Here is a 61,571-nt window from a genome sequence, read left to right on the forward strand (position 1 = left end):
CAGGGATACAGTTACGTGCTACATAATCAGATGAATAGAAATCAAGTACTTAAAGCGGAGTTCCAGCCTTTTCACTCACCTGTCCAACGGTCCAGCGACGCGGCCGCCCGAAGCCTCGATCCTCTCTCTCTGGTCTCGGCAGGGCCGGCATCACTGCTGTGGGCACCCGGCTGTGACAGTTTGCGGCTTCACAGCCGGGTACCCACTGCGCATGCGCGAGTCGCGCTGCGCATCTTGATTGGCCGGCAATCTTCTGGGACCTCTGACATGTCCCAGAAGATTGCAGGGAGGGAGGGGGAGAGGAGAATTTCTGTTCAGGGCGCCGTGGCGCTCCGAGCGGAAGTGAGAGCGGGTACCTGTCAAAACGAGGTACCCGCTCCCCCCCCAAAAAAATGACATGCCAAATGTGGCATGTCAGGGGGTTAGAATACCTAAAGCGGAAGTTCCACTTTTGGGTGGAACTCCGCTTTAAAGCTTTTTTGTGGGGTACAAAGTTGTGATTAAAAAAGTTGGCTCTACAACAAAGATTTTTTAGGGACATGAGAGTCACAGAATTTCTGTGAGATTCCATTAACCGAGTTCCTCAGCAACTACTGATGAAGGATATGTGGGAGAACAGGAAAATGCTTTCTTCCTCTTCACCAGTAAGAGTCATACTTAGCTTAGTTTTCCAGTGTTCTAGAAAATGAAGGTGTGTACCTTGTCTCTGCTTATTTAGAAAGGAGAGAGTATATTAATGACAGGGTATGCCTGTACAGACCCAGGGTGAAGCATAACTTCAACTAACTGATATGGTGTTGAAAAACTGTTGTAAACAGGATGGGCTGAAATAACATGGTCACCTGCTTGCAGTCTTGAAGGAGGAATGGAGAGATTCTATGCAAGTGGTGGGAAAAGTGTGGTTGGGGACACCAAGCAAAGTCATAGCTGCTGGGGCAGTTTGCGGTCATAAGTCAGTTTGTCTGTCTGCCCAAGCGCAATGTAAGGAATTGGCACCTACAGCTGGAGTTCTGCTGGAAATAAAACAACCTCTTGGTGCATACAGAGGGGCTGAGGTGGAAGGGTAACCCTAGGGGTTCCAGTGGCTCTTTCTAACACAGAGGAACCCTTTTAGGAAGTATCAAGTCTCAGGGAACCCTGCTAATAATTATTATATTATAAATACAGTGGATATAAATATGTGACACTGATAAATATAATATATATACAGTATCTCACAAAAGTGAGTACACCCCTCACATTTTTGTAAATATTTTTATTATATATTTTCAGGTGACAACACTGAAGAAATGACACTTTGCTACAATGTAAAGTAGAAAGTGTACAGCTTGTATAACAGTGTAAACTTTCTGTCCCCTCAAAATAACTCAAAACACAGCCATTAATGTCTAAACTGCTGACAACAAATGTAAGTACACCCCTAAGTGAAAATGTTCAAATTGGGCCTCACGGTCTCAGGTGTGAATGGGAATGTCAGGGAACTTCCCACAAGAGAGCTGGATCTTCCGCCCACACTAATGCAGCGACGCCCAGTGGCCTATTTAAACCAGCCTGCTCCAGCCATTAGTTGCTGGATGATCTTCAGCTTCCTGTTTCCTGCTTCCTGTGTTTCTGTTCCTGTTTACTTGGATTACCTGTTACCGACCCGGCTTGTCTCACCTGTCTTGTCTCTCCTCCTGGCTCCGACCATCGGCTTGTTTACCTACTCTGCTTCAGTCTGCTGTTCCCGTGTATGACCCCCGGCTTGCTCCTACGGACTCCTCTACTGCTTGATGAACTGTGTTTGACCCCTTGGCTTGATCTTGACCTCGCTCTTGTTGCACGCCTGGCTATCTCCTCCAGTCACCTTCAAGGCATCCTGCATTTCAGCACGCACTACGTGTCTACAACCACAGCAGTCACCTCTTCACCGGAGCTTGCCGCAGCTGGCGACCCCTGTTCCTTTGGGCACAGCATTCCCTGTCTCCACCTCCAGGGGTGCCTTGCACTTAGCCACAAAGGAAGCCCTCTCAGCACCTCGGCCTCTGATCAGGTACATGATAGTATCATCCAGCCAGAGTATGTCAGAGGTCGACAGAGGTGCTTCCCAGCTCGAGGCTCTGTGCCAGCAAGTCTCAGCCCTCACCCAAGCAGTGACCAACCTACAGGACGGGTACTTCCAGTTGGAGGGTCGTTTACAGAACTTGGCAGTATCTTCCGCAACTACAGCTCCTCCTTCTGCAGGTCTTACATCAGCCTCACTGACTCTGGAGCGTCACTCACCCACTCCTATGATGATGGCTCCTCCTCCTGAACCCAGGGTGCCCACTCCAGAGCGTTTTTCCGGCGATCGGAGGAAGTTCAGGGCCTTTAAGAATGCCTGTTCTCTCTACCTGGCTCTGCAACCAAGGACCTTCTCCCTGGAAACAGTTAAAGTGGGATTTGTCATCTCTCTGCTATCCGATGAACCGCAGTCCTGGGCTCATCACCTGTTGGAACAAAAAAGTCCTGTCATCAACACTTTGGACACCTTTTTTGAAGCCATGGGCCAACTATATGATGACCCACAACGCAGGGCCACTGCAGAGGCCACTCTCCATACCTTACAGCAGGGGAGGCGCCCTGCTGAAGACTACACTGTGGACTTCCGCAAATGGTCAGCGGATACTGAATGGAACGATGCCGCCCTCAGGTACCAGTACTGACTTGGCCTATCTGAGGCCCTCAAAGATGAGCTGGCACGAGTAGAAAGCCCCACCAGTTTGGAGGGCCTCATTCAGCTCGCCATCCAACTGGACAGACGCGTGCGGGAGCGGCGATCTGAACGTGTTCAGTCCTTCCGGCTTTCCTGGATGCTACCTAAGGTCCCAGTTGTCCCTGCACCTATTCCAGCCACAACAGCCTCCTCTGAAGGAGAACCTATGCAAATTGGCATGGTTCGTTCTGCCCTGACCTCTGATGAGAGACTCCGCCGCAGGCGGGCTAACCTCTGCCTCTACTGTGGGGAGGCTGGACACTTTCTCCGCAACTGCCCTGTGAGGCCCAGTAAGTCTTCCCCACACAACTCCATGTATCAGCAAGTCTCAGGATCTTCCCTTACTCATCTTGTTCTCCATGTCTCCCTACAGGTAGCCAAAGGGGAGGTCCGACTCCCAGCAATAATTGACTCTGGGGCATGTAGTTGCTTCATGGATGTAACCCTTGCTAAGGACTTCCGGATTCCTATTCAGGCTAAAGAACTTAAACTCAAGGTCCAGTTGGCCGACGGTACCACTCCTCGATCCGGGCCTGTTACTCACGAGACGGTACCTATTCTTACCATTAATGACTCTGGCCATCAAGAGTTCCTGAAGTTTAATATTTTATGTTCCCCCATGTTCCCCATAATTCTGGGGATACCATGGTTGCAGGCACACAACCCGCAGATAGACTGGATCCGAAGGGAGATCTCCTGTGGGTCCCCCTACTGCCTTCAGCACTGTCTGATGCCCAAACCTCTGTCTCCTTCCAGTTGCCTGACCGTCCAGCCAGTCTCCGACTCCAGCCAGGAGGTTCCTCCAGTTTACCATGATTTCCTGGATGTCTTTGACAAAAAGAAGGCCGATATACTACCACCTCATCGCCCCTATGACTGCCCTATCAAGCTATTACCTGGTGCAGAAGTTCCCTTTGGAAGGATTTTTCCACTTTCAGAGACTGAGCTTGAGGTGTTGCTCCAGTACATTGATGAAAACCTAAATAAGGGATTCATCCGCCCCTCATCTTCTCCAGCTGGCGCCGGAATTTTCTTTGTAGAAAAGAAAGATCATACCCTCAGACCCTGTGTGGATTACAGAGAGCTCAATAAAATCACGATTAAAAACCGGTACCCTCTTCCGCTTGTTCCTGAGCTCTTTCAGAGGTTCCGTACCGCCCGGGTCTTTACTAAATTGGACTTGCGCGGTGCCTACAACCTAGTACGCATTTGCGAGGGCGATGAATGGAAAACAGCCTTTCGAACACGTTTTGGGCATTTTGAGTACCTGGTTATGCCTTTTGGTCTATGTAATGCTCCAGCTACCTTTCAGCACTTCGTGAATAATATCTTTAGAGAATACCTGGATAACTTCATGATTGTGTACCTGGATGACATTCTTGTCTTCTCCTCTACCCTGGAACTACATAGAATCCATGTCAAGAAAGTGCTGTCCACACTAAGGGTACACGGACTCTATGCAAAAGCAGAGAAGTGTTCCTTTGAAAAGACTTCTATACAATTTTTGGGTCTAATCATTTCCATTGATGGGGTAGCCATGGACCCCCAGAAGGTATCTGCCATCCTGGAGTGGCCAGCTCCCACGGACAAAAAGGACATTCAGAAGTTCGTAGGGTTTGCGAATTTCTATCGGAGGTTAATCAAGGACTTTTCTGGCATTATCGCCCCGATTACCCAGCAAACCCGCCAACACTGCCGCTTCCAGTGGTCCCAAGAGGCTCAAGAGGCTTTTGATAAATTAAAGGCGTTATTCACTTCTGCCCCTGTCCTGCAGCATCCCGACCCCGCCCTGCCCTACGTACTGGAGGTTGATGCATCTGAAGTCGCCACAGGGGCCGTCCTATCTCAACGTCTGGGCACTAAAGCACTATTGCATCCAGTGGCTTTCTTCTCCCGAAAGCTCTCTCAGCCGGAAAGGAACTATGATGTTGGGGATCGGGAACTGCTGGCCATCAAAGTCGCTCTGGAGGAGTGGAGATATCTCCTGGAGGGTGCAGCGCACCCAATTATGATATTCACCGACCATAAGAACTTGGAGTATCTCAGATCTGCCAAGCGCTTGAGACCATGACAGGCCAGGTGGGCCTTGTTTTTCTGAAGGTTTAATTTTCACCTCACCTATCGCCCAGGATCCAAGAATGGTAAAGCGGATGCTCTGTCACGAATGTTCCCTGAGACCCCAAATACTGCAACCCCCAGCACCATTCTGTCTCCCCAGAACTTTCTTCTTATCCAGCCTGATCTAAGGGCCACCCTGGAACAGGTTTCTGCCCGGTGCCCTGAGTCTGAAATCCCCACACTTAGAAAGCAGGAAGGTCTTTTGTGGCACGGGGATTAGATTTTTGTACCCGAGGGAGCCAGAGTCCAGGTTCTTAAAATGTTCCACGACCACCAGCTGGCAGGCCATTTTGGGGTCCACAAGACATTAGAACTGATCCAACGTTCCTATTGGTGGCCCAACCTTAGACAGGACTGCAAAGACTATGTAAGTTCTTGTACGACCTGTACCCGAAGTAAAGGAAGTCTCACGCAGACTTGGGGCTTGCTAAGACCTCTGCCTGTTCTGGACCAGCCCTGGAGGATGTTGTCTATGGACTTTATTGTGGAACTGCCCCCTTCTGAAGGTTTTTCCACTATCCTGGTAGTATTAGACCGCTTATCAAAGATGGCACACTTCCTGCCTATGGTGGGCACTCCCTCAGCCATGGACACAGCACATATCTTCATCAAGGAGATTGTAAGGCTACACGGCGTACCAAACAGTATTGTCTCGGACAGGGGGGTACAATTCACCTCTCGATTCTGGAGGGCCCTCTGCAAGGCGTTGGATATCAAAATTTGCCTATCTTCTGCCTATCACCCCCAGAGCAATGGCCAAACGGAGAGAACAAATCAAACGTTGGAACAATACCTTCGTTGTTTTTCTTCCTTCTCACAGGATAATTGGGTGGCCTTACTGCCCTGCGCAGAGTTTGCTTACAATAACTCTATTCATGCCACCACCAACCAATCCCCATTCTGGGCCAACTACGGCTTTCACCCCTCTTTTTTACCCAACTCTGTACCAGAAGCAACGGTACCTGCGGTTCAGGATAGATTAACCTTTATCCAAGAGAACTACCTAACCCTCCAGGCAACCATGCGTAAAGCGCAGGAAGATTATAAGAGGTCATATGACAAGAAGAGAAAGGAGAATCCAGCCTTGAAAGTGGGGGATGAAGTGTGGCTCTCCACGGCAAACCTCAAACTAACCTGCCCATCACGGAAGTTGGGTCCAAGGTACATTGGCCCTTTCAAAATCAAGAAGGAAATCAACCCTGTAGCCTTTGAACTTTCCTTACCGGATTCCTACAGGATCCATCCTGTTTTCCATATCTCCTTGCTCAAGTCTGCCTCTTCTGGCCCTTTCTCAGGAAGGGGTGATCCACCTCCACCTCCCATCTCGGTGGGTGAGGAATTTGAGTATGAGGTAGAGGCCATCCTAGACTGCCGAAAGAGGGGAAGACAGGTCCAATACCTGATTAAGTGGAAAGGGTATTCACCTGAGGAAAGTTCATGGGAGCCTGCAAATAACGTTCATGCCCCCAAACTTCTTAGAGAATTTTTCAGCAAGCATCCTGAGAAGCAGGCCCAATTGGGCATCCGGAGGCTGCCCTTTGGGGGGGGGGGCACTGTCAGGGAACTTCCCACAAGAGAGCTGGATCTTCCGCCCACACTAATGCAGCGACGCCCAGTGGCCTATTTAAACCAGCCTGCTCCAACCATTAGTTGCTGGATGATCTTCAGCTTCCTGTTTCCTGCTTCCTGTGTTTCTGTTCCTGTTTACTTGGATTACCTGTTACCGACCCGGCTTGTCTCACCTGTCTAGCCTCTCCTCCTGGCTCCGACCATCGGCTTGTTTACCTACTCTGCTTCAGTCTGCTGTTCCCGTGTATGACCCCCGGCTTGCTCCTACGCTTGATGAACTAACTGTGTTTGACCCCTTGGCTTGATCTTGACCTCGCTCTTGTCGCACGCCTGGCTATCTCCTCCAGTCACCTTCAAGGCATCCTGCATTTCAGCACGCACTACGTGTCTACAACCACAGCAGTCACCTCTTCACCGGAGCTTGCCGCAGCTGGCGACCCCTGTTCCTTTGGGCACAGCATTCCCTGTCTCCACCTCCAGGGGTGCCTTGCACTTAGCCACAAGGGAAGCCCTCTCAGCACCTCGGCCTCTGATCAGGTACGTGATAGGGAAGCAGGTGTGTTAAATTTAGTGTTAACGCTCTGTCTCTCATACTGGTCACTGGAAGTTCAACATGGCACCTCATGGCAAAGAACTCTCTGAGGATCTGAAAAAAGAATTGTTGCTCTACATAAAGATGGCTTAGGCTATAAGAAGTTTGCCAAGATCCTGAAACTGCGCTGCAGCACATAGACCATACAGCAGTTTAACAGGACAGGATCCACTCAGAACAGGCCTTGCCATGGTCAACCAAAGAACTGAGTGCACGTGCTCAGCGACATATCCAGAGGTTGTCTTTGGGAAATAGAGGTATGAGTGCTGCCAGCATTGTTGCAGAGGTTGAAGGGGTGCAGGTCAGCCTGTCAGTGCTCAGACCATACGCCGCACACTGCATCAAATTGGTCTGCATGGCTGTCGTCCCAGAAGGAAGCCTCCTCTAAAGATTATGCACAGGAAAGCACGCAGTTTGCTGTAGACAAGCAGACTAAGGACATGGATTACTAGAACCACATCCTGTGGTCTGATGAGACCAAGATAAACTTATTTGATTCAGATGGTGTCACACGTGTGTAGTGGCAACCAGGTGAGGAGCACAAAGACAAGTGTATCTTGCCTACTGTCAAGCATGGTGGTGGGAGTGGTATGGTCTCGGGCTGCATAAGTGCTGTTGGCACTAGGGAGCTACAGTTGATTGAGGGAACCATGAATGCCAACATGTACTGTGACATACTGAAGCAGAGCATGATCCCCTCCCTTCGGAGACTGGGCTGCAGGGCAGTATTCCTCCCTGAACACACCTCCAAGACGACCACTGCCTTGCTAAAGAAGCTGAGGGTAAAGGTAATGGACTGGCCAAGCATGTCTCAAGACCTAAACCCTATTGAGCATTTGTAGGGTATCCTCAAACGGAAGGTGGAGGAGAGCAAGGTCTCTAACATACACCAGCTCTGTGATGTCATCATGGAGTAATGGAAAAGGACTCCAGCAGCAACCTATGAAGCTCTGTTGAACACCATGCCCAAGAGGGTTAGGGCAGTACTGGAAAATAATGGTGGCCACACAAAATAATGACACTTTGGGCCCAATTTGAACATTTTCACTTAGGGGTCTACTGACTTTTGTTGCCAGCGGTTTGGACAATAATGGCTGTGTGTTGAGTTATTTTGAGGGGACAAATTTACACTGTTATACAAGCTGTACACTCACTACTTTACATTGTAGCAAAGTGTAATTTCTGTTGTCACGTGAAAAGATATAGTAAAATATTTACAAAAATGCAGGGGTGTACTCAATTTTGAGAGATACTGTATGTATATATATATATATATATATATATATATATATATATATATATATATATATACAGTGAATATAAAAAGTGTACGCACCCCTGTTAAATTGTTAGGTTTCTGCAATGTAAAGAAGAGGCCTACAGAAACATTAAAGGAGCTGCAGGAAAATCTGGCAAGTACTGGCTGTGTGGTACATGTGACAACAATTTCCCGTATTCTGCATATGTCTGGGTTATGAGATAGAGTGGCAGGACAGAAGCCTTTTCTTACGAATAAAAATATCCAAGTCCGGCTACATTTTGCAAAAACAGTCTCCCAAAAGCATGTGGGAAAATGTGTTATGGTCTGATGAAACCAAGGTTGAACTTTTTGGCCATTCCAAAAGATATGTTTGGTGCAAAGACAACAATGCACATCATCAAAAGAACACCATACCCACAGTGAAGCATGGTGGTGGCAGCATCATGCTTTGGGGCCTTTTTTTCTTCAGCTGGAACAGGGGCCTTAGTCAAGGTAGAGGGAATTATGAACAGTTTCAAATACAAGAAAGAAAGAAAGAGGGAGGGAGAGAGAGGGAGGGATGGAGGGAGTGAGAGAAAGAAAGAGAGAGAGAAAGAAAGAGGGATGGAGGGAGAGAGAAAAGAAATACAAAAAGAAATAGGGAGAAAGAAGGATGGGGGGAGAGGAAGATGGAGGGAGAGAGAAAGAAAGAAGGATAGGGAGGGAGAGAGAGAAAGAAAGAGGGAGAGAGAGAGGGGGGGAGGGAGGGAGAGAGAGAGTGAAAAAAAGAAATAGGGAGAAAGAAGGATGGAGGGAGAGATAAAGAAAGAGAGAGTGGTGGAGGGGGGAAAAGAAAGAAAGAAAGAAAGAAAGAAAGAAAGAAAGAAAGAAAGAAAGAAAGAAAGAAAGAAAGAAAGAAAGAAAGAAAGAAAGAAAGAAAGAAAGAAAGAAGGAAAGAAAGAGGGAGGGAGGGAGGGAGGGAGGTAGAGAGAAAGAGAAAAAAAGAGAGATGGAGGGAGTGAGGGAGGGAAAGAGAGAGGAAGAAAGAGGGAGGAAGAGAGAGAGAGGGATGTGGGGGAGAAAAAGAAAGAGAGAAAGAGGGATGGAGGGAGAGAGAAAGAAAGAGGGATGGGAGAGAAAAAAAGAAAGAAAGAAAGAAAGAAAGAAATAGGGAGAAAGAAGGATGGAAGGAGAGAGAATGAAAAAGAGAGGGATGGAGGGGGGGGGGGAAGAGAGCGAAATACAGAGGGATGGAGGGAGAGAGAAAATCAGAAAATAAGAGGGATGGAAGGAGAGAAAAAAAAAGAGGGATGGAGAGAGACAGAGAGAAAGAAAGATGGATGGAGAGAGAGAGGGGGAGAGGAAGAAAGAGGGAGGGAGAGAGAGAGGGAGAGAAAGAAAGAGGGAAGCCAGTCCTGCAGGACGCGTTCCTGCTGTGGAAAAAGTACAGTAACTCCGTTCCCATTCATTCCTGCAGGATTCGAGCCCTGAACCCTGTAAAAGAAAAGGAAAAATGTTTTTTTTTCCTGTTGTTCATGCCTCTTTTAGTGCTCACCCCCTAAAGAGCCTGCTGATTTGGTCCCAAGGTTCTTTCCCCAATAAGTGTACCAGCAGCCAGGCACACAGTTGCAGTCACTCTTCTGGCTCAATGAATAGTCTAGGGGTATCATTTTTGATGCTTTATTGAAAACTTGCACTTGAATGGGATCAGGATGAGAGAGAGAGAGAGAGAGAGAGAAGAAAAAAAAAAAAAGGGGGGGGGGGAAGGAAGGAAGGCATTTTTAGCAGCTTTTAATCACTGTTGGGTCATAACACACTTTCTCCTTCCTCACCTCAATCAGTTTGCAGAGCAAATCCATGCCACAACCGCACAGGAAGCCCACGGAAAGTACTGGACAGTGCACTGTGCACCCATTGGCTGTGAGGCAATAAAAGCCAGTGCAGCCCGCCTCCTGCTACCTCCTCAGCCAATAGGTAGTTGACTCCCAGCCCAGCCAGCATACTAAGTGGGCGGGCTGGGATGAAACCTTTGTGAGTTTATGAGCAACTAGAATGCAAAGCCTGCCTGTGGCGCGAACCTTATGGTAGCCGATTTATGCAGAAATTGGTTGTCCACCAGCCCTGGCCCAGTCCGCCCCTGCCAGTCCTGCAGAACGCGGCTGCTAACTAGAACGGTGTTCCTGCTGTGAAAAAAGTACAGGAACGCCGTTCCCATGCATTCCTGCAGGACTCAAGCCCTGTGTAAAGCATTCAGCTTTTGTTGGATGTACCGGTTTAAAGCACATTGACATTCAAGTCTGCCTTTGTGCATATGCAGGCAGTTGCATCAAAGATCACATTTCAAGCTAAACATGATATGTTGGATGTCACATTGGACTTTTCTGCATTTATCCATGATATATTGAACTATGACTCCCGATCTCAGATGTTGAGCACTTATTAACTTGAGTTTCTTATATGATATAAATACTTTTGAAACTCTAACTTGGGTTTAAAAGTCAAATTTTCATTAATGTTATCTTCTAATCTCCTTTATGGGCATTGCTGTAGCAGCAATTCATCTTCAATAAAGTTCTACTATGAGTGATGCTATTAAATTAGTCTTGCCATAAAAAGGGCGTCTACCCATTTATCAGCCTCATGAAGGTCATCAAGGACGATTGCTAGGATATACTGGGGTTTATTTACTAAAACTGGAGCTGTGCATGGTAGCCAATCAGCTTCTAACTTCAGCTTATTATTCAGTTAAGCTTTGCCAAAAGAACTGGAAGCTTATTGGTTTCTATGCTCAGCTGCACCAGATTTTGTACTCTCCAGTTTTAGTAAGTCAACTGAACTGTGTAACTGATGTGGCAAAAAAAAAACTACCAGAAACATCTCCTCATTAACCTAAGTAGAAAACATGATATCAATTGTGTACCCTGCGCTATGAAATATAAATGTGTGAATCTCCGTGAGGGGAAATTTATATGTACAGTATATATATATATACACTGTGCATGGTCTACAAGTAAACTCCTTAAGTTTACTCAAGTGATTCCAAATATTTCACTGCTGCCACCATAAACTCATAAATATAACAAAAATAAAGTAACAGTGTATCACTTTAAATGTATCGCTGTGAATATCAAAAGGAACAATATATTATTCCAATATAAATCCATAAACATAAGTATTGGAAAGTAAAGTAAAAAGTAAAAAGTAAAAGTAGAACACCCGGTGCTAATCTTCATGAGAAAGATAAGTGAAAGCTCTTTTAAAATTTTGTGGAATTCTTCCTTATTCCAAGGACTAGTTTCAAACCACCAAAACAAGTGCAGCAAGTGAGCCCGCTCCCAGTGGATGGCAGACTCACCAGGTATTGTTGCCTTCCAGTCGCATGGTCGACATAATCGCATGTTTGTTTGTTAGACAATTCCAAGACATAAATCAGAGCACTTGCTCCCCACAGTGGAATAAGTCAAATTTCATGTGGAAACAAAAAAGAAAATTTCCAATGGCATAGTAACCAACCAATATGAAATTTATTATAAAATTCTTATAAAAGAGCTGCTCCCATTTATGACAGGTAAAATAGGCTTTAGACCATATGGGTCATTTATATTGTATGAAAACAGAATCCTTATCTCACCACCCTTTGATGCTGCACATCCCGCTGTCTGGGTCCCCATCTAACCATGTGCTGACGCGTTTCATCACTTCCAACTTCGTCACAAGCGGTATTTACACAGCGCGGCAACTTCATTTATATATCTTCCCTCTACTGCGCATATGCGCCAATCTGCATAGCTTGTACCTGATCTCTCAGGCATTGCAAGTTGGCCTCAACTCACAATCATCCCAATCTGGATGGATCAACTCTACTCCCTATTGTTAGTCTGTTCAATTAACCCTTCAGTGGCTGGAATAAATCCTACATTACCAAACTACCACCAGAGAATTTGAAACATTATATTTTATATTATACATTTTGTCCCCCTGTTTTAATCCTCAGTGAGGAAGAATATTATAAATGTAATGTATTCTAATATACAAAAAAAAAGAGATCAATAAAAATAATCAATAAATCAATAAAACAGCATTAACAATAACATGCCTTACAAATATTAAAAAAAAAAACAAAATACCAGTTAATAGTAAATGGGTGTGTGAAATTGATTTTAATAATCGCTAATGAAACAATTAATATCCAATTCCACATTCATACCCCCTGGTTTTAAAGTGCTTAAAGTATATATCCACTTTGTTTTTCTTTTGGAGATCTCCCTAACCATATTTGACCCTCTCCAAGTAGGGTATATCTGATCTATACCACAAAATACTATCTTGGAGGGATCCTTCGCATGGCTTTTGGAAAAATATTCTGATATGCTTTGATGTTTATACCCTATTATGATGTTCGCTATGTGTTCCCCCACTCTAATTTTGAGGGGTCATTTTATAAGCCCTACATAAATCAATCCACATGGACATTGGAGAGCATACACCACGTGTGTGGTGTCACAGGTGATAAACTCAGGGATTTCATATTCCCCTCCTGTGGTACCTGATGAGAAAGATTTGCTGTTTACAATATTATTTTTGGATGTATTACATGCTCTCAGGGCTTTTTTTCTCAGAAAATAGGTACAGGAACTCAACCACAACCCCCCAAACTTTATCAACTATGAACAGCATCAAATAGTGGGTGTGGTCAAATTTCACGAACAGTGGGAGGGTCTTAAAAGGGGAATTAAGTACCAGGAGTGCAGAGTTTGGGAAGGAGGGGCTTACAGAAAGAACGCATAATTCGTTGGTGCGCTACTTACATAGTGCAGAGTTCAGCGGTGCACTGCATACAGAGTGCAGAGTTCAGGGGTGTGCTACACACAGAGTGCAGAGTTCAGCCTTTTTCCACAGCTGCTTACCTCTGCATCCCCCATCCACATCTCACTTTCAAACCTCTTCAGCTGTGACCACTGCATGCAACCCCTCCCTCCCTCCACTGCCCTCATCTTATACCCACCTCCTTAAAAGCTCCACCATCTTCCATGTCCTACTTGTATTGCTGTATTAAGCTGAAGCACCCAGTTGGCTCAAGTAACTCCCCGCACATTGTAGTTAGCTCCACCTCTCTCACTTGTGGGGGAGATCATCCAGTGGGGGTGTCAGCATCTGCACTGCGTCCAGGACACCTGCATCTCCATTGTCCCCATCATGCACTCAGTGGGTGCCACTTAGGAGATCAGATCTATGGGAGCCGTTAGGAGACAAACCGTCACTGACAAACACAGAAGCCGGACTTCTGTGTTCACAAGTGATAGTGGTGAGCAGGGAGCAGAGGGCCTTAGCCAGAGGTGGTGGAACTGAGTTCCACCAAATTCCAGCTGAAAAAAGCACTGCATGCTCTACACCTTCTACAAGCTACAAAACCTTTCCTATTAGGAAAAAGGGAAACATATTTAGGGGGATCCAATACTTTCTTGACCACCCTCACCCCAAAGTTCCTAGCCCTCCTATAAACAAAGTGTGGTCGGCTTGGTAGATGGGGCCCAGGATCCTATCCATTAACAACATATGCCAATGTTTTTGGAAGATATTCTCTACTTTCCTATATTGGGTATGATAGCCTGAAATTAAATTGCACGAAAGACCATCATCCTTCCTACCTTCATTCCTCTCCACATCCTGCATAAAATATTCACTAGGTTTATGTAGTGTTGCTTCAATAATCTTATTAATGTTTCCCTCGTTATACCCCTTCTGTACAAACCTGTCCTTAATGGTTTGTGATTGGGATATGAAGTCACAATTAAAAGTGCAATTCCGTCTAATTCTTGTGATTGTCCTTTTGGGATGTTTTGTAGTCAGGAGGGATGGTGTTCACTGCTAATAGAGAGATAGCTATTTCTATCTGTGGATTTAAAGTATGCTTTAGTTGGCAAACCTTCCTCATATCTGAATATGGTTACATCCAAAAAGTTAATCACCTCTTTACTATATTGATAATCAAGTTTAATATTTTTGGTATTCCGATTGAGATAGACCATGAATTCATGTAAACTAGTCTCAGTCCCTTTCCAAATAAACATATTATCGCCTAGAAATCCTCGGTAGAATACTAGCTCTGGTTTCATCCGATGAAACACATATCTATCTTCCTATTCACTCATGAATAGGTTCGCTAAAGTGGGTGCAAATTTCGCCCCCATCGCTACTCCTCTTCCCTGTTGATAACATTTATTTGCATATCAAAAATAATTGTGCGATTAACAAAAATCGAAAATTTTCACCATAAAACCTTTTTGGAGGTAGGGTATATCCTCTCTTCTACTTAATACCCAATTTAGGGCTAACATTGCATCGTCATGATTAATGACAGTGTATAGTGATGCTACATCAGGGGTCACCAACCATACCTCCTCAACCTCTTGGAGTTGTACCTCCTTAATGAGTGTCAAAAAGTCCTTGGGATCCCTAAGGTAAGCCTTCATGTGTAATACACTTATTTGTAAAAATTGATCTGGGTACTTTCCTAATCTAGCCATCACTGACCCAATCCCATTATCTATTGGATGGCCAGGAGGAATTTCAGCGTTTTTATGAATTTTAGGTAATGTGTAAATTACCGACATTTTACAAACGCTATGTGTTAGTTAACGTTTCTCCTTTTTAGTTAAGATATTCTTCTTATACCCATATTCTACTAATTTAGTTGATTGTTCTTTGAATTTACTTGTTGGATTTTTTTAAAGTGCTTTATATGTGTTTTGGTTTAATAGCATACTTTCCAGTTATCCATGGTTGAACTCCTTATCCAATATCACAACTCCTCCTCCTTTATCCGCTGGCCATATAATAATGTTATTGCGCTTTTCCAAACTTTCAATTCCCTCCTTAATGTGTGTGGGATTTTCTTTTTAGGTACTATCTGATCCAGATCTCTTAATACGCAATTCTTAAAAGTTTCTACCGAATGATTACTAGCCATAAGACGGGTAAAAGTAGATTTATTACGAAGTCTGCTATTTAATCCATTCATAGCCCTTTGGTCCCTACTTATGTGATTACTCAAAAAATATTTCTTCAAATTGAATTTCCTGATATATTTATGTGTATCTATTTAGACCTCTAATTTATTGATGGGCTTCTTAGGGGCGCATTTAAGTCCTACATTAAGGATATGTAGTTCTTTTTTGTTAAAGTGACTACTCATTTAATATTCCCTCATTTAATTCTCTCTCCTTCTTTTTCTCATGTTGGATCCTCCATCCTGCTCTATTTCCTCTCTTTCTCCTCCTTTTAGGGTGATTGTTACTTTTTTTTACCATATACTCGGACCTGTACGGTTGTCCTCTCCCTCTAACTCTTCCTCTCCCCCTCCCTCTGCCTCTCCCAAAAAATGGGGCCTATTAGATGATAAGGGGGGGGGGGCGGCAATCATTCTCATTGTACCCCTCCAAAGGTTGATACCTTTTTTGAGTGGGTAATTGGAAGTGGCCTATATTTTGACGATCTGAGTACTGGTGTCCTCGATTGTCTTGATACCCCCAAGCACGGGGTATCGAGGGTCGGCGTTCATAATCTTGAATCTCGTGATAATGCTCATGAGACTGTATATTAGAGCTACCTCTCCTACCTCTTCCTGAATCCCAGTTATTCCATCCTTTTGAGTTCTGGGTATTGGCATAAGGTCGTTTGGGTGTCCACCCTCTAAGGTTTTGGGTATTACCATAGGGTCATTGGGGTGTCGTATTGAACACACCCCCTCTATTTGTTTGTTTGTTTGTTTATTTATTTGTTGATTTGTCCGGAAGGAGGAATTTGTTATAACACCACCCAATACTGATGTTTCATCCTTATTGCTAAGATTATTAACTCCTCCATTACTATTACCTGAACCTTACACCAACTGCCAAGCATATACTGCTTTTTTTTTTTTAAATCTGAGCAAGTCCCTATTGAATGTTTTAACCTTCTTTTCTGGTCTCTATAAGATCCAATTTTCTCTGCTTCCTTTTTTAAAATAAGGCCTTGTAGTTCTCTACCTGCTTTGTTAAAAAATTCCAGCCATTCATTCTCGGACTCCTGATCATTTAAGCCATCTTGGGGTGCTACCTTCCACCTTAGTCCCCGGCTGATAATGTTTTCTTTTAAATACATTTCTATAGTGGTAATGTCCCACCATGCCCTAATTTGTTCAGGCCGGCAGTATTTCCTCTCTACCTCGTCCAGCAGCGAGTCCAAATCAAGGTGATCAAAATCATGATTTGGACTCGCTGCTGGACGAGATAGAGAGGAAACACTGCCGGCCTGAACCGGGGGCCGAAGGAGTGGCGTGCCCAGCAGATAGAGAGTGCGGGAAGGAGCCTAGAAGGTTCTGTGAATGTGTCCACTGATGAGGAAGACGTTGATGATCTAATTGAAGATATGCTTGCTGTTCACATATATGGAGACACCAAGGCACATAAGACAAAACCTTTGAATCAGAAGGCCAGTAAAATAGCCAATCAACCACACAGTAAAAAGATACATTTAAAGAGCCCGCCAGATCATTCCAGATGGGATACCCGTCCCCCATCACAGGTTTCCATCAGCTGGGTTTGCAACAGGATTACCTTGGGAAACAGTGAGAAGAATTTAAAGGAAAGCTATTCATTTATGCTGTAACCTTACAGCTGTAAGGTGAGAGGCCAGTACACTCAGAGGTGTCACCTTTCTTGATCCTTCAGACACCAGTTACTTTCTTACTTTGGGTGAAGGGATTTATGCACCTTTTGATGACCATTTTTCATTTCTTCCACGTCTTTACATGGACTCACTTTGATGATTGATACATTTTTAGTCACTTTTTAATTGTATGTATACTTTTCATATGTTGACTTTACCTTACATTTGTTTTTATATTTTGTATATCAATTGTTGATATTAATTGTTTGCAGTATTCACTGAAACAAATTTATTTTCAGCACACGCACTTTAGCAATTGTTATTTGCACATGTTTATTTACACATTTGCTGGTATATGACAGCGCAGCACCACTGTTCTTTATTATTGTGCCAGTCTATGCACCTCTACAGGGACCACTACCTCCTACATTTTTCCATATAAGGGATTTTGTCATTAATAGATGTCAAAATGCTGTAAACCCTGGATATATACCCTGAACAGTTGTCAATGTGTTTACATAGATACTTCATTGGGGTTGTTGTAGATCAATCGGAAACCTTTTTCAGTGAAGTGATAAAGTGGGCTGATTACATCAATAATATTCCGCAGGTGGTAAAGCATATTGATCCTTAAGAGTTGCCAGTGAAAGAACCCCTCTGTGATCATAGAAATCGGTGATGCACTTAAGCCCCTTATTTGTCCACCATGCCTTACCGGGGTAAGGCCGGGTGAATGCTGGATCTGCCAATAACAGAGCAAGGGGATGTTGGGTTGATGTAAAATAGAGTTTTGAGGGTAGCCCGTCCCATAATCCTACAGAAAAGCAAGGTGTGGGGCATAAGATATGGGGTCAGACTTTGGCTGGTAGCCATAACAGGTGGCTAACTGAGATCGTAGGCAGAACAGAGGATTCCAGCTGCATCCAAATTGGATGGCGTAGTTTAGTGTGAAAAGTGATCAATGGGAACAGTTAGGCAGCCTGAAAGTATTCAAGCAGGTCTGGAGCTCCTAAGCCTCCCCCTATTCTAGGAGAAACAGTCTTTCTATTCAGCCTGGGCCCCTTGTCTCCCCGAACATACATTAACAGTTTTCATTGAAATTTCTTTAAATCAGACATGTTTAAAGACACTGGAAGTGTACGAAAGAGGTACAGCAGTTTTGGCAACACATTCATTTTGAGCAAGTGCAGCCTGCCAAACCACAATGGAGGATTCTTAGCCCATCAATGCAAGACATCGAAGAGTATTTTGTATAGTGGAGGATAATTCTGCTGATATAAGGTTTGAAGGTTCGGGGTCAGATGAATACCCAGGTATGGGAGGGCTGTTGTTTGCCACTTGAAAGGGAAGGTGTTTTGAAGAGCCTGGACTGTTCACTGATCCAGTGATATGTTCATGGCCATTGATTTTTTATGATTAACTCTAGGTCCTGATATGGTGGGGAACAATTGCAAGTCTGAGTAAAGATTGGGTATAGAGGTAGCGGAGGAGGAGAGAAGTAACAATATGTCATCTGTGAACAAGGCACATTTATGGACTAGACCCCCACAAGGTATACCTTGGATGTCCTGATTTTCTCAAATTCTTATAGGTAATGGTTCTAAGGCCACGATAAATAATATTGGGGACAGGGGGCCTCCCTGGCACGTGCCCCAACCTATAGAAAGATGTGGGGAACTGTAACTCCCTACTTCGTAGATTTGCTGTGGGCTCGCGATAAAGCATATGTAGCAATGTCAGAAAGTGTGTGCCGAAGCTATATTTTTGAAGGACAAAGAAGAGATAGTCCCAAGACAGGAAATGAAAAGCTTTATGTAAATCTAGGGAGAGAAGCATTCCCTTTCATCGTCCCTGATTATCCCAATCTGAATGAATCGCCTATATAATGTCGATCAAATGTCTGGTTTGATCCAGTGCCCTCCGACTAGGGAAAAACCCTACCTGGTCTGGATGTATGTATTTTGATATGAGGGAGTTCAACCTATTTGCTAACACTTAAGTCATGAGTTTTAAGTTGACATTTTTGAGTGAAATAGGGCAGTAATTGGGCGCAGTCCCCGAGATCTTTGCCCGGTTTAGACATCACATGAATCGTCATGTGGTTTTCGTGTGGTTTTCGTGTGGCAGTATCGGGAGACCCTTTCGCAGCTCATTAAAGCACGAGCAAAGATGGGGTGTCAATATTCAGTATATTTTATACAACAGTGTTCCGAATAACTGTCCGGTCCAGGCCCCTTGGATGGGTTTAAGGATTTAGTTGCTGCCGTTATTTCAGCTTCCGTGAAGGCGAACTCCATTTGATCCGCATGAGCACATGTTGGGGGTGGGGGACTGAAAAAAAACAGTCTGCTAACTGATCTGGGAAAGATCTCGGCATAGAATACAATTTAGCATAACATTTTTAAAATTCCTTGCTTATCATTTGGGAATTCTGAGTGGGGGCCCTGTTATATGTTCTTGGTTTCGGTAAGGCTGGGTTAAAATGTCTAGGGACCAATTTCCGTGCCAAAAAAGTGTTAGGTTTATCTCACTGGTGGTAGTATTTATGTCTAGACCAGCATATACATTTTTCTGCTTTTGTCATTAAGCTAAGATTGTGAGTTAGGCGGGCCGAGTCGATTTGCTGCCGAAGGTCCTTTTGAGGAGTTTGTTTTTAGGCTTGTAATCATTTATGCAGAACCTCTTCCTGTTTTTGAATGACATCCTCTCTAGCTCATTTCACTCTAGTCTAATCGCTTTGTGAACTGCCCAGTTCACTGCTGAGGATAGGTCAGTGGACACGCTATCTCGGAAAAATAAACAGAGTTTCATTTCTATTTTGGCGCAGATCTTTGGGACGCTGAGCAACGGCACGTTGAGTCTCCAGGAGGGGGGGGGGGGTCGAGGTTTCGCCCATAGGTCAGTGATGGTCATGGAGACCGGAGAGTGGTCTGACCAAGGGGTTGTGTGGATTTTCACCCCTGATACAAAGGGGAGTAGGGGGGAGAGGGTAAAGAGGTGGTCAATTCTGGAGTAGTTCTTGTAGATGGGTGAGATACTCCTAAAGGGAAATCACGTCTAAAGGGATGCAGACTCTGCAATTTTCCTCATTAGAACCCTGGAAGTGCAGCAGCTGGTTGATAATTATGAAATCACTCTCATTCACATTCATTATGCACATGGACACAGGCAAACAGCTATTTCTTCAGAATAACAAAAGGTAGGAATTTGCAACAAAATTTGTGAAAATCTCTGCAATGCACATTGATCTCCCAGTGGGGATTGTTTTTTTCTCAAAAATTGAAATATAAATTTAAATTGTTGCTGACCTTCTATAAACAGCACATACAAAATCTATCACTATTATGGGTACATACAAATGTAAAAATCTTGAACAAATAGGCAATTGCATGGCATGGAGAGTCTCTGCTCCAAATGGCAGGCGTATGTTCCAGATATCGATGACAAAGATTTCACAGTTAGTTGCCAGTAGAGCCCATTTGATCTAATTCAAAATACTATGCAGGATATATTTGACAGCATAAAGGCTCCACAAAATCTACCCAGGGACTTCTGCTCGATGCTGAAAATGTTCGAGTGACTGCTGATTTTGATCATATATTTGGTCTAGCCCACAGATGTTCAATTGACTACTGGCTCAATTCCATTGAAAACTGAAATCTGTTTGCTTGGTCTGGTGGTTCTTCTGGCCCTCCGATGTGCCCTTAGGACCTTCATAAGCTATCACGTTTAAATAGGAATCAAAGGGCGCCCCTGCTTTGACCTTTTGGAAATCTCTGATAAATGCAGTCATACCCCTTTATAAGTCTACTTACCTTTCTTGTGGGTGCCCCCGTAAATTTAATAAAGTGTGGGATCTGTGGCTTGATTCCTCTACCACTAATAATTAGTGAATAATTGCAAACTTCCTGATGATTGGTCTTACTCAAGGCTCCCTAAGTCCAGGGATGGAAATATTTACCTCTATGCCTAGATTTCTGCATTTAGGGTGCATGTCGGGCCTGCCTTGTATCCTTTCTTATGTTGCATTTTTCTTGTAAGTACCTCAGAGACAATTGCTCTGATTTTCACTGTTTGCGCTAATTATCCCTGAATGTATGCTGAGTAGACACTGAGTTAATAGTTTATTAGTAGAGTTGGGCGAATAGTTCGAGTCAAGCAAAAGTTCGGCCTGAACATCGCCTGTTCACCCGTTTGGCGAACACCCAACTTTGCAGGCGCTCGTTGGGATGTTCGCTCGCCGAGTGCCCCACAATGCACTGCACAGTGCATTCTAGGGCCCTAATTAGATGAAGCAATGCACTCGACCACTGGTCAAGTGCAAGGCTTTGCCCAATCAGGGCACAGAACACAGTCAGAGCCATGATTGGACAAAGTCATGATGACTTTGTCCAATTATGGCTCAGTGCTCGTAGTCCCACTCCACACTATAAAAGGTTCCTTCCCACAGGAACCTTTTGCAGTGTGTTGTTGGAGTGGAGATAGAGCAGGGCTACTAGCAAATTTGTGTGTTATTGTGACTCTGAGTGTAGAGTGTCAGTGCTGTGATAGTGTAGTCTGAGTATAGTGTCATTGCAGTGTTAGTGTGGTGCGAGTGTAGTGTGAGTATAATGTGTAGTGTAGTGTGTCACAGTAGTATCAGTATAGTATGTCAGTATAGTGTGAGTATAGTGTAGTGTCAGTGTAGTGTTAGTGTAGTGCAGTGTTTACATAATACCACAGCATTACATAACATTTAGTGCTGTGCTGTATACAGTGCTGTATACCCCCTTTTTTTTGGTTGCTGCATTTTTGTTTGTTTTTTTGTCCCGTGCCTGCCCTCTTTGTTTAAAAATGTCAGCCACGGTTTTTGTGACTGCAACGTTTTTGTTTTTCCTTTGTTATTAATTTTTTTTATAGTTTTTACATTTCTGTCAGCGGCAGTCCTCAATTTAAAGTGCACCAAACACTACTTTTCATTGACTAAAGTGCATCCAATTACACATTTTCCAGTATCTAATAAATTTGGGTAATAAGCCCCTTCCATCATGTCTAAGAGGCCAACAAGGAGAGGCAGACATTCCCAAGCCACTATTAGTCCCGGTTCACATATGTGCGATGACAGACATTGCATGTGATTCGGAGTGCACTGCTCTGAAAATCACATGCGATGTCTGTGCGATGCAAATTCAGTCATACAGATTGTATGGCTGAATTGGCATCGCTTTCGGACACAACTCGCACAGGACCCTTTTTTGGGTCCGCACCAGAATCGGATAGCATGGGTGTTCACACCTATGCAATCCGATTCATGTCCGAACTGACAGTTCACACTGCGATATGCAAACTGATCTGGGGGTTTCTTTAACTTTTGTATTGACACCCCCAGCGATTCGCATATGGCAGTGTGAACTGCCTGCGAGTTGAATGCGATGTGGGAACCCGCAGTGGATTCGCAGTGTTCCCGCATCGCATATATGGGAACCGTCACTAAGGCCTCATGCACACTGGACATTATCAAAACGTCAGTAGAAAGCTGTAGCTGTAGAAGGCGTTTTTTAGCTTTTCTCAGCTGTAGCATTTTTTAGCTTTCTTTTAGTATATATACTCCCACAAAAGCTTATGGCTTAAAAACGTTGATAAATGCCGAATAGCCACGGTTTTCTGAGTTTTTCAGAGTTTTTTTAGCATTTATTAGAGTTCGAGCGTTTTCCCAGCTGAAAACGACTCCTAAAACCCACTAGTTCTGGGGTTTTTTTACAGCCAGAAAACGTGCCTGCCAAAAACGAGTGCATGGATACATTGAATAACATGCTGGGGAGTTTACTGGCTGCAGAACAAAACCTCTGACACCAAAAACAGCCGCTGTAAAAATGTCCAGTGTGCATGAGGCCAAGGGCATCAGTAGTTTTTGGCAGAAGCGTTTTCTGGCTGGAAAAAAATCCCAGAACTAGTGGGTTTTAACCTCCCTGGCGGTATGATGGGATAGCAGGCAGGACTTTATTCTATACTTTTAATAACTTAAACTAAAATAAAAGAGACTGACAACACCATTTGGAAAAATAAAGGCCGCGGCCGTTTTAATACTTGTATTAAAATTTGTTAACATAAACTCAATAACTTTAACCCGATCACTGAGATCCAGGTTACCAACAAATTATCATATCAAAAGCAAATTATCCAAGCATACTCATCCCAATAAAAGGGGTAAACCACAAGAAAAAAGTCCCTCTTTGCACCACGCAAAGATGACCTAACAAGTATAAACTGGCCGCGACAGCCAAGGGGAGGGGAGGGAGGGGAACAAAACTTCTCAACTTGACACGACGTTCTTCCTGAGGTAAGTGGTGCTTCAGGAGCCGAGCCCCCCTTTAAATAGATCCTGGGCAGGCTCAAGGGCGGGAGAAAGCAAGAAAAAACCAGTTTAAATGTTATTCTTCCTAGCTACAGAATAAGCCCCACAGTGATTGGGGCTTATTCTGACCATACACTGGCTAGCCCACCTAAATCTGCCTAGTAACCTATTGTAATGACTAAAGGATGCTTATCTTTACAAAAAGCCTGCCGCCATCCCATCTAGAAAAAGGGGCTCATTTGAACCCCTTTTTCTTTACATTCTTTCCGATTTTAGTTGCTGAAAGCGGTACAATTATTTTGCTAGTATTTCTTAAGAACGAGCAGCCCAAACCAACTATTTACATATGATTTTTTTTTTTACTGTGCGTTCTTCTTTATAACATCTTGGGTATGATAAAGTTTGAAACACAAAATCAAAAATTATAATATAATAAATAACTATAAATAAGTTAAAGTATATATATATATATATATATATATTTATTGTAAGGGATTAGCTCGGTGGTAGGCGTATGGGTGACCCCTTTGGGGGGTGCGTTTTCACAGGGAAACAACCGAGGAGTGGTTGAAAACAACAGTTTGGTTTATTAGGTCAATTTTCTTCATACCAGTGCCAGCATCAAAAACAGCAAAATAAAATAAAAGACAAAATAAATCCTTGCCTCTGTGGGCGGCTACCTACTCACTCTGGAACCTACCTAAGAAGTCTTCCCAACCTACTGTTGGGCCGACACTGCTGATCCTACAGCAGACACTCAAATGTCCATTTGTTTGCTTTTCACACAGCACAAACATTGTCCATTGAACATGTCCCTTTGTTTTCTTTCACACAGAAACACTTCGTCTTCTCACCTTTGAGACGTCTTCACTCGTTTTTACCCTCCTGAGCGCACACCGCTTCAGGAGGTCTTCCCCATGCTCACTCAGCTTTCAGGGGGCACACAGGACTGTCCTCTACCCACATGGCGTCAGGATGCAGCCGTTTGTCTGCCTTCCTCTCCCAGCCCACACGGCGACAGGAGGCAGCACTCAATAGATTTTCTCTGGACAAATTATAGAGGCCTTGATCTCCTCATTCCGAACAGCTGAATGGTTTTCAACTTCCTGCTGGCTCTCTCTGCAGCCAACACCCTATAGTATCAGTGAAGTTTCTAAATCAGGTGGAAATGTATCTCCTTCCTGTGACTACATTCCCAGATTTACCTGACTTCCTGTCACATACCCCCCCCTCTTGTTTCAACCCTAGGGTTGGGACACAGATTTCCAGGCACGCATGTGTCAAGCACTGCTGACTCACTGATAAGCCTCCTAGTATCCTCAAGCTTCCGGGTGAAACTGTTTCTGTCATCTTCATTGACAGATTTCTCATAAATGTCACACAGTTTGTCTCTCATCTCATATACACATTCCCTAACTGCATTTTTGGCATCATTTCGCTCCTTCTTAAGTTTGTCTTGCATACAAGTTTGTCCTATCCGCCATGGAGGACCGTGATCCATAGGCAACTCAATTGTGCTAGTCTTAATGTCTTCAACATTCTTGAGCCGCCTCTCTCTGCAATCCATAAAGGTTTTCCACAAAACTTTGAGAACCTCTGCTTCACTAAGCTTTGTTCCAAGTAGGGACTCTTGACGTCCCTCTGTGACTGGAGTTGCTTCTCCATACAGCTGTACACAATCATTGACTTTTTGTTGTAAAAGGGAATGATCTTCCTTCTTGAGCTTTGCTTGCTCTAAGATGCTGTGCAGAGGATTTTCCAATTGAGACAACAGGCTGTCACACATTTCTTCAAAGTGACCCCTGTTGCTTTTCCCAGAGATATCAATATCATTCAAACATTTCATATTCATAGGCAGATCTGAAGCATTTGCACTCATCAACTTCTTAAACATTTCGCCCTCCTGAGCGAGTCGCAGTAAAGGCCTACTATTTGATTTGATATTCAGTTTATATTTCTTGCCAAACTCTTCACAGAAGTAGCCAACCAGAACATCATCAACTTTCCTTCCACCAACATAGGGGTTAAAGGCAACAACACAGTTGAACCCAGCGATCTGGGTGGTATCCATTATAGACCTCCTCTCTGCATCAGTGAAGAAGCATGGAACTGCAACACATTCTTTTACAGGTTTCTTCAATGCACTTTCTGCTGAACTATTTGACCGCTCAAGGTCACCTAGTTCTTTTTCTCTATCTGAATTCCACATGGAATGCATCTCAAGATCACGATCAAACTTCTGCCACCCGTCTTTCACCAGTTCCATTTTGGAAACACTCCCTGAAAGGCACTTATTCATTTGCTTCACGTTTTCACCAACAGCCTTAGTTTTCCCCACTAGGTTTTCAGCCTGAACTGAGAAATCACCACATTTCTTACTCAGCTCCTTTGTTTGCTGAAGTTCTAATGATACATTTTCCAATGCTTGAAGTTTTTGAAGGAACGGTTTATTCCAAAGGGGTGATTCAAGCCACATGTCATCACATTTCTGAGGCTCACTCAGGACAGACCCCAAAACACTGATCCTTTTAAAAACTGCATCAGGCACACTATCCCCTCTTTGGGACAGATCCTCTGTTGCCTGTAATTCCTCTTCCAGTTCCTGCAACGGAATCTTCATCTCTTCTACTTGCTGTTCTAAGGCTCGCTTAGACTTTTCTAGCTCCTGAACTCTTTTCACAACATCATCCTTGGAGCGGACCAAATCTTCCATTTCTGTACACAGCTGTTGGTTAACTCTTTCTAGTTCAACTTTACACTCTAGAGCTTCCTCCAAGGAGCGAGCCAAGAACAGGGCTTTGCTCTCGTTATCACGCACCTCCGTTTCTGCACGGGCGCGTTCTTCTGCATATTTTGCAGACACAGTCTTCTCTTCACCAAGCATCTGATCAAACTTCTTTTTCACATCTTCAACACACTGTAATGAACCAACGCTTTCTTCCATGCGTTTTTTCATATCCGCTATCTGAGCTTGCAATGTTGCGACTTGCTCTGATAGGTTTTTCTTTGCTTCCGCCTCCTCTTTTAATTGTTCCAGGAAGCCATTTTTCTCATCTTCCATTTGTTTGAGCTTTGTGCTAAAACTCAGCCTTTGACACCTCTCTTCCTGTAAGAGTTCCTGCGTGTCTTGCAGCTGCGATTCCAAGATAGAAAAATCTTCCGCAATTTCTCTAGATTTGCGGTCTGCTTGAGAAAGCCGATTTGTGACACTGTCCAACTCAACCTGCAATCGGTTTGCCTTCTCTGACAGCTTAGCACACAATCGGTCACCTTCTGACACCTTGACTTGCGATTCCAGAAGCTGTGCCTCTACTTTTTCCCTCTTATGTTCACAATCTACTTTTCCCTGCATAAGAGCCTTCACCTCATTGGCTAGTTTCTGGGAATGAGACTGTAATTCTGCCACACAGGCTTCTTTCTCCTTTAACTGCTGCTGGAAACGTTGGGCTTCACCTTTCCAACTTTCACAGTCTGCACGTAATTCATCTACCACATTGCTCAAAGTGGTGAGCTCATACACAGTACTCAGTAATTTAGCCTCTCTTTCACTTTTCTCGTTGTCGCTGAGAGACAATGTCGTTTTCAGAGCGACATTCTGTTCCTGCGACTCCTGCAGGTCTATTTTTGTAGCTTCCAAACACTGAAGACTTTTTTCCAGCTGATTACGCAACTCCAACATTTCACACATGCTTTGCTTCTGCAAAGTCTGAATTTCAATTTCCTTTTCCATGAGGATGGTATCTTTCTCCTTTATAGTGTCTTGACGTTTTTGCAACTCGACCAAAAGAAGAGCAGTGGTTTCTTCCCACTGTGACACATGAGACTTGAGTAGTTCATTCGTTTCCTGCAAGTTTCTATGCTCCATCTTAAGCAATTCCACGGCTTGTTCCTTTTCTTCCATTTTCCGTTGCAAGGCATCCAACTCAGCCCTGCACACATACTCGGTTTCTTCCAAACCGATGGCCTCCATTGGCTGCTGGCGTCTCTGTTTCCAGCCTGCCATGCTCTCTTGGTGATCCTTTTGTTGAGCTGCAAAGCTCCGTTGTTTCAGCATCTCCCCCATTTTGGGTTTACTTTTCATCTGAGAACCCTGCGTCTCCATAGCAGTTTCATTTGCCCCAGTGTTGCTAGGGACAACAACTTTTCTCTTTAGCCGATTCCGTTCAGGCATGGATGGGGCTGGTTCAAATGGTAGCATCCCCTCCATCCATAGAATCCGGTCTCTCATTTCATCTATCTTTGCATTTTTCAGGCGTTTGGATCGCCCCATCTTCAATAACTCCACAAACAAATTTTTCACAGTCCAGCAAAAAAATTTTCAGACCACTGTCTCTTTAACACATGTAGTTTTTCTCTCTCTTGCAAGATCTCTTTTCCTGCACACACAGTTTGTGCAGTCACTTGCACCAGACACAACAAAGTTCATCAAAAATGTTGAGACCGCTGTCTCTTTAAAACACGTTTTTTTTTTTTTTTTTTCTTTCAGGATCTTCTCTCCTGCACACATAGATTGTGCAATCTCATGCACCAGACAAAGTTCATCAAACATTTGCACTTCCTTGCAGGGATCTTGCTGCTTCTGCCCACTGCATACCTCCACCATATGTAAGGGATTAGCTCGGTGGTAGGCGTATGGGTGACCCCTTTGGGGGGTGCGTTTTCACAGGGAAACAACCGAGGAGTGGTTGAAAACAACAGTTTGGTTTATTAGGTCAATTTTCTTCATACCAGTGCCAGCATCAAAAACAGCAAAATAAAATAAAAGACAAAATAAATCCTTGCCTCTGTGGGCGGCTACCTACTCACTCTGGAACCTACCTAAGAAGTCTTCCCAACCTACTGTTGGGCCGACACTGCTGATCCTACAGCAGACACTCAAATGTCCATTTGTTTGCTTTTCACACAGCACAAACATTGTCCATTGAACATGTCCCTTTGTTTTCTTTCACACAGAAACACTTCGTCTTCTCACCTTTGAGACGTCTTCACTCGTTTTTACCCTCCTGAGCGCACACCGCTTCAGGAGGTCTTCCCCATGCTCACTCAGCTTTCAGGGGGCACACAGGACTGTCCTCTACCCACATGGCGTCAGGATGCAGCCGTTTGTCTGCCTTCCTCTCCCAGCCCACACGGCGACAGGAGGCAGCACTCAATAGATTTTCTCTGGACAAATTATAGAGGCCTTGATCTCCTCATTCCGAACAGCTGAATGGTTTTCAACTTCCTGCTGGCTCTCTCTGCAGCCAACACCCTATAGTATCAGTGAAGTTTCTAAATCAGGTGGAAATGTATCTCCTTCCTGTGACTACATTCCCAGATTTACCTGACTTCCTGTCACAATATATATACATATACATATATATATATATATATATATATATATATATATATATATATATATATATATATATATATATATATATACATATAAAGTACAGTAAAACTGCAGGAAAGGGCACTGGGGGGCAAACTAATATCAATTTATTTTATTTTGTAATGAAATCAGTGTGTTTGACTTTTCAAATTTGCCGCTGGTTCCAACCCCCTGCGAGCGCCACGTCGCAGGAGACGGAAGCCGGGGCTCACAAGCATCGGGCGGAAGATCCGGCCGCCGTATGCCGAAAGGACACATCGCTGGATCCCGGTAACAAGGTAAGTAACCCTCTACAAGGATCCAGCGAGTTGCAGTGAAATCCCACCCCGAGCCACACTCGGGAATACCGCCAGGGAGGTTAAGAGGCGTTTTTCAGCTGTTAAAATGCTCTAACTCTGATAAAAGCTTAAAAACGCTGAAAAATGCCAACAAAAAACGCAGAAAAACATGGCTATTCAACGTTTATGAGCCATAAGATTTTGTGGGAATATAGTTTTGCTAATTAAAAAAAAAAAAAAAAAAAGCTAAAAAACGCTACAGCTGAAAAAAGCTAAAAAACGCTGAAAAACAGTACTGCAAAAAAGCTGAAAAACTCCTTCTACAGCTACAGCTTTCTACGGACGTTTTGATAACATCCAGTGTGCATGAGGCCTCAGGGAGACTGCTGCGTCTGTGTCCACAGGCAAAGATGGGCGTGGTCCATCCTCAGGCAGGGCACGTTTTTCTCTGTTCAATAACGTTGCCCGTGCCATCCAGCCACAGCATAGAGGAGGTGTTGGAATGGCTTACTAAACCATCCTCATCCTCCTCATCCTGTATCACCCAAGCTGAGACTAGTGTGCAGTCCACTACGGCTGTCAGAGTGGCTTGTTCTGCCTCCTTGTCTACAGCTATTCCTGCCATAGCCCCAGCATCAGGCATGGAGGAGTCAGCTGAATTATTTGAACACAGCATCAGCCGCTTGCTTTTTGATGATGCACAGGCATTTCTTGATTCTGATGTTGGTTATTAGGTTGAGGAAGGGAGTAACATGAGCCTACAGAGAGAGGAGAACACTGATAAACAACAAATTGGCAGCAGCGTATTGCCAAATTGGCTCCAGTGATGATGAGGATGGAGGGGATGATGATGAGGTAACTGATGCAACTTGGGTGCCGGATAGAGCAAATGAGGAAAGTGAGGGGGAGGCCCAACCCTATTCCATTAGATTGTGGAGCTGTTATCTCCCGATCCACTATCTAGAGCCCAGCTGTGTGGGCCTTTTTTAGCATATGTGCAGCTGATCGCACTTTTACAATTTGCAAAATTTCTGCCGCCAGGGCCGCTGATGGGTGGACCACCAGTCCTCCTGTAGGGGACCGGGCACACATGGGGGCCCTTGAAGTTACTTTCCCGCAGTCTTCTGCCAACAGTTCCCCTAGCTTTGGTCGGCTTTGCTACAGGTCCGTTGTGTTTTTTGTCTCTCAGCAGTCTTCAGTAATCTCTCCCTCCCCAGCCACTGTCCTGTCCTGCTCCCTTTCATCGTCACACAGATCCATCCATCTCTGGCTGTCACACTGTCTATCTCCAGATTGTTGTTATCCCTCACTCTTTTCTCCCAGCCCAGCCCAGCCCAGCCAGTTTGCTGACATCTAGCAGCCCTGCAGATTTACAGCCTCTTCCAAAAAAGATAAGTGCTGTTCAGCACCCCACTCCTGCGCTCAGAACCCGGTCCTCAGGCTGCCTCAATCCCGGAACTCGTACTAGTACTTGGCATCCATTATGGCTAGGCTTTGCTGCCCCTTACGACCGGGGCGGTCGACCAAACACTGTAAATACAAAACAAAGAAAGGGCGCACCAGCCTAGCGCATTATCCTCAGCGAGTTTATTGATGATATCAAGATAAAAATCAGCTACTCACAAACATTCGTGAAAAACAAGCACATCAATTCCATAGAGCCGCCTCATTGCAGAAGTCCGATATCTCGTGAAAGCTGAGGGCTGACGCGTTTCGAGGCCGTGCCTCTTCCTCAGAGCCTCTGAGGAAGAGGCACGGCCTCGAAAACGCGTCAGCCCTCTGCTTTCACGAGATATCGAACTTCTGCAATGAGGCGGCTCTATGGAATTGATGTGCTTGTTTTTCACGAATGTTTGTGAGTAGCTGATTTTTATCTTGATATCATCAATAAACTCGCTGAGGATAATGCGCTAGGCTGGTGCGCCCTTTCTTTGTTTTGTATTTACAGATTTACAGCCTCTTCCATGTCTTCTCCTCTGCAGACACTTCACCTTCAGGCAGGTGTGTGTCTGAGGAGCTACAAAAACTGCAAATGGCTGGAATTCCCCACCCTGCACACCCCCCAACACTGTCTCTTTACTAGTCAATAGAAATCACTCCCTCTCCTCCACCCTACCAGCCAGCCCATTTGCTTTTTTTAAAAAAAAATATATATATATAAAAAAATAACTTATACTAATAAAAACTACTGACACCATCCACTGTCCTACTGACACCAACCTCTGCCCTACTGACGCTGCCCACTGCTCTACTGACACCATCAGTGTATATACACATGCACACATGTTTTGCGGTGCACACCGTAATGCAATAGGCTGTGCACTCCTTTGAACACAAGCCTGTTGTCACTGCTGAAAAGGTTGTCAAAGAAAGAGAAAAATAAGCCTTCTGAAAGTCTGCAGAGATGAAAAAAATGAAAACTGTCCTGCGCACTGTGCTTCCAATCTTTGTTCTCTTTCAGTGCTACGCCAGCAGAATTTTAAGCATTTTGCACACTTTGAGGTGCATCAGACACTTGTATCAACTGCTACATGCTGTGGTTCTACCTACTGCACAGTATGTCAGAACTGTGTCACTGCAAAGCTGTAGTAATGTAGCATCCACTGGATAGAACCACTGTATAGGGTGGACCAGGCATCTAACACTTCCAAAGGTATGTTGGATACAAAAGATTCTTTTATAGGCCTAGCAAGCGAACGATGACTGGAGTATACCACCCTCCTAGATAGGTTGATAATTTAGGTTAGGTAAATATAGTTCTTGTGGCTCTCCTGTAATCAGTAGTGCAGTGACTGATTGCTTTAGGCTGCTCTGGGCTCTTCAGGAGGATTCCAGAATAGGCAGCCAGAATATTCCAGCCAGTCCCTGAGGGAGGGTGCCCATAAAGTGTCTGGGAGAGTGCATAAATAGTTTGGAGCTCTAGGTAACAAGGTTCTTGTACAGGAGGAGAAGGTTCCAGCCTGAAGGGTTACTGCTTCACATCTGGGCAGACCAACTGTGCTTCTTCATTGCTCATCCAGCTCTCAGCTGTGATATCTGGGGGGCTTTGTGTACTGAACTTCACTGGAGCTGATCAAGTGATTTCTTTTTGGGGATCTTTTCTGAATGATTCACAGGAGATATGTCTTGCTGATATTGGAAGTAGGCATCCAACTATCCAAAGACATTTGTGAGTACAGACCGGTGTGTGAGATCCCAAGGACTGCGTCCTCCTTCAATCCCTCTTGCATCAGAGTCAGTCTGTGCTTAAAAGTGGACATTTCTTATGGCATCCCTGTATAGGCTCATTTCATTATTTGCTGCTGCAAGGACTGAGCTAGGAAATGTTAAGAAGGAGACAAGTGCCCTCAAGTTACTACTTGGCCCTACAGGAGTATCCCACAGTTATGCTGATCCCATTTAAGTGCAAGTTTTCAATAAAGCATCAAAAATGATACCCCCAGACTATTCATTGAGCCAGAAGAGTGACTGTAACTGTGTGTCTGGCTGCTGGTGCACTTACTGGGGAAAGAACCTTGGGACTAAATCAGCAGGCTCTTTAGGGGGTGAACACTACAAGATGCATGAACAGCAGGAAAAAAAAGCATTTTTCCATTTCTTTTACAGGGTTCAGGGTTTCACTCTCCCTCCAGCCCTCTCTCTTCTTTCCTCTTTCTCTCTCCCTCCATCCCTCTTTCTTTCTCTCTTTCTCTCCCCCTCCATCCCTATTTCTTTCTTTCTCTCTCTCTCTCTCTCTCTCTTCCTCCATCCCTCTTTCTTTCTCTCTCTCTTTCCATCCCTCTTTTTTTCTCTTTCTCTCTCTCCCTCCATCCCTCTTTATTTCTCTCTCTTTCTCTCTCCTTTCCTCCATTACTCTTTCTTTCTCCATCCCTCTTTCTTTCTTTTCTTCTTTCTTTCTTTCTTTCTTTCTTTCTTTCTTTCTTTCTTTCTTTCTTTCTTTCTTTCTTTCTTTCTTTCTTTCTTTCTTTCTTTCTTTCTTTCTTTCTTTCTTTCTTTCTTTCTTTCTTTCTTTCTTTCTTTCTTTCTTTCTTTCTTTTTCTTTTCTTTCTTTCTCTTTCTTTCTTTCTTTCTTTCCCCATCCCTCTTTCTTTCTCTCTCCCTCCATCCCTCTCTCTTTCCTTCTCTCTCCCTCCATCCCTCTCTCTTTCCTTCTCTCTCCCTCCATCCCTCTCTCTCCCTCCATCCCTCTTTCTTTTTTTCTCTCTCTCCCTCCTTCCATCCCTATTTATTTATTTCTCTCTCTCCCTACACCCCTCTTTCTTTCTCTCTCTCCATCCCTATGTCTTCCTCTCTCTCTCCATCCGTCTTTCTTTCTTTCTCTTTCTCTCTCTCTCCATCCCTCTTTATTTCTCTCTCTTTCTCTCGCCCTCTCTCTATTCCTTTTTATTTTTCTCTCTCTCCATCCCTCTTTCCCTCTCTCTCCCTCCATCCCTCTTTCTCTCTCTCTCTCCCTCCATCCCTCTTTCTCTCTCTCTCCCTCCATCCCTCTCTCTCCCTCCATCCCTCTTTCTTTTTCTCTCTCTCTCCCTCCTTCCATCCCTATTTATTTATTTCTTTCTCTCTCCCTACACCCATCTTTCTTTCTTTCTCTCTCTCCATCCCTATGTCTTCCTCTCTCTCGCCATCCCTCTTTCTTTCTCTTTCTCTCTCTCTCCATCCCTCTTTATTTCTCTCTCTTTCTCTCGCCCTCTCGCCATTCCTTTTTATTTTTCTCTCCCTCCATCCCTCTCTCTTTCTTTCTCTCTCCCTCCATCCCTCTTTCTTTTTCTCTCTCTTTCCCTCCTTCCATCCCTATATATTTATTTCTCTCTCTCTCCCTCCATCCCTCTTTCTCTCTCTCCCCCCCTCCATCCCTCTTTTCTTTCTTTCTTTCTCTCTCTCCCTACACCCATCTTTCTTTCTCTCTCTCTCTCCCTTCCTCCCTCCCTCTTCCTCTCTCCCACCTTCCCCTTTCTTTCTTTCTTTCTTTCTTTCTTTCTTTCTTTCTTTCTTTCTTTCTTTCTTTCTTTCTTTCTTTCTTTCTTTCTTTCTTTCTTTCTTTCTTTCTTTCTTTCTCTCCCCCTCCACCCCTCTTTCTTTCCCTCTCTCCATCCCTCTTTCTTTCCCTCTCTCCTTCCCTCTTTCTTTCCCTCTCTCCATCCCTCTTATTTTATCTTTATCTCTCCCTCCTGCCCTTTCTCTCTCTGTCTCCGCCTCTCTTTATTTCTTTCTTTCTTTTTTTCTTTCTTTCTTTCTTTCTTTCTTTCTTTCTTTCTTTCTTTCTTTCTTTCTTTCTTTCTTTCTTTCTTTCTTTCTTTCTTTCTTTCTTTCTTTCTTTCTTTCTTTCTTTCTTTCTTTCTTTCTTTCCCCATCCCTCTTTCTTTCTCTCTCCCTCCATCCCTCTCTCTTTCTTTCTCTCTCCCTCCATCCCTCTCTCTCCCTCCGTCCCTCTTTCTTTTTCTCTCTCTCTCTCCCTCCTTCCATCCCTATTTATTTATTTCTCTCTCTCTCCCTACACCCCTCTTTCTTTCTTTCTCTCTCTCCATCCCTATGTCTTCCTCTCTCTCTCCATCCGTCTTTCTTTCTCTTTCTCTCTCTCTCCATCCCTCTTTATTTCTCTCTCTTTCTTTCGCCCTCTCTCCATTCCTTTTTATTTTTCTCTCCCTCCATCCCTCTCTCTTTCTTTCTCTCTCCCTCCATCCCTCTTTCTTTTTCTCTCTCTCTCCCTCCTTCCATCCCTATTTATTTATTTCTCTCTCTCTCCCTACACCCCTCTTTCTCTCTCTCTCTCTCCATCCCTCTTTATTTCTCTCTCTTTCTCTCGCCCTCTCTCCATTCCTTTTTCTTTTTCTCTCTCTCCATCCCTCTTTCTCTCTCTCTCTCCCTCCATCCCTCTTTCTCTCTCTCTCCCCCTCCATTCCTCTTTTCTTTCTTTCTCTCTCTCCCTACACCCCTCTTTCTTGCTCTCTCTCTCCATTCCTCCCTCTTTCTCTTCCTCTCTCCCGCCTTCCCTTTTCTTTCTTTCTTTCTTTCTTTCTTTCTTTCTTTCTTTCTTTCTTTCTTTCTTTCTTTCTTTCTTTCTTTCTTTCTTTCTTTCTTTCTCTCTTTCTTTCCCTCTCTCCATCCCTCTTATTTTCTCTTTATCTCTCCCTCCTGCCCTTTCTCTCTCTGTCTCCGCCCTTCTTTCTTTCTTTTTTCTTTCTTTCTTTCTTTCTTTCTTTCTTTCTTTCTTTCTTTCTTTCTTTCTTTCTTTCTTTCTTTCTTTCTTTCTTTCTTTCTTTCTTTCTTTCTTTCTTTCTTTCTTTCCTCTCTCTCCCTCCACCCATCTTTATGTATCTCTCTTTCTCCCTCTCTCTCTCTCTCTCCATCCCTCTTTCTCTCTCTCTTTCTCTCTCTCCATCCCTCTTTATTTCTCTCTCTTTCTCTCTCCTTCCATCCCTCTTTCTTTCTCTCTCCCTCCATCCCTCTCTTATTACACAGACGAACTGAAATTAGGCCAGTTCAGCAGGTACTGAACAAATTTCAATCCATCTATCGTCAGACTGGTTGTTCTGAAGTCGATGTTGCACTTTATTTGTTAAAAAAGGAGAACGTATGATATATATATATATATATATATATATATATATATATATATATATATATATATATATATATATATACAGTATCTCACAAAAGTGAGTAGTGAGTACACCCCTCAAATCATTTTCATGTGACAACACTGAGGAAATGACACTTTGCTACAATGTAAAGTAGTGAGTGTACAGCTTGTATAACAGTGTGCTGTCCCCTCAAAATAACTCAACACACAGCCATTAATGTCTAAACCACTGGCAACAAAACTAAGTACACCCCTAAGTGAAATATGTCCAAATTGGTGTTGGAGGTGTGTTTGGGGGTCGGTATCATGTTGGAATACTGTCCTGCGACCCAGTCTCCGAAGGGAGTAATCATGCTCTGCTTCAGCATGTCACAGTACATGTTGGCATTCTTGGTTCCCTCAGTGAACTGTAGCTCCCCAGTGCCGACAGCACTCATGCAGCCCCAGACCATGACACTCCTACCACCATGCTTGACTGTAGGCAAGACACACTTGTCTTTGTACTCCTCACCTGGTTGCCACCACACACGCTTGACACCATCTGAACCAAATAAGTTTGTCTTGGTCTCATCAGACCACAGGACATGGATCCAGTAAATTCATGTCCTTAGTCTGCTTGTCTTCAGCAAACTGTTAGCAGGCTTTCTTGTGCATCATCTTTGGAAGAGGCTTCCTTCTGGGACGACAGCCATGCAGACCAATTTCATGCAGTGTATGGTCTGACCACTGACAGGCTGACCCCCCACCCCTTCAACCTCTGCAGCAATGCTGACAGCACTCATACATCTATTTCCCAAAGACAGCCTCTGGATATGATGCTGAGCATGTGCACTCAACCTCTTTGGTCGACCGTGGCGAGGCCTGTTCTGAGCGGAACCTGTCCTGTTAAACCACTATATGTTCTTGGCCACCATGCTACAGCTCAGTTTCAGGGTCTTGGCAATCTTCTTATAGCCTAGGCCAGTGATGGCGGACCTTGGCACCCCAGATGTTTTGGAACTATATTTCCTATGATGCTCAACTATACTGCAGATGCCATGAGCATCATGGGAAATGTAGTTCCAAAACATCTGGGGTGCCAAGGTTCGCCATCACTGGCCTAGGCCATCTTTATGTAGAGCAACAATTCTAATTTTCAGATCCTCAGAGAGTTCTTTGCCATGAGGTGCCATGTTGAACTTCCAGTGACCAGTGAGTAAGAATGATAACCTCAAATTTAACACACCTGCTCCCCATTCACACCTAAGACATTGTAACACTACGAGTCACATGACACCGGGGAGTGAAAATGGCTAATTGGGCCCAATTTTGACATTTTCACTTAGGGGTGTACTCACTTTTGTTGCCAACTGGTCAGACATTAATGGCTGTGTGTTGAGTTATTTTAAGGGGACAACAAATTTATATTGTTATACAAACTGTACACTCACTACTTTACATTGTAGCAAAGTGCCATTTCTTCAGTGTTGTCACATGAAAATATATAATAAAATATTTACAAAAATGTGAGTGGTGTACTCACTTTTGTGAGATACTGTATATACACTCTCACACACTTTTTTATTTTTGAAGTGGGGGGGTCTTGTGTGTTTTTTTTAATTTTTGGCATCAGAGGTGTGTTAAGACTGTAATTGTAATTATACTATTGCCTGCTAGTGCAAATGTGTATTGTTGCCTAACTATAAAGTGTTATGATTCTGTTTAGAAACCACTATATATATATATATACCTAAGGTTGGACTTCAGACCTTTCATTCGCTTCCAGAAAGTGGGATGGAAGTCTTTTTCAGAAGGGGGCTCTGGAAATGTGGTCTATGTTACTATATGGAAGGGTCTTGATCAAATAGGAAATCTCCACTTTTCTTGTAAACTGCCTTTAAATAAAGTTTTGCACGTATAATGGCAATTTTTAAATAAATGGTTATGATTGCTATTAGTAGCTTTTTCTTTTTTATGTATTGTTTTTGGCAATCAAGAAGTTGTTTTCAAATGGGTTGTCTTCTAAAAACTGTAGAAAAGAATAAGCAGAAGTGCTGCCTACTACATCTGTTTCAATGTTAGCCTTTCATTTTTAGATACTCTGATGAGCCAGGCTTGATGTCTTCAGAGGAAGTCAAAAACTGACTTGCCCCTTCCCTAACTTATATATTGGTTCTTCAAATGAACTGAAATGGCTCCAGTGGGCAGTTTCAAAGCTGGAAAGGATGGACCAACCATTAATTTTCTCTGGGGATTTCAGGATTTGCATATCAGAGGACTCTGGCTGCTGGAGGAGGCTGAAGACCCTGTACAGGGATATGTGCAGGCGCCTGTCGCACCTGTGGACACCTTTAACACAAGGGGCCAGTTTAGCAGTTGTAACATGATGACAGTTGTAGTTTAACTATTTTTAAGTGCCTAACAGTTAAGCCTCTTACTTTTTTTTTTTTTTTTCTGGGTAAGCCTGTGTTTTGGCATCAAAAAAGATAGTATGTTTTGTTCTATCTCTCATATACATTCATACCATACAGTTATTATATAAAATGTTTTTAATGATCTATGCAGAAAATCAAGAGATATGAAGATGGAGTGCTGCTGTGTATATTAGACGTTCTTGCAGCAGCGAGCTAAGGTCCAGTCTGTTTCAAAGCATTCACATCGGCAGGAATCAGGACCTGGAAATGTACTTGTACCACAGCCATTGGCGCATGAGCACGAAAGAGCCGTATAGCCTGAAAAAAAGAAAACAACGTCATCTGCCTGGGGAAGAACTACGTCAATATTAGGATAAAATGGTCAGATGCACTGAATAGCAATAGTTTTCTATATTTTTAAGCCAATATATAGTGCATAATCTGGTGCAGCTCTGCATAGGAACCAATCAGCTTTCAGGTTTTATTGTCAAAGCCTAATTGAACAAGCTGAAGTTCGAAGCTGATTGGCTACCATGCACAGCTGCACCAGATTCTGAGTGCTCCAGTTTTAGTAAATCCACCCCTATATGACCAATGGCAAGGCATTTGGATATTTCCCCAGCTGCCAAGGACCCCCTACTGCTATAGCAAAGGTATGTCATATCTTCTGTTTAAAGTGTATTTATAAGTAAAACCTTTTATTTTTATTTTTTGGATTTTGGATAAAGTGCTGAAGGGTTTTTTTTTTTTTTGTGTGGAGAAGATTTCTCTTTGGTTCTTGTTTTAGAGACCCAACAGGACATAGGAGGAAATTTCTGCAAAGTAAGTGGAGTTTTCCTTTTAGACAGTTGTCACCAGAACAAGTGTGCCTATTGGAAGATTTATCCCCACCTCTTGTTTTGGTGGCAGCTCTAAAATTTTGGATTTCCGATCACTTTCTTTCTCTGTAACAATAGTCATCAGAACATATAGAAAGAGTCTATATTCCTAGCCCGGGCACAGACAGAAATAAAAACCTGACAAGAGGTTTTAACCTCTCACCATTCTCCACAACCATGGCTATACATACACTTTAAGGGAATAGAAACACTAAATTCCAAATGTTAGCAAGTACTGTAATTATGGTGTGAATGTTAAAGCGGAACTAAACTCTCATAATCTGTACAAAGCAATGATGGTGTGATTTTAGCCTCTATTCAGATTTACAGTTTACATGGTGCTGCACATGTGGTTAGCTATTTGAAGGGTTGAAAGTTTAACTGAGAACTGACAGAAGCGCACTGGCAACCATAACAGTTATCATCAGAGGCATACCTTAAATGCAAATTGCTCTATTTAGTTCCACTTTAATGCCTAACTCCACATTTAATGCCCCTTCAATAGTTTGTTTGGGCCAAGCTAGCCCAAACTGTTTTACTGCACTTGATGAGCTATATTAACCGTATGTAGCCCTCAGCAACATAAACTGTATATAGCACTGTGTTCCAGCAATAGGATGGGAACTTACCGTCCCACTCCCAGAACAAAATGGAGTTGGGATGAGTTCTGCTCAGCCATTCACAGGAAGCTTTGCATTCTATGAATGAATACAAAGCTTCCTCTGTTTGGCTGAGGCTTAGAGGCGAGTGGGTAATGTCAAATCCATGGGTGCAAAGGCAAAATGCACTTTAAGAGAAATAGTCACAATTGGGCTTAGGCAAGAAAACTTTAAACTAAACCCTCTAATCCACCAAGGACTGCGCCATCTTTGCCTCTTTTTAGATCTGCTGTTACAATGGTGCTGCAAATGAGAACAGTTATAAATCTTGAAGTCTCAAAAGATAAGCAGAGAAATGACAAAATAACTGACGTAAGCACACTGGCAATTGTGACAGTTATCGCTATGCTTTGAATATAGCATCTACTGTGCATGCAAAAGTATGCAGGGTGAAAATGAAAACACAGCAGAAAACAAAACTGATATGTTTGATTAAGGATTTAATAAGTGATTAAGGATTTAATAAGTTATTAAACATTTCTAACTCTTCTGGGTAACATTTAAATTTAGGTAAACTTGAATTAACATAAAATTAGATTCTTGCAAGATTAGTATTAACCCTTTTTGTCAGATCATTAATTTTAACAAACGTCTTCTCATAAGAATACATGTGCATTTAACATATTTAGGCATGTTTTTACCTGTAAAAGCCTCCATTGTGCAGACATCCAAAAGCCATGAGGCCGCTCCTGTGTGCTGCCATCTTGGATGTGATCTTAGCAGCTGCAGCCGACTCAGAGCTGTCAATCCAGTGACACTATATAGCAGCCTTCCTCAACCTCTTAAATGTGGAGGAACCCTTCAAATAACTTTTAGATGTAGCACCCTCCTAGTGTAGGATGCTAGTTTAATTTAGTTTGTCTCCTTCTGCAATCAAGAGAGCACTAATAATTTGCCTTGGTCTGTTCAGGGTTTCAGAGGCTGGGAGTTTGATTGTTTCCCCTGACTCTGGAAGAAGACTCCAGAGCTTAGGGAGGGAGATGCAAACAACCAGCCTGAATATTTTTCATGCTCCAGACAATCCCTGGCGAGGAGTGTCCAGAAGGGGGGCTGGAAAGGTGATAAATAGTCTGAAGCACTGGAGAGCAAGGGTCCTTTCCCCCAGGAGGGTTCCAGAACCTGAGGGGCTTCTGCCCTCAGGCAGCCCAATGTTTATGCAGCTGTTCTAGAAGCCTCAGTGGTGTTAGGGCAAAGGACCTGGATGGATCTGCTTAAAAGCTGATTGCAGGACCTCACCACAAGGGATCTGGTCTGTAGAAGTTCTATTTCACTCACTGGATTGTGTCTGGAGGAAGCTGGAAGGTGGCAACTGTCTTGGGGACTTGTGAGTAAAGACCCTAATGGGCCATACACACTATAAGATTTCCTGAAGATTTTTTCCTTTAGACTTACTAAAACCGTATAATATGAGGTCAAACCTAAACACTTTCAATTTGTATGCAATCTGGCAGGCCCTTGCACTACATAGAAAAGGTAAATCTGAAGGAAATCTAACCACAAAAGTTGGATAGTGTGTATCCAGCTTAAATTGATCCCTGTGTGCAGTGTTCTGGAAATCGCATTGCCTACCAGTAGTTGTGCATAGGCACCTCCCTGAATAGAACAGCAGGGGAGATCGCTGTACTAACATTGGATCTCCTCCTGAGATGTCAGTTTTTTGTTCAGCCCTGTTGGTTTAAACAAACTACTAGTGTGTACAAGGCTTTAGTCATTAGCTGTGAGGTCTAATGGGCCATACAGACTATAAGATTTTCTGAAGACTTTTTCCTTTAGACTTACCAAAACCATATAATATGCAGTCAAACCTAAACACTTTCAATTTGTATGCAATCTGGCAGGCCCTTGCACTACATAGAAAAGGTAAATCTGAAGGAAATCTAACCACAAAAGTTGGAAAGTGTGTATCCAGCTTTAGCCTGTTTAGAAAATTATGTCATGGTCTTCAGCTGTGAGAGTTTAGGCTGTTCAACATTCACTCTTAATTAAGGAGAAGATTGTCCTCTAGTTGCTATGTGCTAATTGTTTTGGAGTACTCCATGCCCTAAAGTTTCTTTAAACAATAAATCTTAAACATCCCCTAATCTGTGTTACTGGAGCCCGTGTGAATGGACTACTGCGTGCGGTGGTGGGCAACCTCTGTACTTTTCGGAAAGAACAAATTATTACCAGCGGCCCCTACAGTGGTAGGACTACACAGGTCTCAGTGAATCCCTGCAAATAATTATTATATCAACAACTAATGGTACATTAGTGTGGTAGAAAGGAGTAAGAGAAAGATCATTGGTGTTAGTGGTTACATATCTGAGAGGTAGAAATTGCTCTTTGCACAAGAAACCCTCGTACATTTTTGGAGGAACCCTGGGGGTTCCATGGATCAATGATTGAGCCAGGCTTCTCTATTATCCTTCCCTCCTCTCCTGACAGCTATATAAAATGTTCTGTGGGAATACCGGTTGGAGGAGTTAAGCCAGCACATCCAGAAAAAAAAAAAAGTAGAGGGCTACGACATGCAAGGAGGGAGGGGCTAAAACAGATGTCCTTATTTGCCTGTTTGTGCCTGATCACACAGTATAATGCTAGAAGGCCAGGATACAGCCAGGCAACATGGTCAGAATGACAGCCAGGGAACTGGATTTTTCAAGAGACTTCAACAGATTGCAGCAATAATGTTTCTCTAGAGATTAGGTTTACGTTAAAACAGGTTATTATACTATGAAAAAATATCTTACCTGCAGGGCATTTTGCATTAACTCCATTGGCTTTACTATCTACGCATTTAAGTTCTGGAATTTTACATTTACACTCAGATCCTCCTGTATTAGTAGATCCACCTTCATATCCTCCGCTTCCACCAGTATTAGGACGTCCTCCACTTCCTCCTGTGCCAGGACGTCCTCCACTGTATTCTCCACTTCCTCCTGTGCCAGGACGTCCTCCATTGTATTCTCCACTTCCTCCAGTGCCAGGACGTCCTCCACTGTATTCTCCACTTCCTCCTGTGCCAGGACGTCCTCCATTGTATTCTCCACTTCCTCCTGTGCCAGGACGTCCTCCACTGTATTCTCCACTTCCTCCTGTGCCAGGACGTCCTCCACTGTATTCTCCACTTCCTCCTGTGCCAGGACGTCCTCCACTGTATCCTTCACTTCCTCCTGTGCCAGGACGTCCTCCACTGTATTCTCCACTTCCTCCTGTGCCGGGACGTCCTCCACTTCCTCCTGTGCCGGGACGTCCTCCACCATATACCCCACCTCCTCCTGAGCTGGGATACCCTCCTCCGTAATTAGGATTTCCTCCAAAAGGATTGCCAGGTCCAAAAATTCCTGTAAGCCAAGCTGGCTGAGAATCTGCAGAAATATGAACACAAGCCAAGATATTTTTACATACACTGAATCCGCAAAGTATTCACAGCGCTTCACTTTTTCCATATTTTGTTATGTTACAGCCTTATTCCAAAACGGATTACATTTATTATTTTTCTCAACATTCTACAAGCAATACCCCATAATGACAACATGAAAGAAGTTTGTATGAACTCTTTGCAAATTTATTAAAAATAAAAAACGAAAAAATCACATGCACATAAGTATTCACAGCTTTTGCCATGACACTCAAAATTGAGCTCAGGTGCATCCTGATTCCACTGATCATCTTTGAGATATTTCTAAAACTCGATTGGAGTCCCCCTGTGGTAATCTCAGTTGATTGGACATGATTTGGAAAGGCACACACCTGTCTATATAAGGTCCCACAGTTAACAGGGATTTCCAGAGCTAAAACCAAGCCATGAAGTCCAAGGAATTGTCTGTAGACCTCCGAGATAGGATTGTATGGAGGCACAGATCTGGGGAAGGGTACAGAAAAATTTCTGCAGCATTGAAGGTCCCAATGAGCACAGTGGCCTCCATCACCCATAAATGGGAGAAGTTGGAACCACCAGGACTCTTGCTAGAGTGGGCCACCCTTCAAGTGTTTGGGATAGAAAAGCCTTAGTCAGGGAGATGGCCAAGAACCCAATGGCCACTCTGACAAAGCTCCAGTGTTTCTCTATGTACTATGCCCACAGTTGACCATCTCCTGTAGTAGGCCCGAAGTCTCTGACCGTCTCCTGTAGTATGCCTGCAGTCTCTGAACGTCTCCTGTAGTATGACCCCAGTCCCTGTCCATCTCCTGTAGTATGCCTGCAGTCTCTGACCGTCTCCTGTAGTATGCCTGCAGTCTCTGACCGTCTCCTGTAGTATGCCTGCAGTCTCTGAACGTCTCCTGTAGTATGACCCCAGTCCCTGTCCATCTCCTGTAATATGCCTGCAGTCTCTGACCGTCTCCTGTAGTATGCCCACAGTCTCGGACCATCTACTGTAGTATGCCTGCATTTTCTGACCGTTTCCTGTAGTATGACTGCAGTCTCTGACTGTCTCCTGTAGTATGACTGCAGTCTCTGACTGTCTCCTGTAGTATGCCCACAGTCTCAGACTGTCTCCTGTAGTATCCCAGCAGTCTCTGACCTTCTTCTACAGTATGCCCACAGTCTCTGAATGTCTCCTGTAGTATGCCCAGCGTCTCTGACCGTCTCCTGTAATATGTCTGCAGTTTCTGACCATCTCCTGTAGTATGTGCGCAGTCTCTGACCGTCTCCTGTAGTATGCCTGCAGTCTCTGAACATCTCCTGCAGTACGTCCCCAGTCCCTGTCCGTCTCCTGTAGTATGCCTGCAGTCTCTGACCATCTCCTGTAGTATGTCCACAGTCTCGGATCATCTACTGTAGTATGCCCGCATTTTCTGACCGTCTCCTGTAGTATGACTGCACTCTCTGACTGTCTCCTGTAGTATGACTGGAGTCTCTGACTGTCTCCTGTAGTATGCCCACAGTCTCAGACTGTCTCCTGTAGTATCCCCGCAGTCTCTGACCGTCCTCTATAGTATGCCCACAGTCTCTGAATGTCTCCTGTAGTATGCCCACAGTCTCTGACCATCTCCTGTAATATGTCTGCAGTTTATGACCATCTCCTGTAGTATGTGCGCAGTCTCTGACCGACCCCAAAAAAAAAAAACTGCTCCGCTCTTGAGCACGGCCACCCGCCGGCTGCATTGTAAGCCAAGTGACATTTTTTAAATAGGTAGGGGGCGGGGCCCACCAGCGATGTCACATGGTGGCAATGCCCCCTTGTGACGTCACCGACTGGTGCATGCTAGGGTGGGGGGATGTCCCTGAATGGCAGTTTGAAAATGTGGTCACCCTAGTGTGAACTATGTCTTTGGAACCCATATAATCTACTGTCCACGCTTTTTTTAAAACACACTGGACTACATCTGGTGTGAACTGGCCCTTACACAATACTTTAACAGCTTTGATATTACTTTTGTATGCCTGTAGTTTAAAGAGCAATCCCGGACAAGTGGAACCAGTCAAAGAGCTACTAATGCTACCATGCAATTATTTCAAAGCCAGCAAGTCAACTCAGTTGTACATTAGTCCTTGTTCTCTGTAATTCACAGCAGACAGAATCTAGAGAGCACCTCACAGGACCATTGGGAGTGTACTGCCTGATGCATTCCTCAGAACCCACCGGGTCCAATGCTGTTAAACATGCTACACAGTTTTGATGAGGGGGTGCTTTAGGCTATAGTGAAACATTGGTTCAGTTTTAATCAGTTTCATTAATCACATCATAATAATGTATAATGGCCAACATTTTTTTAGTTTTGCAGAGTGGGGAGTCCTGGATCCTTTGTCAGGTTTTTTATTAGTGTCTGTGATCCCAGCTGGAGAGATTTTATCTCACTTCCTGTGTGATCACAGAAAAGGAAGTAAAGGGAGTCTTTCCAACATGAATGCATTCAAGAGATGTGACACTTGTACTATGAAGGGGAAGGGTTAGACAGTTTTTCTTTTGTAGGTTTTTTTTCCCTAGTGATTTGGGATGATATTCCCCTCACAGGATTTATAGTTCAAAACATGAGAAGAAAGAAGATGGGGTTTTTACGGGCCAAAGGCTTACTGTTGCCCCGGTGTCCATTTGAAACCCCCTCCCTAATATAGGACGGTGATGTTTTGGAGTGCTACCTGCCCTGAGCTGCCTATATACTGTGTATAGGCCTAATATACCTGGCATCCCTAGGAGGAACAAGGATTGTTCCCCTTTCCCCTCTTGACCTTTGACAGACTAAAAGTGTTACCTACTTGACATTCACTATATGCTGCCTATAGAGCCTATGACATGTCACATATAGGACCCTTTAGTCATCCTATTACTGCGATGCCCTTAACGGGCTTGGCCATATACTATCCACAGAGACATATTGAGTAGCCAATCAGGCCTGGAATATGGAGATGGATACATATCCACATATGCTGTGATAGTGAAACTTCTGGTCACTGGTGCCAATTGGGGCAATCATATTTTTGGACATTTTGCTGTGTCCTGCTGTTGCCTGCTACCTCCTGAGTCACATTGGAAATATCGGTCTGTTTTGGTCTCTCTGGCCCTGAGGAAGCCTCGTGTGAAACGCGTTGGCTTGCTGGGGACCTTCATTGACCGTGCTCCATCTGAGACCCTTACACCACCTATCTATACAGGCTACCAGCTCTCCCTTGTTGGGAAGTATTTCTACATTGTGACCTGATTTTGCTTTTTATTTTTATTATCTCTAACATGCGCATTTTTGCTCATGTACATTTTAAAGTTGTACAATAAAATTATCTTTTATTATATTTTTGTTGTTGTTGTGATCCTTCTCCTCCCATTGGCCCGTAAAGCCCCATCTTCTTTCTTCTCATGTTTTGCACATTATCATTTAGGGGTATGGACCTCATTAAACTGTATTTTTGTGCCCTCTAGGATTTATAGTTATTTCCACTCTATCCAAAACTAAAAGAATAGTTTTTGCTAAAGTTTATTCTGGAAATGTTTGATGCAGTATATGTTATCACAGCTTAATAAATCAGGCCCATGTCCTTCAATCACATGCCAAGATATACAGTATATGATAAATAAACCTCTAAGATCACAGCTTAAAAAAGAAAACCCAGATATTTTATGTAGATAGAGAAAAGTTGCTGATATTAAAATATCAAAATAATTAGGAGGGACACCTTCAGAGAAACAAGAAAATAAATGCTCACTTTCCACACAGTTGTGGGCATGGTCAATAAAGTGAGTGTTGCTTCATGGCATGAGGCTTTCATTCTTTAATTTGCTGTGTTTTAGAAATAATAGGGTCTGGGGGTACAAGGGGAGTAAAACAAGACCGTATATTGGTTATTTTGTCACCAACTGACACCAATATTGGGGATAAATATTATGGCCACTGACACCAATGTTGGGGGTTAATATTGCAGGCACTGGAAACAATGGTGGGAGTTATTATTGAGGCTACTGAAACAAATGTTGAGGGTTATTATTGCAGGCACTGACATCTATTCTGGAAGTTATTATTGCGGCTGCTGACACCAATGTTGAGGACTATTACTGCAGGCACTGACTCCAATGTTGGAAATTAGTAGGTTCCCAGGCCAATGCTGGCGGCTATTATTGCAATCACTGATGCCATTTATTGAGGACACCAGTGCTGAGGTTATTATTGTGGTCACTGACACCAATGCTGGGGTTAACATTTTGGCTACTGACACCAATATTGGCAATTATTATTGCAGACACTGACACCAATGCTGGAGGTTATTATTGCAGACACTGACGCCAGTGCTAGGGGTTTTTATTGCAGGCACTGACGCCAGTGCTGGGGGGGGGGGTTCTAAACACTGTCGCCAGTGCTAGGGGTTATTATTGCAGACACTGACGCCAGTGCTAGGGGTTTTATTGCACACACTGACACCAGTGCTGGAGGTTATTATTGCAGACACTGACGCCAGTGCTAGGGGTTTTATTGCAGACACTGACACCAGTGCTGGAGGTTATTATTGCAGACACTGACGCCAGTGCTAGGGGTTTTATTGCAGACACTGACATCAGTGCTGGAGGTTATTATTGCAGACACTGACGCCAGTGCTAGGGGTTTTATTGCACACACTGACACCAGTGCTGGAGGTTATTATTGCAGACACTGACGCCAGTGCTAGGGGTTTTATTGCAGACACTGACATCAGTGCTGGAGGTTATTATTGCAGACACTGACGCCAGTGCTAGGGTTTTTATTGCTGACACTGACTCCAGTGCTGGAGGTTATTATTGCAGACACTGACGCCAGTGCTAGGGGTTTTATTGCAGACACTGACACCAGTGCTGGAGGTTATTATTGCAGACACTGACAGCAATGCTGGGGGTTATTACTATAGGTTCTGACACCAATATTGAGGGTTACTGTTGGGGCCACAATGATAAACCCTAGCATTGGCATAGTACAAAAGTGTTTATTAATTTCCCCCACAGCATTTTGTGCCCACTTGCCTACTGGGGACTTTGACCCCCTTCCTGCCCAGGTCAATTTTCAGCTTTCAGCGCTGTCACACTTTGAATGATAATTGCGCTGTCATGCCACACTGTAGCTATATAAATTTTTTATCATTTTTTGAGACAGATAGAGCTTACTTTTGGTGGTATTTATTCACCACTCCGTTTTTTACTTTTTGTTAAACCAATGAAAAAAGACTAAACATTTTGAAAATAAGTTTTTTTTTGTTTCTGTTAAAAGATTTTGCAAATAAGTAATTTTTCTCCTTCACTGATATATGCTGATGTGGCTGCACTGATTGGCACTGATAGGCTGCATTGATGGGCACTTATAGGCTGCACTGATGGGCACTGATAGGTTGCACTGATGGGCACTGGTGAGGCGGTGCTGATGAGGAAGCATTGATGAGGCTTCACTGCTAGGCAGCACTGATGGGCACGGAGAGGCGGCACTAAAGGCAGCACTGATGGACACTGATAGGTGACACTGATAGGCAACACTAATCTGCACTGATAAGTGGCACTAATGTGCACTGATATGCAGCACTGATGGACACTGATAGGCAGCACTGATGGGCACTGTTAGGGCTGCACTGATAATTAGGACACTTATAATTGGTGCACTGATTATCAATGTAAAAGTCCCCTTTCACAATTGCCAGTTACCAGCTCAGCATGAGGAGAGGAATATTGATAACTGGCAAGTGTGTTTACATGTGATCAGCTGTGATTGGACACAGCTGATCACATAATCAAGGGCCACTGGTGGGGCCTCCATAGACGCACTCCCAGAACTAGACGACTGTGCTGTTGCTGTCTTTTAGCTATGGCGCTATCGGTAAGAGGTTAACGTGGCTCTGTCCACAGATAAATAAAACGTTAAAAAAAAAAACTCCCTGTAAAGAACAATACTTTTGCATAGCCACAAGTGTATCCCCCACTGTGCACTATGGTTTCTTGTGTTGGTGTCATGGGGCCAGTGGATGGAACCACAGTATGAGGGGGAAACAGGCATCTGATACTAATGTAGTAAAATGTAGGATGCAAAAGATTCCTCAGCCATTGTTTCTAGGGAAAAAAGATCATCTTAACAGGCAGTAGGATAGATAAGTATTTACAGGCAGCGCATTATCAAAGCTATTATGTAGCATGCAGAGTAAAAGTAGTATATGCTATGCAATATCCGTGGTACTTACATGTGGATGCCACTAGCAGGCAACAAACCAACAGTGTCAGCGACGCCATGTTTCTGTATAAGGGGAGAAAATCCCATTTCTGTTATTTCCATTGAAAATAAACATTTATCTGCAGTAATACTCATGAGCAGATAGAAATTATACAGAGCCCCTGTGCACTAGTGACTTGAACTACTCTTAAACTATGGCTGGTGTCATAACTGATCACATGTGCAGCATCATGGCAGTTGAAGATTAAACAGAGGCCAAGATGGCAGCTTCCTTGGCTGAAAACCATAGCAGGGTTTACTTCCATTTGTTATTGGTGTGACGGCGTCTGGTTCTTATAGGTTAAAATCTGCTGCCCTTTTAATTGTATAGTTACAATGACAAAAATAGATAAAATGGTAAAAAGGCGCTGGTATAAATAGATATCCTTACTACGTTGGATAATATTTGTAATAAATAATAAAGTGCTTGTTCTAATGTGCAAATAATGCTGTAAATATTCAAAATGAAGTGCTAGCTCTTGTGTACAAAATCACTATAAATATTTCCTATGAAGTGAAGTGAAAATCACTATGAATATTTACTATGAAATAGAGAAGTAGGGTTTACTTCCACTTTAAGTAGATCTAAAGGCAAACTTTTTTTTTCTATTTTGGATAAAGTAAGGGAAGGTTATATTAGCTATACTTTGAATTAAACTTGCATATCAATTTGTATTTAAAGACATACCTTTTGCTAGATTATTGCAAATTCACAGAATGTAAAGAATGCTGGTAGTTTTATATAAATGTCAGATAAAAGAAAAGAAGTAAAATAAACATACATACTCAACTATGTGGCTGCAGCATTGATCCGATGCTGCAGCTGTCCCCCGTTGGCTCTAACACCAAAAACTGAGTGATCACAGGACTGCTGATCTCTAATTCTCGGTCTTCACTGAGCAGAGAGCAGTGACAGTGACTATCAGTCACCCGCTGGCTGCTTTGCCCCTCACTGGAGCGCCAGGCTGTGGAGGGGTTGGGAGCCGCTGGCTCAGGTTTGCAGCAACGCTCTGGAAGGCTGAGCCAGCTGACAGTCAGGCATATGGACAGATCCCAACATTATTGTCGGGATCCCTGCAGAGCCTGGACCACTTCTGTGACCTCAGCCGCTTCTCCACAGTGCAGCTAAGGCAAAAACGTTTTTTTTTTAAATTTATTTTTATTAAGTTTAGGATAGCGTGGAATGGGTATTATTTTTTATTTGCTAATTGAAGAGAAATTTTTTTTGCTCACAAAAACATCTTACTAATAGTCCTTCCTAATGTGAATTGTAGACTTGCGTCAGCTTAGCCATCAATGTAATTCAGTTAAACAGCAGACATTTCCATATGTTATTGCATGGAAATATACATAGTATCTTAGGCCCCTGTCACACGGGCTGTCCAATCAGGTTAGCCTGTCAGTTTTTCAGAGGGACCTGATCGGACCTTGCAGTCTCTATTGAGTGGCGGATGTCAGTGGGCATATGTCCGCTGACACCTGCCGCCATCCGATCCTGCACACAAAATCCAGACGGATGGTGGTCCTATTTTCCATCTGTCTGGAAGATCAGATTGGTGGGATCGGATGAAAACTGACTACGGGTTCATTTTCACCCAATTTTCCCATAGAGGAGAGCGGGTCTCTGACAAGTCTGTCTCAGCACAGTGAGCAGAGACGAACCTGTCATCAGCCTGCTCACTGGGGATCAGTGGAGCAATCCCCCGCTGAGCAAGCGGAGTCCGCCAAACGGAGGCACCCGTGTGAAAGGGGCTTAAAGTGGATGTTTACCTTTACATACAATTTTGTTGAAGAAGAGACTTACAGGGGTTGATTTAATATAGGGATAGAGACCATGCATTTTTGAGTGCAGTTGCTCCAGGTCTTAGTAAATGAAATCCCCCGCTGAGCAAGCCAATCGGAGGTCTCCAGGTCTTAGTAAATGAGGGGAAGTTCTGCTGCCTTCCATCATCCAATCATGTGCAAGCAAAAAATTTTCCCCTTTTTTTTTCCTTGCATGTGATTGGGTATTCTTTGAAAAGTTAAGCTTTACCTCATTTACTAATCTCTGGAGCAACTGAACTTACAAAGTGCACAGTTGGTATGCCTTTAGTAAATCAACCCTACTATGTCTCTGCAATAAAGGTTTCTAATTTCTTTATAATGTGCGCTGAGTCAATCAAATGGTCAAAGATGCCAAACCTGTAAGAAGACTGTGTAAGTGCCTGTGTACTCAAGTGTTGTCTTCCTGCATTTAAATGTAGGAGTCTGAGCTGTAGCACCCTCCTAGATAGGTGCTAGGTTAAAAGCATTGTTATGCTCTGTCTGCTTATCAGGGGAGCCTGATCTGTTAGTTATGCCTGTTACATGTGTCCAGGTGTAGTCATTTGGTCTGAGGGAGTGTCCCCACTGTATCCAATAGGGGAGCGTGTTGGACAGTGGAGGAAACCTGGCCAGTGGCAAACGGGCTTTTGTGGACGTCCCAGTGGGAGGGCACCGTTGCAGTGCATCCTGGGATTAACCACAAAAGCCAAGGGCACATGTGACAGGGCGTCTTTGGTGGGAAGCAGAGTCCCAGGAGGAGGGTGACGGCTGTCTCTCCTCCTGCAGTCAGAGGAAGGTGGTCACAGGCAGTCGGCCTGGTGAGCCAGGGCCCGGGAAAGCTGACGGTGCAGCTGCAGGCAGAGTCAACTGGGAAAAACAGTGTCCATGAGTACCAGGGGGCTTGCCAAGGGGTCTGACCAGGAAGGGGGACCACTCCAGTGAAGTCAGAGGGCAGAAGGTAAGCTCACACAGTTAGAAAGAGTAAAGGGGGTGCCAAGTAGAACCCTGAAGAGTAAGAGTAAAGGGGGTGCCAAGTGGGGCCCTGAAGAGTAATTCACTACAAAGTTTGCCTATTAAATACTTCACTTCAGTGGCAAGGTGAAGCAGCGGCCTTGCCGCACTCAATTCAGCTAGAAGTCCTTTAGTTGTGCATAGTTCATCAAGTTGGAGTATCCCACTCATCCCTTCTCTCATCCCAAGTTCTAATAAAATACAAAAAAAAGCCAAATCCCCTGGACTGTTTCCTGACTGAGCCAAACATTTAGAGTACTAAGGATACATATGTTGTTGCTATGGGTAACCCAGGGGGATCTTCTTCAAGCAGTTCCCAAGGGAGTAGTGCTACACTGCATTTGAACATAAAGGCTTATAGACTGTGCACTTTGCAAAGTGCAGTTGCTCCAGAGCTTAGTAAATGAAGTAAAGCTTCACTCTGCAAAGAATACCCAATCACATGCAAGGAAAATGAAAAATAAAAACAGAATTTTTGCTTGCACGTGATTGGATGATGGAAGTTAGCAGAGCTTCTGCTCATTTACTAAACTCTGGAGCTACTGCTCTTGCAGAGTGTAACTGCACTTTGTAAAGAGGACAGTATATATTGTCCTTTAGTAAATGGACCCCTTTGACTGACCCTGTACACAAGCCTTTAAACTGAATTTGACGTAGAGGACTGTTCATTAGAAAAATAAATACCAAGGGAATATAACATAACATTATCTAATAACATAATATAACATAACATTGTCTAATAACATAATATAACATAACAGTATCTAATATAAAATAAATATCTATATTTCCCATCAACCTTTTGCTTACCTCTCACAGCAGGGAGCAAGCCAAACAACTATGGAGACAAGTCCCTTTTTATACTAACCACCACCATGAAATTCACACCCTGTATACTGGCGAGGACTTTCTCTGGGCTAACCTATAATTTATACTATAGGTGTGTATAGCTTGTATATCCTGTTTAGGGACAACACCCAATAAAAAATGATGGAGATAATTTGTATATTGGTTTTCCGTGTTCTATACCATGACATTAATACATATGCAATTAATTTGGGAGAGAAAAAATTGCACCAGACATTTTGAAGAAGAACTCTAGATAGCAGTGTTTTTATAAAATTGTCCTTTCCTTAATATTCCTTTACCAAAATACCACTGTCCGTGTGGATTCATCTCCTCCTTTGCATTTCACGACAGGCAACTCTGAGCCATGCAAAATAAGAAAAAATATGGTGTTCCTTGTATCCCTAGAGATGTTTCTGCTTCAGCTGCATGATGCTGTGCATATAAGATAAAAGATCTGAAGCACTATTGGAAAAAAAAACTTGTATTTAGAGATGCTGGGGTTCACAAATGATGACTTGTGGGCAGGTGGCCCTCTAGGGGCCAGGTACTGCACTACAAGCAATGTAAAATATTTAAAGTAGGAACTCCATACTACAGGGCTGCAATGGGTTTGGGCTCCCGCAGGAACCAATGCAAATCTTGCGGGAGCCGGCGGTTTTACCTCTGCTGCAGCCAGGAGTGGGCGGTCAAAACATTTTGCGGAGACCCGGGGGTACCCGCGGGGAACGGTGTAATTTGGTGTAACGTATTTTCCGGCGTATAAGACAACTTTTTTTATAATAAAAAAGATACCCCAAAAATCGGGGGTCGTCTTATATGCCAGGTACTGTAGCTTCAGCTAGTTTCAGAACATCCCTATTAAAAATGTAAGCCCGCTGGATGTGTATACAGTACCTTTGGCAACATACAGTACGTCCCTGTGCTGTAATACTCTATGTACCGTGCTGAGCCAACCACGGTAAGCGGTGTATTCTAATAATGCATACAAAGCCTGCTCGGATTGGCTGAGTCAGAGAGGCGGGCTTATACAACCTTTGCCAATCCGAGCAGGCTTTGTATGCAATGATAGAATATACAGCTTGCCGTGATTGGCTCAGCGTGGTACATAGAGTATTACAGCACAGGGACGTTCTGTAAGTAGCCAAAACTTACTGTATACACATCCAGCGGGCTAAACTATTAATAATAGAGAAGTTCTGTATGTAGCAGAAGCTACAGTACATATTAGGGCACATCCAGCAGGCTAAAATATTTAATAGGGACGTGATGGCTCCACTGATGTTATGAAATGATGTTGCCTCAGAAGAGGGGGTAGTCTTAAATGGCCAGTATAGGGCAAAACCAAAGAAGTGGAAACAAACATTGCAGGTGCGGCCGGAAGTGGACACAAACACTGCGGATGCGGGCGGGAGTGGACACAAATATTGCGGGTGCAGGCAGGAGTGGACACAAACATTGCGGGTGCGGGCCGGAGTGGACACAAACATTGCGAGTGCAGGCAGGAGTGGACACAAACATTGCGGGTGCAGGCGGGAGTGGACACAAACATTGCGAGTGCAGGCAGGAGTGGACACAAACATTGCGGGTGCAGGCAGGAGTGGACACAAACATTGCTGGTGCGTGCGGGAGTGGACACAAACATTGCGGGTGCGGGCAGGAGTGGACACAAACATTGCGGGTGCAGGCAGGAGTGGACACAAACATTGCGGGTGCAGGCAGGAGTGGACACAAACATTGCAGGTGCGGGCGGGAGTGGAACACAAACATTGCGGGTGCGGGCGGGAGTGGACACAAACATTGCGGGTGCAGGCAGGAGTGGACACAAACATTGCGGGTGCGGGCGGGAGTGGAACACAAACATTGCGGGTGCGGGCGGTCCTGGTCATACATTCAGCGGGTGCAGGTTTAATAAAACAGTCCCGCGCACTGTGATGCAAGGGGGGTGGGGGACTCTTGACTTCTGTCCATGGTGGGCTTGCTCTGGACATGTAGTCTTACAGATACAACTGGCCCTTTGAGGGCAACCATAATGCTGATGCGACCCATGATGAAATTGAGTTTGACACTCCTATTAAGGGATTGATAGCACTGTCATTTATTTATTTATATTTATAGGAGTATCTGAGATACCGTAGTGACAGCAGCTGCACACTTTTAGGCACTAATTTTTAGGTTTTTCTCCATGGCACAGACTTCTTGGTTATATGACATTTGGTTATATCAGGGGATTGCAAACTTTCTAAACAAAGGGACAATTTTTTGTCTTTCAGACTTTAGGGGGGCCGGACTGTGACCAGTAGGAGTGGAAATTTTCCTGGCATCAGTTAGAATAGTTGGTATTAGGTGGGGGGAACAGTGCGTTATCGTTGGTATCACTGGGAGAAATAGTGCCCCATTGTTGGTGTAAATGGGAGAAGTGGTACTCCATTGCCACTGTCAGTTGGCAGAATAGTGTCTCGTATCAATGGGAGGAATAGTGCCCCAAGGGGCAAGCAAAAAGCAAGCAAAGGCCACATCCGGCTCCCAGGCAGCAGTTTGGAGACCACTGGGTTATATGATAGTGACAACTGTAAAATGTTTGGGTGTTTCATCACTTTTTTCATTACTGCTGTCACCAAGACAAGGAGAAATCTTCCCAGTGGGGACACAGATAACGAAAAAATATGACGGGTTCTAATACTTAACCACTTATAACTATGCAAAGTTATAAAAATGTTCGGCTACAGATGCACTTCCTTTGAAAATGTAATTTGTCTCTGTCAAAAGTATGAAACCTGGGAAAACAACAGTTTGGTAATTAGGTCAGGGTGAATATAGCAAAATGATAAATGAAGGGTGTGATAGAGAGGACAGTCTTCCATTGTGCTGAATAGATGTAAATGTCATGACATGTCTGTGGGAGTATATTGGGTGTGGGCAATGCTTTAGCACTGCTTCTACTGGTATTACTTAAGACAATAAATTGACAGGCACTGTTGACACCCATCAATGTGGCCCAGGTACAATGCAAGTAATGGAATACTGCAGAATACCACTTAAAGAGAACCTGTCACCAGGCCTCACTTTGTGTTTTAAACACTTGCAACACTAGAAAACACTTACAGTTTACCATACGACACTTCTGGGCATGTCAGATCCCTGGTAATGCTGGCTCCAGAATCTGGTCTCTTCCCTCCCTCCGCTCCTTCATCAATTGTTTCTGCATGCATTATTCCAGCCTTTACCATTGCCAGGGCTGCTGATGAGGCAGGACAGCCAGCCCTTCTGTACTGGGCTCTATAAGTTCAGAATGGGGGCCCAGGCACCTGCCGAGCAAGAGTGACGGCTGTACTACCTTATTGCCAACACTTGTGGCTCCCCCAGCAGCTCTGCCAGCTTCTACTCCTTTTTCTTCCTCCAGCTGTACTGCAGAGGGATTAGTATCTGTATCCCGACACCCCTGCTTTTACCCCTCCCCTGCAGCTCTGCCGGCTTCTCCTCCTTTTTCTTTCTCCAGCCGCACTGCAGAGGGATTGGTATCTGCATCCCCACCCCCCTGCTGTGCCCCCCTCCCCTCCAATATTGGCAGCTTCCTTCCTCTGCTGCAGCTGCTGTTTAAGGGGCACACAGGGGGATGTTTTAGGATGGAGAAAGGGGGGTGTGCGGTAAATATGTTTTATTTGCCAGCTCCTTTCTTTCCTGATTGAACACAGGCTGCTATTGGCACCAGTCACTCATGTGTCCATATATCCCTGAAGCATAGTAAATTGTGTTAACTATGCATCAGTTTGTGCATAAACCGGGAGCCTCAGAGTGCTTATTATTCATTTACTGTCCAGTGCAGCTGCGGTTGCAGAGAAAGGGACCGGGCAACCTCTGTCCTCAGTCCCTTTCTCTATCTCATACGTGAGACATCCGGGGTCTGTTTAGACCCCTAATATTTCACCAAAGGCCCACCCAACAAGGCTGTTACAAAAAAAAGGAGGGAGGGGGCTGATTTCTAGCAGCAGCCCTGACTATTGCTATTGTCTCCACTGTTAAAGGCCAATTAGTCTGGAATATATGTTTAGCCCTCTTTTGGGAGGATTATGAGAAATAGCCCTCCCCAAACAGTATATTGTGATAAACCTGTAGGTAAATAAGAGAACTAGAACCTTCCCCAAGTGGATGAATAGGTTTGATAATTACCTGTAGAATAAAAATAATGCGCTACTGTTTTTTAGTTCAAGCAATAGTTGCAAAAATGTTTATCAAATCTCTATTTTAACTAAAAATTCATTAAAAAATGTATATTAAGGCCTCATTTACATGTGGCGTATGCCCACAGAGAGCCATGTTTACTAGCATGGGGTGCAACAGGTGTTCTTTGCTGCTGTTCCAATCTGACATCCGTGTGGGTGTGGGTGTGGGTGTAGGTGCAGCTCAGGGGCATGCACCCAAACCCACATTGATGTCAAATTGGGAGCAGCAGCAATTGCTACACGCCTTGCTATTTTTTTTACAATTTTTTTTGTATATCAAAAGGAAGCAGTTCTGTAGGTCCGTATGCCATACACCGGCATGCTGGCATGTTCTTCCAGTTTCCTTACCTGTAAGCGCCGCAAAGCAGAGGGGGTGGAACCGCCGGGAGATTAAAAAATAAATAAAACAAATGACATGATACAGATCTGTTAGGATTACAACTTTCAATCATGCCATTTCACCACAGATTTTCATCTAGAGGTTTTTCCAGTGCCCTCCTTGTACTTTTTGCGATTCTTTGTGCCTGGCAAATTGAGAACCTTCATGGCGTCCAAAAAGCATTCTTTTAGCTCAAACGCGCTTTTGGACGACAGAGACAATTAATCTGAATGATTTGAAGAACTGAGCGATAGTAATTTGTGGGAAAATTTGTCATCAGGTATTGAAAGTGACGACAGCGACGATTCTGCGACTGAGCTCAGCGATGTGCGGACTTGGTGCTCTATTGACTGTGGTACGGATCAGGCAGCGCCCCCAAGATTCCCACTTACTGGGGCACCTGGTATGAAAGTTGACATTGACCATGACAACCCCTTGGCACACCCACAATTATTTCTGACCGATGAGGTTATTGAAAAATAATTACCGAGACAAACCGGTACAAAGAGCAACAATTGGCTACGCATCAGAAATTGCAGGATGCAGAAAGTGGGAACCAATGACCAAAGATGGCATTTGGAAATTTCTGGGCCTAATAATTCCTCAGGGAGTGGTGGGGAAACCCCTGCAGAAGTGGTAGTGGACAACCAATACTTTACTTGCCACTCCATTCTTTGGCACGGTCATATCAGATTACAGATTCTCCCTCATAATGAAATATCTCTACTTCGAAAACAAAGAAGAATTTGATTAAATTATTATTATTATATTATAGTTTATGATTTCGTGTTTCAAACTTTATCATACCCGGGATGTCTACTAGACTCTTGTTTGGACAGATTTAAGTGAGTTATTCCTAAGAATTACGGGCCTAAAATATAAAACATATTTCTATGCAAATGAAATGTAAACAAATCCGCGCTTAGGATAATTCTAGATTCCTAGTATTTAATGTTGGCTGCAGCCCACCTTTATACTATATTACTAAGAATATAGTGAGAATGAAGAGAAAGGAGGGGGAAGGTGTATGGCGCTGCCAAAAAATGCTGATGTTTCTATATGTCCAAAAAATAGGTGTTATAGATATATACAATATAAATCACCACTATGAATAAAGTGTCCAGTGCATCCTATGTGTCTTCCTATTGAATGTGCAATACTAAAGGATAATACAACTATATAAATAATAAATATTTGTGCTGAACTGTGAGAAAAGTGGATACAGAATAAGTGAGAATTGGTATGATGAGAAAATTGGATGAAATGTATGAATTAAAAAATAGATAGAAGGGGTGAAATATACAAAATATAAAAATAAATATATAAAATGTAAAAAATATAAAAAATATAAAAAAGTGGATCCACTTAAATTTACAGCCGTAAGAAATAAAACATCAAGTATGACTTAAATGAGGTGCACAATAGGTAGATAAATATTATAGCAGCAATAATACAAGAATAAATAAGTCCGTTACACCTAAGAAAGAACAAATAGTCCCACAATGCAAGAAAATTTCCCGGAAGTGCGCTATTATTGCTTTCTATGCCACTACCCTCTATTCCCTTTGTGAGTACCTAATTTTTATATACAATAAAGTATTTTAAAACTTAGCAGTACTACTCTATGTGAGCCTTCTTCCCCCATATATCGGTACACCTTCGGACCCTAACACCAAGGAACCGGGTTCACAAGATTCGGGTAGATAATCGGACCACCCAACCACTTTGATGGTCAGTGGAGGAGATCCAGGATTATAGTCAAGGCCTGATACCCCTGCAGGGGTACATAGTTCTGGTGAGTGCGGTCCAAGGGGTGCGGGGAGCACTGAACGGTCACCATATACCTGAGCACCTTTAATATTTCATCAAAACACCTGCACTCAAGTCACCTTTTTTTTTTTTTTTTTTTGCCAAGTTTTTTAGGAAATTTTCTTGCATTGTGGGACTATTTGTTCTTTCTTAGGTGTAACGGACTTATTTATTCTTGTATTATTGCTGCTATAATATTTATCTACCTATTGTGCACCTCATTTAAGTCATACTTGATGTTTTATTTCTTACGGCTGTAAATTTAAGTGGATCCACTTTTTTATATTTTTTATATTTTTTACATTTTATATATTTATTTTTATATTTTGTATATTTCACCCCTTCTATCTATTTTTTAATTCATACATTTCATCCAATTTTCTCATCATACCAATTCTCACTTATTCTGTATCCACTTTTCTCACAGTTCAGCACAAATATTTATTATTTATATAGTTGTATTATCCTTTAGTATTGCACATTCAATAGGAAGACACATAGGATGCACTGGACACTTTATTCATAGTGGTGATTTATATTGTATATATCTATAACACCTATTTTTTGGACATATAGAAACATCAGCATTTTTTGGCAGCGCCATACACCTTCCCCCTCCTTTATCTTCATATTTCTATGCAAAACAATGTACCGCTTTTAGCACAAAAAATCTGACATAATCAGACCGCCAGGGAGGTTAAAGTGCATAGAACCCCCTAATAAAAAACATCTCTTATCTAGTCTCTTTTGGTCTGTTAAACATACTGTATCATTGAAAGAACTATGTTATATTTGTTTTTTATGTTAAAAAAAAAAACGTGTTGATCTTGCTGGAAATCTTGTGAGCTGATAACATTCTGTGTGCTCCCCCTGAGCTGACTGCCAGGCCCTGGTTTCCTGTCTGCTCTGACAGCTAGACCTTAGCTTCATCTTTGACTTTGTGCTGATTTGCACTTCCATTGGCTCCTGGGATGGAGGTGGAGGTGTGGGGGTCCTTCTGGTCTACTCTGGTTGCCCTGAGTGCCTGACAGGCCCATTAGAGTGATGCACCTTAGGCTCCAGCTCTCCTGATGTCTCATTAAAGAGAGCCTGTCACCAAAAAAATTATTGCATAGGCTTGTCAGATTTTTGTCCCCAATGTAATGAAAAAAAAAAAAAGTTTAGTATAAAATAAAAATTGCCTGCGCACAAATAGGTAGATTGTGCTACACATGTTACATATCTCCACACACGCCAAAGTGAGATCAATAAATTACTGTGAAAGGAATTCAGTAGATCCACCACCAAGGGAAGCCAAACATACAGCCTCTTACCAGATGTATATAGGTAACACAGCCTTCAAACAAGCATGTTTCTATTGTCTGGTCAGTGGATCCAATAGTGTAAGCCACATCAGCCCAAAGCCTCAAAGTATGTTCCAAGAGAAATGAGAGGACAGTCATTGCACAGACATCTTTCCAAACATTTATTAAAACACTAAAAAGCTGCACACAAGGTACTCACACTTTCTCTGGTGAAATAAGCATACAAAATGGCAAGGATGTGATGTGAAATTGTTTCCAACCAAGAAAATGGCCGACCTCCAATGTTACACAACACCAGCGTCATGTGGCTCAGCTCCTCCCGACGCGTTTCGTCATAACTGACATCATCAGGGGCGAGGCCACAAGACGTAAACCCATTAAATATATAGGCAAAGCACTGGAAATGGGCGGAGGTCAAAGGTCGGAAAATATTCTGCCAAAAATCTATATTATGGCAATAAAGGAGTTCTATAATATAATATGCATTGGTCCCATATATTTAATTAAAAATATGAGGTGGCGCTGGGTTAGGAGCGATGCATAAAGCAACCGCTCCATTCGCGGTTCAAGGCCGGAAGTGACAAACCGCCGGAAACCGGAAGTCGTCAACATCTGGGCCGGAAACTGCGTCACTGCGTTCTGGGACTTGTCGCAAATGAATGCCATATGCGTTCCACAGCACAAGGAAGGCGGAGCGGGCATTGGGGCGACCCCAGACCCCATCAAATAACACTATCAGCCTCCCACCCGTGCCATAGAAACTGCAAAAACGCAATCAGAACAGGATCCCAACCTATGCAGCAGGATATATTTAATAAAAGATTGTGGCACTACTAGGAGGGACAAAAAAAATAGGTGGCACAATGCAATATACACCATATAATACTATAGGATGTCAAAACATGTGACCGTATATGTATAGGAGTATATAATAATCAAAAAATAATTGGATCCACTGACCAGACGATAGAAACATGCTTGTTTGAAGGCTGTGTTACCTATATACATCTGGTAAGAGGCTGTATGTTTGGCTTCCCTTGGTGGTGGATCTACTGAATTCCTTTCACAGTGTCTGTCATATCTCACTGGAGGGCCACTTCTGGATTATTGCACTTTGAGCGCTGCTGTTTATGTGAATATTGAGTAATTACTCTGCGAAATCTCG

The 61,571-nt window shown here is 43.5% G+C and overlaps 1 protein-coding gene across 1 annotated transcript; it reads right to left on the reverse strand.

Annotated features, from left to right (window-relative positions):
• Positions 1-37,978: 37,978 nt before the first annotated feature.
• Positions 37,979-52,732, reverse strand: RETN (resistin). The gene is made up of 5 exons (XM_082255480.1): positions 52,656-52,732; positions 49,003-49,055; positions 42,563-42,745; positions 42,128-42,277; positions 37,979-38,179 (listed from the first exon to the last, which is right to left on the reverse strand). Exons 2-5 carry the CDS (start codon positions 49,049-49,051, stop codon positions 38,052-38,054), a joined length of 510 nt encoding a protein of 169 aa, XP_082111606.1. The 5' UTR covers positions 49,052-49,055; positions 52,656-52,732; the 3' UTR covers positions 37,979-38,051.
• Between the last annotated feature and the right edge of the window lie 8,839 nt (positions 52,733-61,571).

This window comes from Pelophylax lessonae (genome assembly GCF_965119305.1).
Source record: "Pelophylax lessonae genome assembly, chromosome: 4".
NCBI classification, from domain to species: Eukaryota; Metazoa; Chordata; class Amphibia; order Anura; family Ranidae; genus Pelophylax; species Pelophylax lessonae.

Coding starts and splice junctions, on each gene's coding strand:
- RETN (XM_082255480.1), bottom strand. CDS start 49,051: ATGGCGTCGCTGACACTGTTGGTTTGTTGCCTGCTAGTGGCATCCACA. Junction 42,278..42,562: donor TGGAGAATACAGTGGAGGAC/GTCCTGGCACAG, acceptor GTCCTGGCACAG/GAGGAAGTGGAGGACGTCCT. Junction 38,180..42,127: donor TAATGCAAAATGCCCTGCAG/GTAAGATATTTT, acceptor TCTTTTTTTCAG/GCTATACGGCTCTTTCGTGC.